The 65705-nt window shown below is 46.5% G+C and overlaps 2 protein-coding genes across 3 annotated transcripts; one reads left to right on the top strand and one right to left on the bottom strand.

Moving 5' to 3' along the window:
• Positions 1-6939: 6939 nt before the first annotated feature.
• On the top strand, positions 6940-48197 carry LOC122921867 (toll-like receptor 2). Of its 2 annotated transcripts, XM_044272156.1 has the most exons (5): positions 6956-6992; positions 7234-7369; positions 7455-7621; positions 41169-41275; positions 42358-48197. In XM_044272156.1, the coding sequence occupies exon 5, from the start codon at positions 42375-42377 to the stop codon at positions 44832-44834; it is 2460 nt and encodes an 819-aa protein (XP_044128091.1). In that variant the 5' UTR covers positions 6956-6992; positions 7234-7369; positions 7455-7621; positions 41169-41275; positions 42358-42374; the 3' UTR covers positions 44835-48197. The 2 variants fall into 2 exon arrangements, with proteins under 2 accessions (XP_044128092.1, XP_044128091.1); XM_044272157.1 differs by lacking the exons at positions 7234-7369; positions 7455-7621 and having other exon boundaries at positions 6940-6992.
• Positions 23813-26716, bottom strand: LOC122921868 (sperm acrosome membrane-associated protein 6-like). Its single transcript, XM_044272158.1, has 9 exons — positions 26621-26716; positions 25754-25998; positions 25479-25553; positions 25323-25388; positions 25197-25229; positions 25011-25088; positions 24818-24921; positions 24554-24713; positions 23813-24369 (listed from the first exon to the last, which is right to left on the bottom strand). The coding sequence occupies exons 2-9, from the start codon at positions 25962-25964 to the stop codon at positions 24071-24073; spliced, it is 1026 nt and encodes a 341-aa protein (XP_044128093.1). The 5' UTR covers positions 25965-25998; positions 26621-26716; the 3' UTR covers positions 23813-24070.
• Positions 48198-65705: the final 17508 nt, after the last annotated feature.

The raw sequence follows: 65705 nt of genomic DNA on the forward strand, positions 1-65705 counted from the left end.
AGGGAGCAATCACAGCAGGCTTATCCGCCTGTCCAGACACAGTCTTTTCTCTGTGTGACTTATTACCTACCGGCCCAGCAGGTATCCCCTGCCGCCGGCTCACTGTCACTGGCTCTGCCACATGGTTAATAACAGGAACAGTCTTACCCTTTGTAATCACCCATTCTGGTAAAGCAGAGACATTCTCTCCCGCGGACTCATCAAGGTTGTGGTTGCTCCTAGCAACAGCTTTACTGCACCTCCGCACTTCCTCTCTAGGACTCCGGACACAGTCGCAGGGAAGATATGCACTCCTGAGAACCGCACCGCTCTCTACCTCTTTATCTTCCCAACGGCAACGGCATATCTTTGCTTTCCCCCTGATAGTCCCGACATACCACCAACCTCTTGGAACTTTGTACAGGGTCCATACAGTGTTGAGAACCCATTTCTCAAGGCCAGCTGCAACTGTGCCTCCAAAGCCTTTCGCTCTGCATCAAATTTCGCCAATTCATTTTTAGTGTAGCCAATTGCTATGGCCATTTCTTCTGCCTGCTGTATGCGTCAGCGCTGCCGGACGTACTCTTCCCCGAGACCCATGGTAGCAGGAAAAGCTTTCAGCCACAAGTCCACTTTTGCTGGGCTACTGGCCCTTTAATTCACTGCAGTTTTACTTGCACCACAGCAAAATAGTTCACACTGTTATGAGCAGCACCTGCTCCACTGGACAAAAAAAAGCTTCCGTTCCTTTAACGCCACACACGGCAAAAAACAGCTTTTAGCAGCACCTGCAGTCTCAGCGTTGCCCCTAGCAACCGACCGTTGCCCTTCTCTCATGGACAACTTGCCCGCATCCTCCACCAATTGTAAGGGATCGCCTCTTATTTGGGGGTCATTCTCACAGATACGACTTTAGGACACCAGGTTTCAGGTCCAAACCGTGCATTTATTGCGCACACTCCAACCAATACAGGTTATCATGAAGTCGCAGCTTCACCTAACACATGTGACATCCACATAAAATAATAAACACTTGCCCGTCCAGGCTCTAACTAACACAGAGTTTCCTGACTCACCTGAAGAAGATGAGGCGCTGGCAGACACCACCAATGAAGAAGATGAGGCGCTGGCAGACACCACCAATGAAGAAGATGAGGAGTTGGCAGACACCACCAATGAAGAAGATGAGGAGTTGGCAGACACCACCAATGAAGAAGATGAGGCGTTGGCAGACACCACCAATGAAGAAGATGAGGCGTTGGCAGACACCCACCAATGAAGAGGATGAGGCGTTGGCAGACACCCACCAATGAAGAAGATGAGGCGTTGGCAGACACCCACCAATGAAGAAGATGAGGCTTTGGCAGACACCACCAATGAAGAAGATGAGGCGCTGGCAGACACCACCAATGAAGAAATGAGGAGTTGGCAGACACCACCAATGAAGAAGATGAGGCGTTGGCAGACACCACCAATGAAGAAGATGAGGAGTTGGCAGACACCACCAATGAAGAAGATGAGGCGCTGGCAGACACCACCAATGAAGAAGATGAGGAGTTGGCAGACACCACCAATGAAGAAGATGAGGCGTTGGCAGACACCACCAATGAAGAAGATGAGGAGTTGGCAGACACCACCAATGAAGAAGATGAGGAGTTGCCGGAGGTGTGGAAGACAGGAAGATGCTGAAGTTCTTGTGACTATTCTAAAATAACGGTTACATGTTTCACATACTTCCTCTTCTGTCTTTTTCATTTTTTTTAATGAACTGGCAGTTTTTAGCCTTTGCACCTGTTTTTAGTTCCTCTTATAATTTTCCAAGGAGCTATAGTTCCTAATTTGTGGTAAAGCCGATCTCTGCAGATTATAATTGTGTAATACTTTTTGCTCTGTAAGCAAATGTGATCATGAGTTATATGAGACGTGTGTGGGAGGGTCTTTTCCTCCCCCATTAACAGTATAAGATATACAGTTTGTCTTTTAATAAACATAGACTTGCTTTGATCACTGAGTGTCGGTCAATCAATTCTACATGGGTACCCATTACTGAATCTATGGGCAATGATGATTTGGAACTCGGCATAAATAAGACTAAGGGGTCTTTGCCCCCACAGGAGGTGACCTGGAAGATAGGTCTTGTTGCAACAATATACGATTCCGTGGGATTCCGGAAGCGGTGAAACCTGACCAGCTGCACGAATTCTTGACAGACTTTTTTACGGTTCTGTTACCTACTGCATCTCCAACCGAGCTCTTCATTGATAGGGCTCACAGAATACCGAAACCTAAAAGATAGCCAGCAGGCATCCCTAGGGATGTAATGGCGCACATTACATTACCTAATGGCTGCTGCACGCAATAATCCGGTAGTGCCAGAAAGATTTCGCCCCGTCTCTCTTTACACAGATTTGTCCGCAGCTACTCTTAGTAGACGTCGGGAGTTCCAGGAAGCTACGAAAATCATGAGAGAACCCAGAATTCCATATAGATGGGGCTTTCCAGCTAAATGGTTGATATCCAGAGAAGGAGGCAAGCTGGTGGTATCCACTCCGTCAGAAGCTCTACAACTTATCTGCACCTCGTGGATCTGTGACTCCGCCAAAACCTGCCTCTCCTACACACGTGGAAGAAGAATGGACCACAGTCAGGCAGAGGAATTCTCCAAATGACTGAACTTAATCGTTAGCAAATAAGCTTTTCTCTTTGTTATTTTTCTTTTTTCCCTAGAGAATAATCCTTCATTGTCTCAGGCCTGTTTGGCCAAATCGGGGACTTTTTGTATCTCCCCTCCTAGTAATGCTACTTTCTATCTGATCTAGGCGCTAGGTGTTCCTTGAGATGGGACCCATGTTTTTTGACCTACAGCTTAATGTTTATGTATTTGTTGGTCGCCAGTGATTTGGGTGAGTGGAAGTCGCCAACTAGCAGTAATACTGGTACATTACAATGGTACTTACGTTTACTTCAATTAATGCTAAAGGCTTAAATAGCCCATTCAAGAGATCTCAATTATGGCGGGAGGCCATTGAAACTAAATCTGACATTCTTTGTGTACAAGACACACATATCCTCGCAGGTGACCTTCCCAGACTCAAACATAAGACCTGTCCAACGCCTTCTCTGCTGCTTTTCCTTGATGCGGAGAAGGCGTTTGACAGAGTACATTGGGGATATCTAGAAGCTGTACTAAATAAATTTTGGATCATTGGCATGGCCCACAAAGCCATATTGGCACTATACTCTACCCCATCAGCGAAGGTACTGGCCTCTGGTCATTTATCGGATTCCTTCTATATTACGGGACGAGACAAGGGTGTCCCCTTTCCCCTATAATATTTACATTGGTCATGGAACCTCTGGCTGAGGCTATCAGGTCCTCCAAAAGGGATTACAGGCATTAACATCAATGGGGTAGACCACAGAATAGGGTTATTCGCTGATGATGTCATTATAGCTTTAACCAATCCCCAGAAGTCTCTTCCGAAAGTAATGAACCTTCTTTTGCAATTCAGTGACATCTCATATTATAAGCTTAACGCTAACAAGTCCCTTATGTTAAATATGGGACTTTCTCCCAGGTTAGCTTCTCAGCTAGCACCTCAATACCCGTTTAAGTGGTCACATGAAGGTTTGCCGTACCTGGGAATAACACTTACATTCCCTTCTACAGAATTGTTTGCTCGCAACTATGTTCCTTTGAATAGGATAATCAAATCTGATATAGCCGCCTATTCTAAGGTGGAGGTATCTTGGGTGGGAAGGGTAGCAACTGCTAACATGATGCTCTTGCCCAAAATACTGTACCTTTTTAGGAACCTCCCTATTGTAATACCCCAAAAATACATCGCCGGCTTACAGTCATTATTGAATGCCTTTGTTTGGAATAATAAAGAGCCTAGGGTAGCTTTATACAAATCTGAGCCGCAAGGCGGTTTGGGCCTTCCTAATTTACTTTGTTACTACCATGCTGCAATACTTGATCAAGTAAGGTGCTGGTTACAAGGGGATAATGTACCAGAATGGGTTCTGATAGAAAAATATATTATTGGGCCTACACCCTTAAAGGACTATTTATTGGCAATCCTTAAAAAAACTCATTACTGACTCCGTCATTGCCACCGATGAAAGCAAGTTTAGGTTCATGGCTTAAAACGAGATAAAGAAACAGTTGGTTTCATGGAATATTTTTGACATCACCTTACATATGGTGGAACGGCTAATACTAGATATCTCTTTTTCAAATTGGATAGCTGCGGGAATGACCAAAGTCTGTCAGATTTGGAGTTCAGGACAGTTGGTCCCTTCTCAGCCCTGGCTAGTTCCTTTCAGATATCCAATAAAGAGTTCTATAAATACTTGCAACTAAGATCCCTTTTGGGCTCCCTTTCAAAAACCCCAAGACTCGTTACTTCAACTTTTGAGATGTATTTTTTTGGCACATCTGACCGTACTAAAGGTTTGTCAAAAGTTTATAAACTACTTCTGGAACACAGTTCCACCGATGAGGTGTCAGGGTTGGTGAGATGGACATCTGAATTGGATTTACCTAATGATGAACAAATTTGGCATTTACTGCAGCAAGGAAATTCTCGAGCTGTGCAACACACACGTAAAGTGCTATAAAAGTGGGATATGACCCCTCAACGCTTATCTAAATATAAGATGTGAGAAGGCGATGGGTGACATAAAACACTATCATTACTGAACAGGATTTTGGGCACCTCTAAGCCCAAGGATCCTGCTCTCTGTTTATTACTTATAGGGACTGAGGATTTTCCAAGAGTCGATAGGGTCATAATATTTCATAATCTTACAACAGTAAAGACGTTAATAGCTAAACATTGGCGTTCCACCAAAATTCCTTCACTTGATGATATAATACGCAGGGTGGGCTATAATTGTGCAATGGAGGGTCCTGTAGGGGTTCTTACGATTCCTATTTGCAGTATTGGAATAAGTGGCTGAAAGCATATCCGAACTGAAATACCTTGTCATACAGGTGAAACTCAAAAAGTTAGAATATCGCGCAAAAGTCCATGTATTTCAGTAATGCAAATGAAAAGGAATTGCCTTAATGCAGCTTAAAATCCATACCTCCTGAGCGAAGGGGACCTCAACATTGTGACTTGGGGGTTTCATAAGCTGTAGCCATAACCATCCAAATTATGACAAATAAAGCTTGGAATCTCTCGCTGCCTGTAATGAGTCTCATGTTAGTTTTAACTTTTAAGTTGCTTTACTAAAATAAATGGACTTTTGCACGATATTCCCATTTTCCGAGTTTCACCTGTATATCTGGCTCACCTGCGCCATTATATTTTTCGTTCCTCTTAACATTGCTTTGCTCTTCTCCAGCTGTGTTGTATTGTTGCTTTTGTTCCCCCTCTCCTTACCCTTCTACCCCTTCCCTGGGTAACTATACGACAACTGTGTACACGTAACCTGACTACTAGTGACGTGTATATTGTCAAACGTTTCTATACATTGTATTTATTTTTGATCATCACATTATCCGGCTCTGTGTGTACATTGTAACCTGTTACCCCTTTGATATCAATAAAAATGTTGTGAAATATAGTACAGGAAGAATACCTTATTATTCACACACAGTATCAGTGATGTCATCAGCAAGGGGCGGGGCTGTGACAACCTCTCAGACAGGATATGCAAGCAGGTTGTCAGCAGGAATAGATTCTTAGCTTTCCCTGCTGGATCTCATTGATATGTCTTTGCTTGTAGTGCCCCCTGATTAGGGAACCGCTGATCCACAAAACACGAACCGGCCGCCGCGTGCGGACCCACTGACGCGATTCCCTCAGCTTCCGGATCCGCGTGGCCGCACTGGTCCTAAGTCTGGCTGTATCTTCTGGAACCCCGACCCATTGAAGTCAGTGGGTGCTCAGATACACATTATATACACAGCTCAGCAGGCAGTATCACAAGGATAGGATTAGATACACAGCTCAGCAGACTGTATCACACAGGATAGGATTAGATACACAGCTCAGCAGACAGTATCACACAGGATAGGATTAGATACACAGCTCAGCAGTCAGTATCACACAGGATAGGATTAGATACACAGCTCAGCAGACAGTATCACACAGGATAGGATTAGATACACAGCTCAGCAGGCAGTATCACACAGGATAGGATTAGATACACAGCTCAGCAGACAGTATCACACAGGATAGGATTAGATACACAGCTCAGCAGGCAGTATCACACAGGATAGGATTAGATACACAGCTCAGCAGACAGTATCACACAGGATAGGATTAGATACACAGCTCAGCAGGCAGTATCACACAGGATAGGATTAGATACACAGCTCAGCAGTCAGTATCACACAGGATAGGATTAGATACACAGCTCAGCAGGCAGTATCACACAGGATAGGATTAGATACACAGCTCAGCAGACAGTATCACACAGGATAGGATTAGATACACGGCTCAGCAGGCAGTATCACACAGGATAGGATTAGATACACAGCTCAGCAGACAGTATCACACAGGATAGGATTAGATACACCGCTCAGCAGACAGTATCACACAGGATAGGATTAGATACACAGCTCAGCAGACAGTATCACACAGGATAGGATTAGATACACGGCTCAGCAGGCAGTATCACACAGGACAGGATTAGATACACAGCTCAGCAGTCAGTATCACACAGGATAGGATTAGATACACAGCTCAGCAGACAGTATCACACAGGATAGGATTAGATACACAGCTCAGCAGACTGTATCACACAGGATAGGATTAGATACACGGCTCAGCAGACTGTATCACACAGGATAGGATTAGATACACTGCTCAGCAGACAGTGTTACATAGGATGGGATTAGATACACTGTCCCTGGAAGTTATGAGAGCATACAATGGGGTGGTGATTGCAGGCTGTGAAGGGTTAATGTTGTGGGCTGGATGATGGGAGTGACCGCTCAGGGGCCTCTGATACTATGTGTTGCAGGAGGCCAGCAGTTTGGTGTCGGTGTCTGGGGGGTGAGTACACAGCACAGCTTGTATGTTACTATTAATCAGTGCTCAGACATGCTGGGAGTTGTAGTTGTGTAGCAGCTGTAATCAGTCATCACCTGTCCATTATATGTGTATAATCGGTGAGCTCTCCTGTCGTCACCTCTACGTAGTACAATGCGCCTCAGGAGAACTTTCTTGAATGAATATGGCAGATAACTGGCCACCGACCAATTCGACCTCCACTCTTTCTACTCTTTCTGTGTAGGTCTTTAGAGCCTGACACTGTGACTTACATGGGACTGCCCCAGAGCCTGACACTGTGACTTACATGGGACTGCCCCAGAGCCTGGCGAGCCGTGGCCTCCTGTTTTCCTGAAGACGTAGGTGGGATAAATCTGCAGGTAATTGCAGGGTGTCAGGGGCTCTGCAGGTGGAGCAGAACTTTATTTGGAGTTGTCGCTGAGTGTGTTTTTTTCGGATTTGTAGGACGCGTTGTAATGTCACCAGTTGTGGTTGTAAAACATGAGACGTTTTCCTAATTTTGCTGTGAATCTGGGACAAGAGCCAAGAGACTCCGGATGTGATGGGCTGTAAAGATCCTGCCATTCTGGAGTTGTTTTATGGGCTACTTCTTCTTCTGTTTCTCAAGCTAGGTGAGAACCACGCTGCTCACCATTACATAAGGCCTATCCCAGCTTTCCCAGACTCCTGACCGGCAAATCCTTTAAGTTATGTAATGTGTGGTCACGTCTGTGTAGGGAGGAGCATGGCTGCGTCTGGCGTGTGACACTAGCTCCGTTCCCCCTCCTTGCCTCCAGGATCCCGAGTGCGCGGGACGTTCAAGAAGCCGGTGGTGACGCCGCGTGGGTGAGCTGGTGCGGCTCGCTCTCCCAGGGTCTGCTGAATGCGGTTAGCGCTTGTCTGTCCCGGTCTCCTGCGCGCTCTTTGGTCCTTCTGGTGGCTCTGGATGGTGGCAATCTGGAGGCACAGCAGCTGACACTCGTGGGGCACGGTGGGGGAGTGTTGATAAGGAAGAGAGCCGGGATAAAGTTATCTCTGGATGTGAGCAAGAAAGAGAGCAGCATTGTTTTATACTTCTTATCTGTCTCTTTCAACATATCCAACCCCCTCCCCCCCTCTAACTACTGCGTTTAGCCCCTCAAATAACTTTCTATCCTCTACCCCCTAATTCCGGAGATACTAACTCGGATCTGGGACTGAGGCCCCCCCATAAATTGCCCTAACACCTTCCTAACCTGCCCTCTGATTACTGGTGGAGTAACTCTGGACTGCCAACTCCCTGACCAGTTTATTACCAGAGAGAGGACCAACATGGATCCGATACTAATAATGCTAACAGGCGTTCAAGACAAAAACAAAATGCTTTAAGTAAAGATCTGACCTCCTCATCTTCTCCACGAAGACCCCCTAACCCTGGGAATGAGATAGGGGTAGAGCTTGGTTTGGAAGAAAATACGTATTTAGACGGCCGTGGAGGGAGAAAAAGGGGATTCTGACCCAAAAATTGTGAAAAAAATTTTGGTGTGGTTACGAGGTTAGAGTATGATGGGGAAGGTGGTCACACAGATGGGGGGCAATCAAACAGATGTCACGTTAATTAGAGAGGATTTTACAAAGGTGAGAGACTGTGTTCAAGAATTGGAAAGTAGACCGTCACCGGTGGAAGATTTATTGTTTAAACTGGAGAAAGAGGCAATATCTCTAAAACAAACGAATGCTGCCATGGAGAATGAGTAAACAGATTAGGAAGACCGAGCAAGAAGAAACAATCTGAGACGGGTGGAGATACCTGAAGGAAAGGAAGGTTCGGATTGTGTCAGATATTGGAGAACTGTACATCTCAGACGGTTCTGAGTTCCATAGCCATTGAGAGAGCGCACAGAGACGCCAATAAAAGAGGATAGCCGGGGGAATATCCAAGAACAATGCTGACTAAGTTTGTATCCTGCAGAGATGGGGAGGCTGCCTGGAAGGAGGTCAGAGCCTCGGAGAAGTTTCAAATAGATGGGACAAAAATAAGTGTGTACCCGGGGTTCTCAATGGCTACCAGCGCTCAAAGGAAAAATATAATAGTATAAGAAAGAGATTGAGGTTTTTCCAGCTAAACTCCGGGGAGTATATCGGGATAAAACCCCTGAAGAAGCATCTGAACGGGCAGATTTAAAGAGCCTGCGTGAAAAGTATATATATAAGCGGCTATATGGAGTGTACCATGCATGTTAGTGGGGCTCTCTGTTTTCACAGAAGGGGGAGCGGTTGGGGGTGGGATTAGGTTTTCCCGATAAGATAATAATGATAAGATAATAATGATAAGAATTATTTCTGTCAATGTACGTGGGTTAGCACATGCTGGGATGGAACGTCCGGCTGTAGCTCCACCTCCCTTCCCTGCCGAGCGATGAGCGAACTTGTCTGAAGCGCCTGCCGCTGCCTGCCGTGGGAGCCACGTGCTTTATCTCTCGGCGTCCCCAGGTCCAGATGAATGCTCCCGTTCGCCTGTCCTCTGCTCCTTTAATGGAAGCCTGTTTCTGTGTGCCGCTTTATGGTGATCAGCTGGTGGCGGCTACGAGGCAGGACGGAGAGACTGCTGTCTGGAGGACAGCGGGGGAAAGAGAGGAGTTCGGTATGTCTGCCCGGATGAGGAGGGTCGCCTGGGTGAAGCTGTATTTTTCTCTCTTGTGATAAGGGGAGTACCGCATGGTCCTTGTGTGTATCTCACCCTCAGATGTAAAGGAGGGTGAGATTCAGGGCAGTTGGAGTGTGGGTTCTATGATGGGTGGATGAAGTTCGGCAGATAACCAGAATAGAAGAAGGTAGGGTTGTTTCGGGTATCGAATTTTCAATACTTTTGTCCCGGTATCGATGCAATATTGGTATTGGCCTTTTATCGATACTAGGCTGTGTTACTGCACAGCCCAGTATCAGAGAACATGGATCGGGCTGCTCTCAGCGTGCGCCATGTTCCCTCGGCAGCACGGGGAGAAGGACGCAGTCTCTCCGTCCCCCCTGTGCTGCCGCTGCCACCAATGGGAACGAAATACACCCGACCTCTGACAGGGCACTGCGTCCGCGGCAATTAACCCCTCGCTGATCGCAGCTCCCTGTCAGAGGTCTGGTGCCGCCAATGTGTTTCTGCCACCGGCTGTATTTGTATTAAACGTTAATTATCATTGGTGGTGCAGTGGGCCCCCCCCTGTATTAAAAACATTGGTAGCAGTGGCCACAGGGTCCTCTCCCCTCCTCCTCATTGGTGGTAATGTGGCAGTTGTGATCGGAGCCCCAGCAGTGAAATTTCAGGGCTCCGATCGGTTACCATGGCAGCCAGTACACTACTAAAGCCCTCCAAGGTAACCTCCCTGCTGCTGTGTACTATGCCCAGGTCAGCAGGGAGGGTGTAAGATCCTATTCACTGTAATAGAGATCTATGTGGGTGAATAGGACAAGGGATCAAAAGATTCCAGGTTCTGGCCCCTAAGGGGGGAAATAGTTATTTAAATAAAAAGTAAAAAAAAAACACACCAAAATATTAAGTATAAATCACCCCCCTTCCCAATTTTACATATGAAATATATAAACAATAAATAAATAAACATATCTCACATATCGCCACGTCCGAATTAAAATTGAATGAAGGGTTTAGGAGTTTCAGCTCCTTTACATGTGGCACCCTGTTTTTAAAGGGACCAAAAGTAATTGGACAATTGACTCTCAGGCTGTTTCATGGGCAGCTGTGGGAAGTTCCTTCATTGTTTCATTCTCAATTAAGCACATAAAAGGCCTGGAGTTTATTTGAGGTGTGGTGCTTGCATTTTGAAGATTTTGCTTAGAAGTAAACATGCGGTCACAGGCGCTCTCCATACAGGTGAAACAAGCCATCCTTTATCTGCGAAAACAGAAAAAACCCATCCGAAAAATTGCTGCACTATTAAAAGCGGCAAAATCTACAGTCTGGTTCATCCTGAGAAAGAAAGAAAGCGCTGGTGACCTCAACAATGCAAAAAGACCTGGACGCCAATTGAAGACAACAGTGGTAGATGATGGCAGAATAATTACCATGGTGAAGAGAAGCCCCCTCACAACAGCCGACCAAGTGACCGCACTCTCCAGGATATAGGTGTATCAATCTCCAAATCTACCATAAAGAGAAGACTGCATGAACGTAATACAGAGGGTTCACTGCGCGGTGCAGCCAATCATCAGCCTCCAGAATAAGAAGGATGGATTGGACTTTGCTAAAAAACATCTTAAAAAACCCGCACACTTCTGGAAGAACATTCTTTGGACAGATGAAACCAAGATCAACATCTACCAGAATGATGGAAAGAAAAAATTAAGGTGAAGGCTCAGTACAGCTCATGATCCAAAGCATGTCACATCGTCTGTAGAACACGGCGGAGGCAGGGTGATGCTTGGGCATGCATGGCTGCCAGTGGCCCCGGGGCCCTCATGCTTATTGATGATGGGACACAGGACAGAAGCAGCCGGATGAATTCTGGGGTTGTCAGAGACAGACTGTGCGCTCAGATCCAGTCCCATGCAGCCAAACTGATTGGTCGGCGTTCATAATACGGATGGACAATGACCCAAAACATAAAACCAAAGCAACCCAGGAGTTTATTACAGCAAAGACGTGGAATATTCTAGAATGGCTGAGTCACCGGATCTGAACCCAACAGAGCGTTTCACTGGTTAAAGACTAAACTTCAGACAGACTGGAAACTGAAAACCGCGGCAGTAAAGGCCGAGCATTAAAGAGGAGGAAACGGCGTCTGGGGATGTCCATGAGGTCAAGACTACAGGCAGTCACTGCCAACAAAGGGGAACATTAGAAATTAACATTTTATTTACAATTATTTCATTTTGAGCCCCTGAAATGAAGGGATTGAGTTTAAAAAACGCTTTAGTTCCTCATATTTTTAAGCAATCATTTTGTTCAACCGACTGATATAAAGATGAAAGTCTGAACTTCAACTGCATCTGAATCCATTGTGGTAATGTACAGAACAGAGATTAGAAAATGTTGTCTCTGTCCAAATACATATGGACCTAACTGTATGTATGATTGTGGTGTTTATAAGAACTACTATTCATGGCATAGACATGATACTACTAACTACTGCTTCGGTGCAGTACTTTATCACCCATCATCTGGTCTCCAGTACACCAACGCTGGACTTCTGCATCTCTGCTGTGCCTACATTCACTTATATCTATGAAATAATTATTAACCCTCTTAATGTGTAGTTGGAGTCCATGGAAGAATTCTATTGCCTAACGACGTACAACTGAGGAATGAAGGCTCTTGTTTGAGGCGATGTTGGACTAAACTTAGTCACTCACTAAAGAATATTCTCTGGGGTTTTTTTTTTTTTTCATTGTTGCCACTAATTCAAATATGGAGGATTTATGGGATCGTTAATTGTATTAATTGAGACTTTATATTCAAAAAGGAAAGGTGGGGTAGGTAGGAGGAAGAAGGGAAAGGGAGAAAAAAGAAAGAGAGAAAAAGAAAGGCGTTTGTTGTGGAGGGAGGTAATACTTTGGAGGTAACAATGGTTAGAGGGATTCTGTCACCTGGATTTTAGTGACAGAGCTTTTAACATCATCACATCAGTTTGCTTGTTTTGTATTAAAATATGCTAGTATTACTGCCCTAAGTGTTGTCCGTTGTCTACCATTAATATGGTAATTACCTGAGTAAGGTGCCCAAGGGGCTGTCCCTCCGGCCGCTGGTGCCCAGCCGCGCCCCTTCTCCTGGAGCTCAGCACCGCCCCACTGCTAATTTATTCACTCCTCATTGCCGGCTGGCGCATGTGCAGTGCGTCCTGTGAAGCCGATCCCAGGCGCTCCATCTACTGTAGTTAGGAAGGGGCAGAATAAGTCCAACCTCTAAACAAAAAACCCTGGTGGGGAGGATATGGAAGATTCTGAGGTGGCGTCATCATCCCCAACAGATACTGTATGTTCTCCTACATTATCTGACATTATGTCAGCAGTGTCTCAGACCAATTTAGTGTTGGAGATGATAATGAAACAAATTGGAAAACTAAAATCTGAAGTACAAAGAACAAAGGATAAGTGAGCGAGAAGACCAAATGCTCAGAGTTGTCAAAGACCTTAAAGGGAACCTGTCATGTGGATATTTGATTATAATCTAACTAATTATATACAATCATTAACTACTAAAAAGTACCTTAGATGTATTCACTTACTGGTGTGACAGATGGTCGCCTCATAATATACACACAAAGATGCCGCATGCTAATGAGCTGATTTGAGTCCAGCGTGATGTCATCGAGTCCAGCGTATATTTAATTCAGAGCTATAGCCACTCCCCTGCCCACCTGCTGCTCATTCATATGGAAACAAACTGTCATTCAGCAGCAGGTGGGCGGGGAGAGTCAGGAGCTCATGAATATTCATGACTCATCATTATCAGCAGGAGCTTTTCAATACAAGATGTTGGCAGATTGACTGGGTCAATTAAAGAAAGTGACCCAGCATTTTGCTAAAAGAATCAGTCACTTATTTATGTTGCCCTTAGTTAGGACACCATAAAACTGGTGACAAGTTCCCTTTAAGAGCCTGAAAGGGGAGAATGTGGCCCCTTAGCACGAAAATTACAGAACTGGAAGACAGGGAAATGTCACGGATGGTGTAACAGAAAACAAGAAGTTACAAATAAGGATCCGACTGGCTTGATCCAAAACTAAGGAACAAAAGGGTGACCCCTATTAAAGCCCTGAAGCTTTCCCTGTCTTCTCAGCCCATGCAAAGATCTCAGTGATAGAAGGTTGCATGTCCACGTACCTAGACTGAATGACACCTGCAAACCCTATAATAGTGGGGGGACACGACCACCAGCTCCCTGCACTTAATACGGAGGGAGTCAGGGTCACCTTGAACCAAGCCAACAGGAAAACCTCAAATACAGAAATGGACTTATCTGAAAACCCAGCTTTTGCAACTTCTAGCAGAGAACACAATCCAGGATGTAATATAAACCGCAAGGTGAGGCAGTATGGGGAGGAGATATATAGGGAGGCAATCACTGCTAATAGATGTAAGCTGGGAGAGGGAGGAGAGATGTCAAAACGAAAGCAAAACAAAAGAAGATCATGCAGGAGGTACTGAGGAACATCTATCAGAACTTCTCAAAGATCTGGTGGTGACAGGAATGGAGATCAAATATTAGACTCATAGGTATACCTGAGATAACAGAGGGTGCAAATTGTGCACAATATATTCAAAATTGGATTACTAAGGTGGTTGGTGGGAGAAAGTTTCTCTAACTTATTTACAGTTGAGAGAGCACATAGGACACCGATGAAGAATGCAGTAGGTAATTATCCAAGAACAATAATAGCAAAAATTATGCCGTTTAAGGACAAAGAGGTTGAATCTGTGGAAAAACATGGATCAAAAGTATCCGTTTATCCGGACTATTCTTCTACAACACAAACAGAGAGAGAAATGTTTTGATGTTAGGCGGACATGGCTTACTCTCTTTTGTATCCTGATAAACTTAGAATTGTATATAAAGGTATTCTATATTAATTGTATATATGAGGTATTCTAGTAAAACAAGGCGAAGCAGGTTATTGATGTTTGAGAGAAGCGGATAGGGAGGTGGACTTCGCGTCAGTAGTGGGAGTGATACACCAGAGGGGGAGGATGGGAGAGAGCAAGAGGAAAGGGGGGAAATGTTTATTTTTTTATATTTTTTTCGGGATTGGTTTTGACATAAAGGATATTGATTAAAGCTTTATCTTGGAATGTAAGAGGATTGGGGGAGAAAATGAAGCATTTTGCAGTGTTTAGTGTAATAGGTAGATATCTTCCAGCCATAGTATGTTTAACGGAGACCCATATGTTAAAAGACAGATTGGGTCTTTTAAAAAGAAAATAAATAGCTTATCACTTTCACTCTGTTTACAGTGGGTATAGTAGAGGGGTTAGTATTCTAATCCATAAAGATAGCTCATGCTCAGTTATTTCTCAATGCAGAGGGGCGTTCTGTCCTCCTGTTTGGATGCTTTGAGAAAGTAGATGGGTAGCGGCAGGGAGTTCTATCCCACCACCTTACGGGCATGAGGTGCTGTTAAAACGTAATTACTTTTTACAGGATAAATATAATTGCCCAATGCTATTGCTGGGAGATTTCAACTACACAATAAATGAAGATTTAGATAGATTGACTAATAAAGTTAAAAAAAATAAGTTAAAAAAATAATATAAGTTTTACATCAGACACGGAGGCTTCATATTGCTTTCTCTTCCTTTACTGATCACCATAGCAGCAAGGAGAAACAAAAAACAAATGCAAATGGTCACCATAGCAACCCATATGTCCCACCCCTACAGCCCCAATATAAGGCTGCGTCCAAGGCGGTACTTCCTCTTTCTTGCTGCTCACCAGATAAGTGACATTTTATTTTATCTGCTGACTGTTATTCCCTAAGAGTTTAATTCTGGCTATTCCCCGGGTTATATTTCTCCCCTGGGGTTTGTTTTCTCCCTTTAGGTGTTTACGTTTAGGCAGCGAGATATAGATATATATTTTATCTTTGTTTCCCCTGTCGGGGCATCCTCTGCCTACCCCAGTAGTACTGGGACCTGATCGCGCGCGGCGTTTTCCCTGGGGCCCCTTCCGCTCGTCCCCTCTCTTCTACAGCAGGTAGCAGGGTTATGTGCAGTGCCATCGGATCTGTGGTCTAACTCTGTTTATCCCCTGGGACTTTTACTTGGGACTCCCCACAGTGCCGGGCCGATTCTCTGGCCTTGCCGCCATTTTACCTCCCCTGTGCTGGGCACTCCCCTCTGGCACGCCCCTCACCTTGCGCGCGTCTTCGCTCTGGTCGGCGCCCTTTTCTCCCCGCTTTCGCGCTCACTCTGGCTGTCTGGAGCGAGATCTCGCGAGATTCCGGCGGCCATTTTGGTTCCCGTTCCCGCGAGATCTCGCTTCATCCGGTCTCCTGCGTGACGGCTGCCGGTTCCTCTGTGTTAGCGCTCCTCTCCTCTCGCTCCTGGGGTGATTAACCCCTCAGTTAACTGGCGCTGCGTTTTCTTTGGCCTCCGGCTCTCCTCTCTGCCCTCTCCTTACAGGTGCCCTGTTTCTTTTACTTAGCAGCATGGACCCCTCGGCCCAATCTCCCCCTAGGGGTGGAACCTCTGGCAATATTAGTCTCCCTGGCTCAGACTCACAGGCGCAACTCATCCAGCGCTCTGTGTCTGATGCAATCCTGCAGGCCATGGGTTCCATGTCCACGGTTTTGTCCCAGACCATCTCCCAGGCCCTGTCTGCACACCCCCTAGCTGGGGCCAGACTTGCTCCACCTGAGACTGCACAGCACTCTTTTGCTGCTGAACCTCCTGTGGGACAGGAGACGATGACCGGTGTGTTGATGACCACCCCAGACGACGCGCTGAGGTCGCGTAAGAGAGCTTGTCCCCGCCAGGCTGACAAATCGCGGGTGTGGAAGCACGCTAGAGCCCTAGCGGATGCCGTCTCTGACTCGGATCTGGGTTCGGGCCCGGAGGATCCAGCAGAGGCTTCTGATTTTTCTGAGGAGGATGACTCCCCTCGGGGGTCCGACCCCATTGCCACTCCCCCTGCTATGCCTTTAGCTGTAGGTTCCTCCACTACCTCAGCTGACAATTTACCTTTGGATTCCTCCGGGGCCCCCATGTTTGATCCTGAGGCCCTCCATCATCCCAGATCAGCGGAGTGGCTCCCCGATTCCCAGATTAGCAGCTATCTGGAGCATTGGGCCCGTCGTCCTCTGTCCAAAGAGGCGCGCAGTAAACTACGGGCTGAGTGTCCTCGGCCCATTATACCCCATAAGGTCTGCGACACGCCCGTCGTGGACCCAAAGATGACCCAGTTTTTGTCTAAGTCTGGGTGGAATGCCAAGAAGGGTTTGGATTCGGCCCTTAGAGGCTGCCAGGATAAGCTACTGGATATTTTCGGTCCACTGGCAAAGATTATGGAGTTGGCGGAGTCCGCCAGACAGGAGGGTTCCCACATTGACCCGGAGGAGCTCACGGGCTGGGCCCAGAGGGCGATTTGCATCGCCGGGGGAACCAATGCGTCCCTATCTGTGGAGAGGCGCAAGGCCATCCTGCTTAGGATAGACCCCAAGCTCATTAATCTCGCCCAGACGGAGACGGGCAAAGAGGCGGAAGGCCTACTTTTTGGGGACTCCTTTATTAAGGACCTCAGCCGCTTCGTCGGCACGTTTTCCGCTCTGGACAAGGCGCAGGCCACTATGCGCAAAGTCTTCCAGGGCCGGGTCTCTCACAGGGCCGGCAGCAACAGGGGCCGTCTGTCCGGCCGTTCCAGCACCCGAGGCAGGGGTGTTTCCAGAGGCTCCTTCTCCCAGCGAGCTGCGTTTCAAGACCAGCGGTCTCCCCAGACGTTCTTCCCATCCAGAGGGGGACAATGGCGCTCCCGTTCCTTCCGAGGAAACACGGCTCCCCGCAAGTTTTCCGGTAAGTCAGACCCCGGTCGGGGATTCTTCGGTACCTTATGTAGGGGGCAGACTTCGGCATTTTTTACCCGCTTGGGAACTAATCACATCAGACCCGTGGGTTCTGGGGACGGTCAGGGGCTTCTCCATAGAGCTCATAGACACCCCTTGCTCGGTACAGCTCCCGCCGGCCCCTCTTCGGAGGGGATCGGACTCCGCTCGGGTGGACGAGGAGCTCTCTTCCCTTTTCCTCAAGGGGGCCATAGAGAGAGCTCACGGTCACTCAAGGGGGGTGATAAGCAACATTTTCTTAGTCCAGAAGAAAGGGGGGCAGATGCGTCCCGTCATCAATCTCCGGGCGCTAAACAGCATCGTGCGGTACCGACACTTCAAGATGGAGGGCATCCATCTACTTCGGGACCTCCTCTCCCCCGGGGATTGGCTCGTGAAGCTGGATCTGAAGGACGCGTACCTGACGGTCTCGGTGGCCCCCCAGTCCAGGGATCTCCTTCGTTTCCTCTGGAAGGGCAAGTTTGGAGATTCACATGCCTTCCATTCGGCTTGTCGTCGGCTCCGTGGTGTTTCACCAAGCTCCTGCGTCCGGTCATGGCCTGGCTGAGGAGTCGCGGGGTGCGCCTCATAATTTATCTGGACGACATCCTCCTGATGCATCAGTCCAGATCGTCGCTGCTGCAACACCTCCGATGGACGTCGGATCTCCTGGAGTCGCTCGGTTTCCTACTCAACTTGGAGAAGTCTTGGCTCACTCCCTCCCAGAGGTTGGACTTCCTCGGCTTCACGGTGGACTCGATCTCGGAATCCCTCAGCCTGCCGGGGGACAAGTTACGGTCCATTCGCAAGGAACTGCGACGGGCGTTGACCAATGCCCACCTGTCCCTGCGTCATCTAGCCCGCATCATCGGCCTGCTGGCATCCTCCATACAGGCGGTCTTCCCGGCGCCCTTGCATTACCGGGCCCTACAGCGCTTGAAGATTGCGCACCTCCGCTCGGGGGCCTCCTTTGCGGACATGGTGGACTTGGATGCGGAGGCCAAGGAAGAGATCCGTTGGTGGATCGCCAATCTGGAAGCTTGGAACGGCAGGGCGATTTTTGGCTTCCAGCCGGAGTTCACCATCGAGTCGGATGCCAGCCTTCAGGGCTGGGGAGCACACTGCGACGGGGTCTCCACCGGGGGGCCTTGGTCGCAGGTCGAGACGCGCTTGCACATCAATGCCTTAGAGTTGCTGGCCGGCTCTTTGGCCGTCAAGAGTTTTACCAACGGTTTGGCCAATGCATGTATCCGTCTCCGGATGGACAATATTTCAGCGGTTCGCTACATCAACCGTTTGGGCGGAACCCAGTCGGCTACCCTGGCGGGGTTGGCGAAGGATTTTTGGGCGTATTGTCTCTCCAGGGACATCATGGTGCAAGCCGAGTACCTGCCGGGACTTCACAACGTACGGGCGGATTGGAGTTCCCGCCATCTTACGGACGGCAGCGACTGGCAGTTGGACCCGTCGATTTTCTCGGAGGTGTCGTCCAGATGGGGACCCTTTTCCGTGGACTTGTTCGCCTCCCGGCTCAACGCTCACCTCCCTCGGTTCTACAGTTGGCGCCCGGATCCGGAGGCGATGGCGGCGGACGCGTTTCTGCAGGACTGGTCCTCCGGCCTTCTCTATGCTTTTCCCCCATTCATGATGATTCCTCGGATGCTTCTCCAGGTGCGTCGCCATCGGGCGGAGTTGGTGGCGATAGTCCCGTTCTGGGAATCTCAGGTATGGTTCCCGTCTCTCCTGGAGCTTCTGGTGGACATCCCAGTCCTTCTTCCGAACCCGACCTCTCTCCTGCGCTGCCCTCAGGGGACTCTCCACCCCCTGCTCCTGGACGGATCCCTTCGTTTGATGGCCTGCCGGCTCTCAGGACTCCAGGAGCGGTCGACGGAATTTCGGAGGCAGCTAGGCGCCTCTTGGACGACGCTTGGGCTCCCGGCACCCGAAAATCTTATCGGGCGGCCTGGCGAACTTGGGCTGGCTGGTGCGTGGAACGGGACCTGGATCCCGTTTCAGCTCCTGTAGCTCAGTTGCTTCAATTCCTCACCTCTCTGTTTGAAGGGGGTAAGGCTTACAGGACGATCAACCTTTTTCGTTCGGCGATCTCTTCATCGCACCTGGGGTTTGATGGCGTTCCGGCAGGACAGCATCCTTCCGTTTCGCGCCTCCTCCGAGGCGCACGTCTTTCTCGGCCTCCCCGCCCGAGGTTTTCTTCCACTTGGGATGTTTCCCTGGTACTTACCTTTTTGTCCTCTTGGCCTTCCAATGCTGACCTTTCCTTACGTCAGCTTTCCGCGAAGTTGCTCACGCTCTTTTGCTTGATTTCTTGTAAAAGAGTTTCTGATGTGCGGGCTCTGGACCACGACGCCAGATCCTTCACCCCGGAGGGCGTGTCATTTAACATTTCAAGACGCACGAAAACGAGCATCCGGGTCGTTTCGTATCCCAGCTTTCCAGCTTCCCCGGCCTTGTGTCCGGTAGCTTGCTTGAGAGAGTACGAGGCCAGGACTCGTCCTCACAGGTCTCCGACTGTGCCGCAGTTGTTTCTCTCCATCCGTCACCCGTTCGGCCCGGTGACTAGCCCCACCTTGGCCCGTTGGTTAAAATGGGTTATGGCTCTTGCCGGTGTGGACACTTCGGTGTTTACAGCTCATTCGGCGCGCGGGGCGGCGTCTACCTCCTTGGCGGTCTCGGGTGCTCGCCTGGAGGACATCCTGCGATTGGCGGACTGGTCGAGTTCCTCCACGTTCCGTGAGTATTATTTCCGTCCTCCTCCTCATTTATTTGATCCCTTGGTTAACCAGCTTTGAACTAGCAATATGAAGCCTCCGTGTCTGATGTAAAACTTAATGATTTTCCTAGTCTACGACGTAAAGTCATAGTTTTATTAAGACACGGAGGCGAATATTGCCCTCCCTTCCCTCCCCTGGACTCTGGTTGTATGGGGGGGGGTATGTTCGGCCGCTTACCTCTACTTAGTGGGTAGGCAGGGTTTTGGGTCTGTTAGTACGCTGGGAGGGTTCAGTTGTTCGCCATTATGTGCTCGTGCTTGAATGTATGCTTACCATCGTCCTGGGCCTGTGGTGTCCACTGGAGATGGGTTTTGGCTGGTGCCATGACCTCGCTTTATCGGTGTTTATCTCTCTTGTTCTTTCAGGTTGAGTCTTCATGCCTTTGATTGCTCCTGTTTTGGATGAGGTTGTTCCCTCCGGCTCCTGCTGCTTCCACGTTGGATGTGCTGGGAGTCTTGGATGTTGGTTCCAGTCCGTCTCCTGATGTGGATCCTGTCGCTGGAGAGTTCCTGCTTGGATTCTGAGGGGTTCGTTGGCGCGGATTGTTCTTGGACTGTTCCTGAGTTGCTGTTCGTTGGTTGTTATGGACTGGTTCGCAGAGAAAGAGGAAGTACCGCCTTGGACGCAGCCTTATATTGGGGCTGTAGGGGTGGGACATATGGGTTGCTATGGTGACCATTTGCATTTGTTTTTTGTTTCTCCTTGCTGCTATGGTGATCAGTAAAGGAAGAGAAAGCAATATTCGCCTCCGTGTCTTAATAAAACTATGACTTTACGTCGTAGACTAGGAAAATCATTAAGTCCTACATCATTAATGAAGTTAACTCAAGAGTTTGGTTGGTGGGATATATGGAGGACTCATAATCCATCATTGACAGTAAAACTTATGACTCTCTTTCTAGGATTGATTTGGTATTTGGAAATCAGGTGACCCTTCAGAGTAGAGTGTTGGTCTCAGACCAGGTGGGTACAAGGGTAGGTTCATTTTGAAAGAGAGTTGATTTCTTTCAACTCTCTTTCTTTGAGATAAATAAGGACTCTGCTGGGGTAAATATGCTGCCAAGGCTTATGTGAGAGGACTGCTAAACCAAAAGATCATAGAACGAAAAAAAAAGAGTTTAAGAAGAAGGAAGATGACTTAACGTTAACATTGGGAAATATGGAGGAAAAAAATGATAATTCAAAGAGACAGAGTTTTGAACGAACAGATGGAAGTTTTCTCATATTCTAATAGAGTGGCGTGCTTACCTACTTCAATGGGGGGAGCAAAAATTATTTTAATTCCTAAGGAAGGGAAGGATAGATTGGATCTGGGCTCATACCGTCCAATATCGTTAATGAATGAGGATTGTAAGATCCTGGCCAGAATTTTGGCGAAAAGATTGAGGGGGTAATCACGCACTTGGTGCATGAGGATCAAAATGGATTTATTCCCGGAAGATCTACTTCTTTAAACCTCTTCAGAATCTTCACCAATATTCAATGGGTGGGCAATCATGATGTTTTTTTTGTGAGAAACTTTGGGTTATTTTGGTTTTGCCTCTGAGAGCACGGATATCTGTCAACAGTCAATAGTCTAAGAATTTTTGTACTGAGAGGGGCATGAGGCAGTGATGCCCCCTTTCTCCTCTACTTTTTGCCTTAGTGGTGGAACCATTGGCAACCAAGATAAGACAGGATTCAGGTCTTCAGGGATTTGGAGTGAGGGGAAGCGAGGACAAAATATCACTCTATGCGGATGATTTTCTTTTTTTTTGGGTGATACCAATGGGGCTTTAAGTCATGTTATGGCACTGATGGATGAACTTGGTAGTCTCTCGGGTATAACAATTAACTGGAATAAATCAATACTGCTTCCATTGTGTGAAAAGACTGAGGTAATGGATGGACCATCAGGATAGTTTTAAATACTTGGGGTTAGAAATAGCGAAGGATGTTTCTAGATTTATAGAATTGAATTTCGCACCGCTGTTTCGTAAGATTAAAGATCGGATTAAGATCTGGAATAAACTACTCATACATAGAGCAGATAGGATAGGATTAATTAAAATGGTTTTACTACCCCAATTACTGTACGTTATTAGGAATTGTCCTATTTATTTAGGCAAAGCTGTCTTTAAAGAAATGGAAAAACAGTTTAATGACCTCTTGTGGGCAGTTAAGAGGGTTAGGAAGTAAATTCAGTTGGTTTACTAGGGCTTATGATTATGGAGGTTTGGAAGTCCTGGATATGAAGCTTTATTATTTAGCGTCTAACATTGCAATGATGATGAAATGGGAGAAGGTGGATTTCTTAAAGCACTTAGTGAATAATAGTGTAGGTTCATTGCCAAATATTTTTGTACTCCTTGAATCAGAACAATTATATAAAAGAGCATATAAGATTCCATTGGTTAAATCCCTGGTGGGTTCTTGGGCCACGCTTAAACAACATTTGGGTCTGGAGGGTTTTACACTAATAACTCCTCTTTGGTATAACAACACTTTGGGGGGTGGCAATGTGAACATTGAGGTGTTGTTTGCACCAGGAGCGTGTCACAAAGGGGCCTGGCCTTGGTGGAGTAAAAGCCCTAGTCCAGGTGTCCACTAAAGTAGTTGGGGGACACCATATAGATAGTGTAGCTGGTTCAGCTATTTCAGGGCGGGCTTTTAATGGGAACAGGCAATGTGCTGGGTGGGTGCCTGTTCCCCATGCTCCAGTCCGGGACTTAGGGCATGCTCACGTCCAGGGATTCCATTTAATCGGATTTCTGGAATTTGGTGTGTCTCACTCTGGAGTGTTTTGTGAAGCAGAGTCCTGGTGAGGCTCTGTGTGAGTGGTCTCACACAGAGCCCTGCTGAGGGGCCACGAGGATAGGCGATAGCCTGAACTTTGCCCCATTTTCCACCTCTGATCCCCCTTTACAAACCTTCTGGTTCTTTCCTCCTTACGCCCCCCCCCCTCCCCCTCTTTGTAGAAGATTTGTACCTTTTAGATAATAAAACTGTTACTCAAGAAAAAAAAAAATTTAAATTTTAGTTTTTATAATTCTTTTGGTAACAATCCAGCAAGATCTTATAGCACAAACTAGAGGTGATTTGATGGTGATCCTCTTTATCCTGATGTCATTTCAGGGTGCACCACATTGACCAATGATGAAAGTCACATCCAGGGTTGAGGGGTTCCCACTGTGCCTCTGCAGTCTTGGTTTTGCTACAAGTTAAAATAGATGGGTTGGTGGCCTCCTCCTCTGCCTCCTGGACACGTTCCTGGTCCTTTCAGGGTGTATCATATTGACAAGTGATAACTGCTCCAGGCTTGAGTGGTTCTCACTGTGCTTCTGCAGGATTTCTTTTTTTTTTTTTTTTTTGGGGGGGGGGAGGGGGGGGGGGGGTAAGGGATAGGTTTTGGGTAAGGGATAGTTTTTTTTTTTTCTTTTTTAGGTAAGGTAGGGATAGGAAAGAAAAATGGGATAGATTTTGGGTAAGGAATATTTTTTTTTTTTTTTTTGGGGGGGGGGGGTAAGGGGTAAGTTTTGGGTAAGGGATAGTTTTTTTTTCTTTTTTAGGTAAGGTAGGGATAGGAAAGGAATAGTTTTTTTTTTCTTTTTTAGGTAAGGTAGGATATAGGATAGGTTTGGGGTAAGGAATAGTTTTTTTTGTTTGTTTTTTGGAGGGGGGGTGTAAGGGATAGTTTTTTTTTCTGCAGAGATGGTTGGCTGCAGATTAGGGGTAGTTGGTGATACCACTTGGGAGTCTGTTGTTGTTGACTCCAGATGGCTGATTTGTTCTATGGCAGGTAGTGTTCTGGTGGGAAGCTGGTTCTTGGTCCTGGTGTTTTTTTCGACCAGTCTACACTCAGGGCATGACGCCAAAGGAACCCGACCAATACGGTGACAATTAGACAGCAGACAGCAGCGTAGATGGCATAGCTGACATGGCTCTGGAGGAAGGTGAGGATGATGTCTTTTGTGGAGGGACCATGTTCAATCCTCTCCTCCTCTTCCTCCTGGGTAGGTAGTTTTTCTGCCAGAGCTCGATGGAATTCAGCTTCTATTTCCTCGACTGCCTTGGATTTAGTCTGCGTCACTGAAAAACAGAAGAGAATACAATAAATAAGGCGATGAGGAGAACGTTGGAAAGACTGAGAAGTTATCAGAAATAGTTCTTTACTGTAAGAGCAGAGGCAGGGGGGGGCTTCTTATCGTATATATATATATTTATCCGAATGGTCCAGAAAAGAGAACATCCGAGAGAGAAAACTAAGTCTTACCATCGAGATAAAAGAATCTTCGGAGTATGATGTCATCATCCTCATCAATTATCTCACAGGCATAGGTTCCTTTATGGCTGACTCTGGTTGGCTTGATGTGTACATCCAGGTCATCCCCAATGTAGAAGTCTTTAAAGTTACTCAAATCCGTTTTTTTGATCTGAAAGTGAAAACATTGATGACATCGTATGAGACATGTGTCCTATGTGGAGTATAAATGGCAGTATAAATTTGCACTGTAATAGAATGGTATATGCGACTTACGTTTTTGGCGTACTTCCAAACAACCTTCGGATGATCGGGAAGGATAAAGGACGCCGTGCACCAGATTCTGGTCTCTTCCAGCTCTTCCACCTTGATGTCCTTAACTGAAATGGGAAACCACGGTCAATGACATGCAGCAATGAGCTAACAGGTTCATAAGAGGTTCCCAAACTAATGGTAGAAATGATCTTACGGGGACAGGTCACCGGGATGTTGCAGTCCTCCTCAGCACAGCGGCTGCATGAGAAGATTCGGGCAGCTTTTTGAAGCCCTAGGGAAAGAAATAGAGAGGGTCTAATGTCTGAGGTAAATGATGACCCCACCCATGTATGTAATGGAAGCCACTCCTCAAATTGACACATCTAATGACTTTACTCACCACATGGAGGTCTGCATTCCACCGGTGGATGACCTAATGGAAGGAATCAAATATGGTTAAGGATGGATGATGTGATATATACAGAATGTGTCTCCTGGCTCTTTATGAGGATCTTTAGTCACTTACTTGCGGCACGATCTTTCACGCCTTTCACAAATTCAGCCATCTTTTTGTCAAACTGTTCGACCCAAGCTGGTGGAAAAAATTTTTGGGGGAAAACTTACATTTACTATTTATGACTCAAAAGAAATTGGGGAAATTCTTGAGATTTCAGGAACTTACATAGTTTTTCAATTTTCTTGACCTCTTTTTCAAAGGTCTTGAGATACTTTCTGATGTTCTGTATCTGGTTGAAGGCTGTAAGGAGAAGACACATGAGATTTAGGACATTGCCTACAGCGCTCTATGATGGAGATGGGGCTATCTGGATGGATAGAATGTAGAAGACATTTCCTGCTCGGACAACTGTTAATGAGCTACAAGTAAAGCTTTAGTCGGCAGGGAAATGGCTCAATCCTGAGAGGACACATGTACTAGATAGAAGATGAAGCCGTTACCTATCGAGATGTTATTCAGGGGGTCAAAGCCCCAGTGTAGCCTCTGGAGACATTCTTCGGCCCCCATTGTGTCCAGCGAGACCGCATGGTAACAGATGCTGGCTCTGTCCGCTGGGGTGGTGAAGCATTTCAGGCAAGATGTCGCTACCTGAGCTCCACATAGAAATACTATGATCTGCAGCAGCAGATAATAGGAGGTAAAGAATCGCATGACGTTCTGTCACAAATCCCTTCAGCCTGCGAACCTGAGAAAACGGAGAGACGTGAGTGTAAGTGGGGTCATTTATCAAACTGGGGGCAAGTAGAACCGGCTTAGTTACCATAGCAACCAATCAGATTCCACTTTTCAGCATGTTTGGAAAATTAAAGGAGGAATTTGATTGGTTGCTATGGGCAACTAAGCCAGTTCTACTTTACACCAGTTTGATAAATGACCCCCTTAGGCTCCCACAACAGCTTGTACTAGAAAGATAATGAGGGATGGGTTTTGCACCATAAATATAATGGGAGAGATTTATCAAACTGGTGTCAAGTAGAACTGGCTTAGTTTCCCATAGCAACCAATCAGATTCCACCTGTGAAAAATGAAAGGAGGAATCTGATTGGTTGCTATGGGTAACTAAGCCAGTTCTACTTGACACCAGTTTGATAATTCTCCCCCAATGGGTCTAGCTGAATTATTTATTGGTGTAGAACTACAAGTCACAGCATGCCCTGAAGTCTAGAGGCTTTGCTATAGAGATGGAGCTTTGAGATCTGTATTGGGTCTGGAATATCCAAAGCCTGAAGAAAGGAGGGTATGGATTTGGGAAGGGGGCACTTATTTCTCAGCTACAGGTACAGACATGGTAATGATGGAGTACTCACGTGTCACATCCAACTGACGAGTGACTGCTCTGTGCCCAGCGCCTCCTTATATACCCCGATGACATCACAATAGAGATTGCTGCTGGGTGACATCACAATGCACAGGCATGGTGCTGGGTGACATGCAGAGCGGCCATCTTTACCTACAAAATACCATCCATCAAATAATAGTTGTTTTAGGATTCGTACGAAATAGTGACGTGAATGAACTTAAAGCCTGAGGCGCCTTCACTGCGGCTGAGAATCAGTCCATCCATCTGAATGAGGCTCGGAGAAACCCATGTGCTTCCAGCCAAAACAACCCCATTCACATGAATGGAACGGATTTTCTACAATGAAACATAATGTGCGTGACCATCCCTATCCTTTCCCTACACCTTAAATAATCTTTCCCTGAACTTGCAAATGCGATTCGTTGCCGTGTAGCGTGAGAAAATTCGGATTTGATGTGAATCTAATTTTTCATGTAATTCGGATCGAATTCCACTTTGTGAACTTTGAGTCCCTCATCTCTACACACAGGGCCGGCCTTAGGTGTTCAGGCGCCCTGTGCGAGCTAACCTTGTGGCGCCCCCCCCCCCCAAAAAAAAAAAAAAAACACTGCTTGTTGCTGGCATCATGGCATAGGCTGGCTGACTATCCAACCAAGTAGTTACCAGCCCTCACACCCCAAAGGCCGGTGTAATGTTATACTTCCCTAGTTCGTGAGATTTCCCTACCCTCGTCACTTCCGGTCGCACCGGACATGACGTGAGGAGGTGTGCAGCGCCGCGCAGGCGCACAACGACAGGTTAGGGAAATTTCACAGCAGAGTGCGCATGCGCCAGGAGCCTCGCCGGCGGTTAGGGTAGGGAAAAACTATGGGCCAATGCGCAGGCGCAGTGATCGGATGGATGTTCTCAGCTGAACACCGGCCGACACTGCGCATGCACCGGGAGCCTCACCAGCGGTTAGGGAAGGGAAAAATTACGTACGGGCCAGTGCTTTTTCCCTACCCTAACCGCTGGTGAGGCTCCCAGCGCATGCGCAGTGTAGGCCGGTGTCCAGCTGAGAAAATTTGTTTCCAATGTAGTATTAATAACTAAACAATTAAATAATAAACATATTGCATTGTCTACTTACCACCAGGACAATAAGATGATCTGGACTCTGGCTGCAGTCTGGCTCTGGGGACTCCATTGTCACTCTCATTATTCCCCCCCCTCTCCCTTGTCACGCTCATTATTCCCCCCCCCCATCACTCTCATTATTTCCCCCCCATCACTCTCATTATTCCCCCCCCCCATCACTCTCATTATTCCCCCCCCATCACTCTCATTATTCCCCCCCCATCACTCTCATTATTCCCCCCCCATCACTCTCATTATTCCCCCCCCATCACTCTCATTATTCCCCCCATCACTCATTATTCCCCCCCCCATCACTCTCATTATTTCCCCCCCCATCACTCTCATTATTTCCCCCCCCCCATCACTCTCATTATTTCCCCCCCCCCCCATCACTCTCATTATTTCCCCCCCCCCCATCACTCTCATTATTCCCCCCCATCACTCTCATTATTTCCCCCCCCATCACTCTCATTATTTCCCCCCCATCACTCTCATTATTTCCCCCCCCCATCACTCATTATTTCCCCCCCCATCACTCTCATTATTCCCCCCCCATCACTCTCATTATTCCCCCCCCATCACTCTCATTATTCCCCCCCCCCATCACTCTCATTATTCCCCCCCCCATCACTCTCATTATTTCCCCCCCCCCATCACTCTCATTATTTCCCCCCCCCATCACTCTCATTATTTCCCCCCCCCATCACTCTCATTATTTCCCCCCCCCATCACTCTCATTATTTCCCCCCCCCCCATCACTCTCATTATTTCCCCCCCCCCATCACTCTCATTATTTCCCCCCCCCCCATCACTCTCATTATTTCCCCCCCCCCATCACTCTCATTATTTCCCCCCCCCCATCACTCTCATTATTTCCCCCCCCCCATCACTCTCATTATTTCCCCCCCCCATCACTCTCATTATTTCCCCCCCCCATCACTCTCATTATTTCCCCCCCCCCCATCACTCTCATTATTTCCTCCCCCCCCCATCACTCTCATTATTTCCTCCCCCCCCCCATCACTCTCATTATTTCCTCCCCCCCCCATCACTCTCATTATTTCCTCCCCCCCCCCCATCACTCTCATTATTTCCTCCCCCCCCCCATCACTCTCATTATTTCCCCCCCCCATCACTCTCATTATTTCCCCCCCCCCCCATCACTCTCATTATTTCCCCCCCCCCATCACTCTCATTATTTCCCCCCCCCCCATCACTCTCATTATTTCCCCCCCCCCCATCACTCTCATTATTTCCCCCCCCCATCACTCTCATTATTTCCCCCCCCCCATCACTCTCATTATTTTCCCCCCCCCATCACTCTCATTATTTCCTCCCCCCCCCCATCACTCTCATTATTTCCTCCCCCCCCCCATCACTCTCATTATTTCCTCCCCCCCCCCCCCATCACTCTCATTATTTCCTCCCCCCCCCCCCATCACTCTCATTATTTCCTCCCCCCCCCCATCACTCTCATTATTTCCTCCCCCCCCCCCATCACTCTCATTATTTCCCCCCCCCCCCCCATCACTCTCATTATTTCCTCCCCCCTCCCCCCTCTCTTTCTACTCCCACCTCCACCTCTAGTGTAGCGTGGCCGAGCTCTGTTCGATCCGCGGTACAGGAGCATTTGTTTCCTGTACCCGGCCGGACTGACAGGAAGTGCACACTAAGTGAGCACTTCCTGTCAGTCCGGCCGGGTACAGGAAACAAAAGCTCCTGTACCGCGGACCTAACAGAGCTCGGCCACGCTACATTAACAGGCACAGGCAGGATTCTTTAGAGCGGCAAGCGCTCAGCCTCAGCCACTCAGGCGGCGCAGAATGAGGGGCGCCGCCACCCGCCCCGAACTTATATAAGCAACTTTTTTTTTTTTAAACCGCAACGGGCGCCCCCTGCTGAATACAGGAGGGAGGAGGGAGGAGGGAGGAGGAGGGGGGGGAACATAAGTGCCGCCTCGCCTGCCCATATTACATTGCGGGCTGTCGGCCGCCCGGCGCCCCTGTTGCTATGGCGCCCTGTGCGGCCGCACAGCCCGCACACCCCAAAGGCCGGCCCTGTCTACACAGGACATAATGAGCGACGATGATTTTCTGCCTGTGTAAGTAGCGTACCAGACCAAACCAAGCAACTGCCACGGGGTCTGGGGGAGGGGGTCCCAGAACTAAACTCCTTTCCCCTCAAGATGTAATTAATGCAGCTGCCACTAGGGGGAGCTCAATGCAAAGAGAAGATTTCAGGTTCCAGTGAATGGTAACTGTATACATTCCTGTGCACTGAGCTCCCCCTGGTGGTGACTGCAGGCAGCCAACATTGTAATAGAAAAAAAAACAGATTTATCAAATAATTTTTTGCCAGTTGTCAGGGGTGAAGATAATGAGAAATAGAGTGGTTAGAATGAGCACCATATTTATGAAGCACTTGTCACTAGTTTTGCTTACAGATATTGGGGTGCTGCTTCTTCCATTAGAGTGGGTCTTGTGAATGCAAGGTTTGGAGTCCAACCTTTTTTGAGACCTTTCTCTGATCCACATCCGCTTGTGGGACCGTGCGGAAAAATCAACACTGCCTCCCTACCCACCTTCCCCCCCAGGTACCTATCCCAGGGGTGAGACCCGTGCCCTTACCAGTGAAAACCTGTTGCTGGTCAGATATAAGGACAAGAGGGATGTCCTTGTACTGCAAAATAAGGAAGGTCAGTCAGGATAGACAGGTAAAGCCCTTCCTGAATATTGCTCCAAAGCTGAAAATTGTGTACTGGGGGGGGGGCAGTTACTAAATAAAACTTCACTTTTAATAAATATAAGGGTAAAAAATGCCCCTACAGACAAACAAACATGTAAGTAATGGTGGTATAGAAGCTCATTTGGTCATGGAGATAAGACCATGAAAGACTTCAATAGAACCATCAATGGTGGAATAAGTGCCCACACAATGCATAACACAGAAAAAAGCACTAGGCTAATGGCCCAAAATTGAGAGTTACGGGAGCCCGAAAGACTGCCATGGGTGTCACCGTGGGCACCTATGGTGGACTAACGGGTGACTAGAGGCAAGATAAAGGATGGAAGTGGAGGGTGGTATGGTGTGTACGCTGACCCTGATGAAACCCTACTTGGCCTAGTCCACCCTACACATAAATCCTTGGAACGAGGTCCAAAAAGCCCCGCAAGAGGTGACCCCGGCTGGAACTCTGGTCCTACGCTGAATGCCCTGTTAAAGCCCTAGACAGCGACTAAAAGGACCATATACCAAATATGGGAATAATAAGGTATAGGCTAAAAAGCTTATAATGATAGACTTATAGATATGAAAAAAAAGGTGCCCCGACGCGTTTCCTCAATATGAACCCCTAGATTCTTCAGGGGACATGGAGTATGTCGATAGTACCCACAGCTGGCGTATAGCTAGCTCAACAATAGGGGGTAGCCTAAAACATAACAGAAAAAGACCACATAAAAATAATGAGCAAAAAAAACACATTCGTCCACATGAAAGACGGTGGGGGAAATGGCAACGTACTGTTTGGTGGCTGCAGTCAGCGTATGGCTGTGGACCCGATGGGGGAAGACACCACCTAGATGGAAAGTCCAGCGGCATCTGTGGACGTGCAGACCCATTAAACAGGCAGAGCGGCCAGGTGAGACGCATACCTACAGCGACGTCCGCGTCACATGACCGGACGCCTGCTGATGACGTCGAGGGGTGCGACGGCGCTCTTGCGGTCACGTGATCAGGAGTACAGCGGTCAAGTGACCACGCGTGCGCAAGATACAACAGCCCCATTGTATGGAAGAGGGGCCTGGTGGAACGCATGCCAGCAGCAACGTCTGCGTCATGTGACTGGGCGCCGGCTGCTGACGTCAGAGGATGCCACAGCGCTCTCAAGGTCACGTAATCGGGAGTCTATCGATCATGTGACCGCGCATGCGCATGATGCGGCGGCAATGCCTATAAGACATCTGAAACATGGTGAACACTAACAGATGAAAAAAATAGTTCCTCACCGCCGCATGTATGTGCCATAGGACAAGTGACAATGTATATAGTGTGGCACAGTGCGGAGGGTGCACCCTCTTGGTCATTAGTAAAATATGTGACCAGAAGAAGGGCATGAACCCGGTATTAACAATGGAGGGGGAGGAGAAGAAATGCTTCACAATGGGTTTAAGAGACTATTACTCCAGCCGTCCACCTCCCTATATGCTGAGGGACAAAAAGTATATGTAGTGCCCCTCTAAGCAGACCATAAAGAAGAGGTATTAGTTAGCAGGATAGAAGACCAAGCGACTAACAAGAAGTACCCGGAATCACCGGGATGTGGCCAGGGTATATAATCACATATAACAGGCCACATGGGGGTGATCATAAAAAACAACCTAAATGTAATTGCTCGTTGAGGCCATAAGGGGTAATGGTATTTAATGTGAAGGTCCACCAACATTCTTGTCCCAGTCCCCGCCTCGTTGTGGTTTTCTGATATGTTCAATGGCCATGAAGCTGACCGATGAGATACGGCTGTTGTGAGAGGTCTGTACGTGTCGCCCTATAGGAGTATCCCTGTTGTTGCGCATGTCACTAATATGTTGGCACATACGCTTGCGCAGTTCTCTAAAGGTCTTACCAACATAGCGCAGACCACAGACACATGTAAGTAAATAAATTACGCCAGTTGTTCGGCAATTAATAAAATCTTGTATGTGATAAACCGTGTCATTGGCTTCACCCCTAAAAGATTTACCCTGTGGCCAGCAACTCCCGATTCCCTATGTCGTAGTTTCTCTCGGTGGAAGAACATTTTTGCACACGGTCTCAGGTTAGTTAGACTAGCAGGACCTTGTGAAAGGACTGCTCCAGCGCCGTCCTCAGACGCATCCACCTCCACAATAAAAGGTCTCTCCTGATCAGGCTGGATCAGAATGGGAGCGCTACTGAATGCCTTTGTTAGTGTTTCAAATGAAGTAATGGCCTCAGTAGACCAGTTCTCCAAATCCGCCCCTTTCTTAGTGAGGTCGGTCAACGGTTTAGCAATTATTGAAAAATTCTTAATAAATTTACGCTAGTAATTGGTAAAACCTAAGAACCGTTGTAAGGCCTTTAAGGATGACTGCCTTACCCATTCCTTAATAGCTAGTACCTTACCAGGATCCATCTTGAAGGTGTGAGGGGTCAGGACATGCCCTAGAAACAGTATCTCCTGTACACCAAAGACACATTTCTCTTGCTTAGCGGATAGCTGGTTCTCCCTCAACACCTCTAATACTTGTTTGACATGAGACACATGAGATTTGAAATCAGGAGAAAATATCAAAATGTCGTCAAGATAGACAATAATAAATTTACCTAAAAACGCTCTAAGAATATCATTCATAAAGTTTCGGAACACAGCTAGGGCATTGCTGAGTCCAAAAGGCATAACCTGATATTCAAAGTGTCCTGCCGGAGTATTGAACGCCGTCTTCCATTCGTCTCCCTCCTTGATTCGGATTAGATTATATGCCCCTTTCAGGTCAATCTTAGAAAACCAGGTTGTCCCCAGAACCTGGTTAAATAAATCCGGAATCAATGGGAGAGAGTATCTATTCTTGATAGTGATCTTATTCAATTTCCGGTAATCAACACAAGGCCTAAGACCACCATCCTTCTTCTTAACGAGGAAAAACCCCGCTCCCATAGGAGAGAGAGAGAAGGTCTAATGTGCCCCTTACTGAGGCTTTCCTTACTATAATCCTCCATGGCCTTGCATTTGGGCTTAGAGAGATTATAAATAAGTCCCTTAGGAAACCTGGCACCTTCTACTAACTCTATGGCGCAATCATAAGGTCTATGGGGGGGGTAGAACCTCCGGGGTAGGTGATGAGAATGCAGCCAGCCAGTAGCGCAGGGGCAACACGTGAGGTGCACGGTGGACCGATGAGGGGCCAAATTATAACACACAGTTCATCAGTTACTCACGGTTAGCAGAAAGCCTCCCTGGGCCGGCAGCACAGTGTTGAGGTGGACAGCACGAAATCCTCCGGGGCACGCTCTGTGTAGGTAAAGCATCAGCCAAGATGGTGGTTGAGGTGCCCTTGATGTTAGGGGTGCTTAGGGTGCTTGTTGCGGCTGAGTCCCTTGATGGTTTTTGTCGTGACGCCAGTACCGTTAATGGTGGTACAACCAGTAGTGGTAATAATGAGGTAGACGGTGGTGAGATGCCACTCACAACTGTTACTGATGTTGACTTTGTTTGCAGCAGTACAAAATACAGTCTCTTGAAGTTAACAGAGCTGATTCTGCAAATTCACTGTTTCTAGGCTTTTCTACGTGATAAGTTGAAGCTGCGACTTCGTAACCTGTGCTTTGCTGAAGTGTCTGAAATAAAGCAAGAGTTTGGACATTATAACCGTGTCTGCGAAGATATCTGTGAGTGTGACCCCCTGAAAAGAGATGATCCCTTACAGGGGGATAGCACTTTTGTTCAAGAGGCTAAATTTTGGACAACAAAAGTTTTTTGGGTATTTATCACAATATGTTAAGGATGGGGCATTGAAGTCAAAGGAAGAGATACTAGGGAATTTAGGTGATGATAGGCAGAGTGTGTTTTGATATATTTACCTAGGGCATTATGTACACATGATATGATTTTATTCTAGAGTGGAGGGGTCATTATAGATTGGTGTCAATATTATATAAAAAAAAATTAAGAGTAGTCATAGATGGGGGTGGGGGGGGGGTGCACTAGTAAGATAGCATGGGAAAAGGATCTAGGCCCAATAACTGAGGAACAATGGAGGAGGTACTGGCAAGTGAGTAGGTGCCTGAGGAATCCAGCGCATGGAGTTACTCAATTATCGCAGTTGTATGTCCAAAATGTGAAAACTCTAAAGCAGATATTATCCATATGTGGTGGCGATGCCCTAAAATACAACCATTTTGGTAGGGTCTCGTTGAAGTGATTGGAGATATTGTTGGTTTTAAGCCATCCTGATAGATTTTTTATTTCTGTATTGGGTAAAACCCTGTATAATCTATCAAAAGTGAATGAGACTATGGTGTATAACTCCTTCTTTATGGCCCAGATATTAGTGGCCAGAAGGTGGATGAGAACAGATGTGCCCACTGTTAAAGAATAATAAAATAAAATAAATGTACATGGGTTAAGAGAGAGGTTGAAAAGATTAGCTATTTTAGATTGGTTGGCGAGGCACTTGCCGGCCATCATCTGCCTTCAGGAAACACACATGGATAAAGATATGGGTTACATAAAATATGGATTGGCGCAAGTTACCATTCAATATATACATCGTACTCAAGGGGAGTCTATTAGTACACAATAAAGTACAATTTGAGTCTATTTCATATAAGGCGGATGATGGCGGCAGATATCTCTTCTTACATTGTAGAGATAATGACTTATTGATGGTAATAGCAAAGATATATATATATTGTGGTGTCTCACAGGGTGAAGTAATTGAGGGTATATATGTGTCTCCCAGGTTTTTAGCATATGCTGAAGAAAGTTATTTAGGAAAGGGTTAAAAAAAAACTAAGCCTGGGTCCTGATGAGCTGCACCTGGCGAGTTGCTAGAAAACTGGGGCTGACAACACACTTCCTAGGAGTGAGAGAAGCCACATCTCACTGAGGGACCCTGAAGGTCCAGAGCCTGCAAACTGCAAGTATCACAGGTTGCTGTTCAGACAGCGGGCTTATTTTGGGTGGACTGAGGATAGCTCAGCCACGTCCTAGAGAGGGACCTATTGTTTAGTTAGAGCCTGGACAAGGCTAGGTGTTCCGTTTATGTTTTGTGTTTTAATGCAACCTATGAAATAAAGCTGGCCGGACACCAGTTGAAGTGCACCTCCTGTCTCCTGAGGTCTCCTTGTGCGAAATATTCTGACTAATCTGGAAAGGTGATCTAAATAACTATCACAATATATATATATACCACCTCCGTATAACCCTGACGTTCTATATGAGTTGTATAATTATATGACCGAAAGACAAAATAGTGTATTGTTGGCAGCGGGGGACTATAATACAGCGATGGACCCAAGTATAGACAGACTAGGCTAAGGGTAACGTTTTATATCATAACACTAATTTTGCCAGGTTGTGACTGCAGTTTGGTTGGATAGATTTTCCTGCTACTCAAGGACACATCAGTCCTGGTCTAGGATAGGAGTGATCCTTGGTAACGAGAAATTGTTGGAAACGAATACAATAAGTATTGGGTATGTCCCCATGTTTATGTCAGATGGTTGCACAATTGTAATGGAGCTTGGGTCCTTGAAAAAACAGAGCTCAAGGGCTTTTACATTTAATCCTCATTGGTTCAAGTTGTTAAAGGATAAGAATAGAGATTCCGCTAATAGGCAATGGATTCCTGAGGGGGATATTATGTAGAGTCTAGAACAGAAATTAATGGACGCCCAAAAACTCTGTGCAGAAGACCCCTCGTTGGAAAAATTGAGAAATTGGGAAAAAATAAATAAAGCGATTAAAGAAGTTCATATGGAAAAAAACTCAAACATCCCCAGTTTTCAGGGGGGTTAGGTCTTTTGCGGAGGGGGAAAAAGTGGGTAAGCTTTTGGCAAACATTATAACTAATTAACAGAAAAAAAATGTTGGCTCGGCCCAGAAAAAAATAATAGTGGACAAATAGTTAAATCTCCGGAAGAGATCAGTTCTGTATTCAATAAATATTTATAAATGTAAAATTAGGTACATTAAGGAAGAATTATATCCATATTTGGATGGCATTCCCTTCAGGAAGCTTGATGAAGTTCAGAAGATTCAGTTGGATGAATTAGTGAGAGCCCTGAATTCAACCAACGATAAAAAATCACCGGGAGGGGATGGGCTCCTGTTTGAGGTATAGAAGGAGTTTAGTTCAGTCCTTCTCCCGGAATTAACGGAGACCCTTATTGAGGCCAAGGGATCAACAAAATTGCCTGAATCAATGGAAGAAGCCACTGTAGTTTTGCTCCCTAATGGTGAAAAGGACCTATTAAAACCAGGGTCACTGCTGAATACTGATACTAAGTTACTAGCTAAGGTATTGGCAGATAGGTTAACTCCCTCGTGTGCCCTGTCATATGTCCCTATGATTCGCACAACCTCATCCTCTTTTATTCTGTAGCCGGTCTCTATTGGTACTCGGGGAATGGTGGTATGCATACCTGAGAACCTTGTGGGTATCCACGGTGAATACATCTTTGTTGCAATCCATCTGCAGCACATCTGAAATCTGATAACTGGCAGCAATTTCTCCTGTCCCTTAAATACTGCCCTTTCGGGATGCCCTTTTTGAGTGCCGCTGGATGTCCACTCTGCCATCTTAGGAGATTTTTGGTCGCGGTGGGCTCCCGGAAAATATTGGTGATGAGTTGACCGGACGTATTAAGGGAAATGGATAGATCCAGAAATGAGATTTGTTTTCCATTGATTTCTGATGTAAAGAATAACCCCAAAGAGTTGTTGTTAAGGGTTATGACAAACTCCTGGAACAGCGTCCTATCGCCCATCCATAGGACCAACACATCGTCAATGTATCTAATCCATAATGGGATTGATGATGCAACGCGTTCCAGGTCATCGCTGAATACAAATTCTCTCTCCCACCAGCCCAGGTAGAGATTTGTAAAAGTTGGGGCACAGGGGCTCCCCATTGCAACTCCCCTGAGCTGGGTTGTGTGTCAAAATAAACTCCAAAAGTTCCGTCCAGAATGCATTATGTCGTTTTAGATGTTTGACCCTCTGTTGTAAAAACCTCATTACAGCTCTGCAGCCCTGCGCTTTCCCCGGGTGGTACATTGGTTCCTCGGCTCACCAGCTGACCGGCGATGTCAGAGCGGTGTCTCCCTTCGGGTTGGCTGTGTGAGCGGAGGCACACCCCTGGGGCCAGGTGTCAGCCCTTTAAATCTCGGCACATAGGAGGCCACTTCGCGGCCGTCATAGTGCCGAGGCTCACACCAGAGCCCTTTGTTAGTAATGCCATCTCTCAAACTAGAGGAGTGCGGCTTTAGGCAGGCGATTCAATTTGTGCTTAAGAAGTTTGCTCCTGAGGAAGTGCGCAAATGGGACGCATGGAAACGCGTCGAGCATTTTATCACTCTTGCCAGTTATCACTGATGCTTGGCAGTATATGAGCCATATCAGTCTGTCACCATACTGGTCCTGAGTGTAGCACTAATTACTAGGAGTCCTCGGTTTGATGGCTAGGTGCACGGCCAGCATCTGAGTGACTCTTTTGTATCCAACACTGTTGCTCTGACTGAGCCTGTTGTGGATACGGTCACTGCCGGCACATTGAGCCTATTGACTGATAGCTACCATCTGATGCGCAGTGCTAGTCTATGTGACATAGTCCACTGTGTGCATGGACAGTATCGGTCAATATTTCCAGCAGTGATCTGTGTGTCTGTTTGCAAATAGACTCCCAGAGGAACAGTTCACGTGACTCACAGACGTGCCTATGGTGTGCAGTATTTAACACCTGTGCAGTTCATTGTGAGCAACGTATATTCACCTCTTTATTTGGTCTATAACATTTAATGATTTGGATTTTATACCCCTCTTTTTAATGACAATAAATGAATAAACCTTTTATTTTATTTTTATTTTTTTGCTTTTAACGTCCTCTATGATATTTTTTTGCGGTACTAATTAAGTTGGACGTATACCTTCACATACCCCCTTTCTATATTTGTATTCGATCTCCTATATTACTTAAAAAGATGGGTATAAAGCCCACAGGTGAATGCCCTAGATGTGATGGGGAGCAAGCAGGCCTCTTCCATTTGCTATGGAGATGTCCTAAATGGTTCCCATATTGGTCAGAGATAGCGCTTATTATTAAACAACTATAGGAGCACAAATAGAGGCTTGTATCTAAAAAATGGCTAAACTAATACTTTGTAAATTATTGTTTCAAGCAAGACTCCTCAATTTAAGAAGATGGATTAAAAAAGCTCCCCCCGCTGTGACAGGGTGGAAGAGAGCGGTGGGCCATATTATTAGGATGGAGAAAATAATATATGATAATAGGGGTAAAAATGTTTCGTTTCTCAAACTGTGGAACCGCTGGTTGAACAAGGATGCATAATATTTGGGTGTTTTTTCGTTTTTTTTTCTCTCTCGTTCGGGTTAAGTAACATAGTACATAAGGCCGAAAAAAGACATTTGTCCATCCAGTACGGCCTGAGGGTTTGCTGGGTTGGGGGGTGGTTTCCAAATACAGGGCTAAAATATATTATGTTTCGTGTGAAATTTTATATTTTGTAATATATTATTGAATAATAAAAATTATTTAAATGAAAAAAAAGTTATCTAATGTGTATGGGGGTCTTCCAACTTTCCAACAATGGCAGATGTCAGGGGAGATAAGGACTGGCTGTAGGATTTCAAGTGCTGTGTGTCTGGAGGGGACAGAGGAGTGTGGAAGAAAGGGAGTCTGGAGGGGGACAGGGGAGTCTGGAGGGGACAGGGGAGTCTGGAGGGGACAGAGGAGTGTGGAAGAAAGGGAGTCTGGAGGGGGACAGGGGAGTCTGGAGGGGGACAGGGGAGTCTGGAGGGGGACAGGGGAGTCTGGAGGGGACAGAGGAGTGTGGAAGAAAGGGAGTCTGGAGGGGGACAGGGGAGTCTGGAGGGGGACAGGGGAGTCTGGAGGGGACAGAGGAGTGTGGAAGAAAGGGAGTCTGGAGGGGGACAGGGGAGTCTGGAGGGGGACAGGGGAGTCTGGAGGGGACAGGGGAGTCTGGAGGGGGACAGGGGAGTCTGGAGGGGACAGAGGAGTGTGGAAGAAAGGGAGTCTGGAGGGGGACAGGGGAGTCTGGAGGGGGACAGGGGAGTCTGGAGGGGGACAGGGGAGTCTGGAGGGGGACAGGGGAGTCTGGAGGGGACAGAGGAGTGTGGAAGAAAGGGAGTCTGGAGGGGGACAGGGGAGTCTGGAGGGGGACAGGGAAGTCTGGAGGGGGACAGGGGAGTCTGGAGGGGGACAGGGGAGTCTGGAGGGGGACAGGGGAGTCTGGAGGGGGACAGGGGAGTCTGGAGGGGGACAGGGAAGTCTGGAGGGGGACAGGGGAGTCTGGAGGGGGACAGGGGAGTCTGGAGGGGGACAGGGGAGTCTGGAGGGGGACAGGGGAGTCTGGAGGGGGACAGGAGTCTGTCATCCACCCCCCACCCCCATTGCAGACATATGCACGCTTGGCCAGGCCAGTATGTGACCATACTGCCGGTGTATGGTTAGTTACGCTGGGTCTGTCAGCCCCAGACAATGGTCAGTTCCTGAGCCCCGTCCACCCTGTTTTGTGATGGATAACAAACAGGCATTTCCAGTTTACTTTTTGTTCGGCTTCTTGCTGCCTCTTGGGGCTGTCACTCACTGTGGCCTGACTGCACACACTCTGAATTTCTTTAAATGATTCACTACAGGGAGGAAGAGGTTAATTGCCAAAGGCACTGCTGTGTTGTGGCTGCTTTGTGCAGGAGGGATTCATGTCTCATGTCTTTTTTTTTTTTCTGCCACCTGACCCTTAAAGCGTCCACAGACCGAGAAGGTAAATGGATTTAATGTCTGATCACAATGTCAGTATATGAGTGATGTCATCAGCAGGGGGCGGGGCTGTGACATTTTATACAGGCAGTAACTTGTTGACCAATTTATATGCCTTAAGGTGCCTATACACATCCAATAGCTGTCAGACGAACAATCTAACTGTACTAGAACTGAAGTACAACCTTCTAGTGGGAGCGGTGATTGGAGACGCACAGCCTAAACAGAAACAATGTTGTAATTTCAGTCTGCTGTAGACTTGCATAGTGTTATTAAACAAGTCTTCAGAAGGTCAGTGTGTTGTTGTTTTTTTCCCTTCCAAAACTTGCATACTCCTGTATAATAACTGTAGAAGATTTCTTTACTTCTCAGTCCACAGATAGAAAGTCCTGAAGTCTCTGAGTATTAGCTGGCTGAGCAGTAAACCTTTCAATAGTGCAGTGCAGATATAATACAATACAGCGCAAATGAGCAGGATATATTACAATAAACATATAAATGCAGTTCACCAATATGAAATTGTATAAGGGCACACAATAACATAAATCACAGTGCAAGATAGCCCTTTCAAGAGACTAAAGTAGGAATAGGGGCAAATGTCCATATTCCAAAGTACCCTTGCCCCAGGGCACTACAGGTATTCTATGGGGAAAGCAGAGAAAAGCTGCTGCCAGAAGTGTCTGTCAGAGGCCATCTCCCTGGAGGACAAAATGATCGTGCAAAAAAATTTGTTCTGCCCAATCCTCTCGCCCAAGGCGGTGTTGGGAGCTCCTCACACACACCGCTGTTCTCTGTGTGTTTGGATGATAAAAGACTAACGTGTATGGCCAGCTTAAGGCCTTGTCTGAATGTTACTGAGGGTCTGGTGATCTGGCTGACATCTATTTCCCTTCTCCATTTTAGGTACCGAATCCTGGATTAAGATGAATGTTCTGGCACAGAAGCCTCGTAATAACTCCACGGTCATGTGATCTGATGCCTGTGAGATCCACAATAATGAATGCTGTGAGGTAAATTCTGAGAATACATGTGTATAATATGTGCTGTCCATCTGACATCCAGAAGAGGCCCACACAGAAGAGAGGGTTTTCCCAGGGAGGAGATGCCCTCGTGCTTCATGTCACCTCTGGAGGAGGCAAGGAGCCGTCTCTCGGTCTAGTTTGGCTGCAGCGGGCACGTGTTAGGTCCGGTATATACGCATGTCATCGCTGCAGTGGTGGTGGTGGGGAGGATGTAATGACTGCCCTGGAGCAGAAAGGGTTCAGAACTCTGTGTATAACTTTTTTGATTAATTTAAAAACAAAAATGGTTGTTTATTAAGACTGGCGTTTTACACACCAGTCTTAATAACCCCTGCGCTGGCAATGGCGCCGGCCTCTACATAACTTCGGCGTATCCACCGAGCTTCCTTGCTGCCGTACATTTAGAACATTTTCTATGCCTAAAACAGACATAGAAAATGATAAATGAGATGGGCTTCCTGGCCCACCCCCCTTTATTAGACCTGGCGTGAGCGGGGAAAAGCCACAGATATACACCACAAAACAGGCGTATATTTGATAGTAAATGTCCAACATGGGCGGGTTGACTTTCTTCAGATGTCCCATAGCAGTAAATGAAGAGGACAGTGCAAGGGTGCTGTGCTCTTCTTTCATTCTGGGTTTCCCGTTCTTGAGGATAGGACTCGCATATATCGGGCATCTGTGGCACATCCTATCGATATGCCATAAATGTCCAGCTGGGATAACCCCAACTTTTTCCAGAAAGCAGACACAAGAAGGATCCCACATGCCCAAACCTTTGTTCCAGGGAGAGGTAAGCCTAGTAACCTCTGATTCCCCTCTCCCCATTTAAGACGCACTGACAATTGAGCCCAAGATTCACATGTATGGAGTCCGGAAGAATAGCCTTCTGACAGGTGTAGGGACAGTTTAAGTTCTACAGCAGATGGAGTACGTGAGGTTCACTAAGACTTTATCACACCTTATAAGCCGGCCTGATAAATTAGATATGCTAACTCTAAAATTTATATTGTTATTGTTATCGTTCATGGATGAAAGCTCACTTTTGACTTTTTTCTCGTTTCTCTTAGATGTGAAGGATTTAGGAATGTGTCACCACATTGTGTACTTGGTTTTGCACCTCATCTTATTCTTTGGAGTAGTCAAGTTGTGTGAATCGGTATGTGACATCAGTCCAGACAATAAATATGTCTACTGTAAAGGAGAATACCTGAAGTATGTTCCTCAGAATCTGTCGGAGGATGTGGAGTATCTGGACTTGTCCTATAATAAAATCACAGAACTGAACCGAGGAAGCTTTTCTCGATACCCCTACTTAAATACACTAAACCTGAGCTTCAATAACATTTCTCACATAGACAATGGATCATTCGAGGCCAACCTGCTGCTAAAGAACCTGAGTTTATTTAATAATTCCCTTGTGGAGATCCCAGCTTCATCCCTGGAACATCTTAAAAGCTTGCAAATCCTTGACTTGTCCAATAACTTCTACAGATTCTCCACATTGGGAAAAGAGTTTTACAAACTGGTGAATTTACAGGTTTTATCCATAGGAGGCCCATTGATTTCTAGAGTACTAAAAGACGATTTTGCAGTCATCCAGAACATCAGTCTGCATAAGTTTGCTTTAAAGACAAAGTCAAGTTTGGACTACTATGAGCAAGGGGCTTTCTCGGTGCTGAACACCGAGGTTTTCTGGCTGGACATTGCTCTGGATAGCAATGCCAGTATGTTAAATGATATGTTAAAGGACTTGGCAGGAAAAAAGTTGACCACTCTCCGTTTCCGAAACTTATTTGAGTTTTCTTATTATGAACATGTGTTGGATATATTCTCCTTCTTGCCTGCCATTGATATAAGAGATCTGATCTTCTTTAGGGGAAAATTTAATGAGAATCTTCTCCGTCTGGTCTTGAAGAATGTTCAGAGTTCTAAGATCAAAAACCTTTTACTGCTGTCTGTAGATTTTGCTCGTTCTGTGAGGGACAATACCTTGAATACGACCATTAATGACTTGGTTTTACAGAACTTGGTCATACAGGATGTCACTAACCCAGATATCCTGAGGTTTGACTGGACCTTCACTTGGTTCAGCAAAGTCACTTATCTGAGCATCATCAACGTCAACTTTAACTTTGTTCCCTGTGATGCTTGGGGCCAAATGGCTAATGTTGTCTCACTAAATATATCGAATAACAGGCTATTTGCTGCATACCTTTACAACTTACAGTGTAAGCAGAATGTGCTTCCAAACATTGAGACATTCAACGTTAGCCATAACCAAATAGACAGTCTGAGGACCATCTCATTACTGACAGCTAAGTGGCCAAAGCTCACCCAGTTAGACCTTGCGAATAATGCCATTGGGAGCATCAAGGAGTCTTGTGTGTGGAATATCAGCATCAAAATTTTAATTTTACGGAACAATATGCTCACGGTGGATGTGTTCCAGTGCCTTCCTGTATCCTTGGAATATCTTGACATGTCTAATTCCCATTTAGAACGCTTGGATATTAGTTATTTTGACCAAGCTACAAACCTAACAAAGCTTATTCTAAGAAATAATAAAATCATGTTCATCCCAACAGGCTGGAACAGCCCTAACCTCCAGGTCCTAGCACTTGAAGGGAACTCTTTTGGAGTCATTGATCAAGGTTCTTTCCAAAATCTGGTTCGATTGAGAGAGTTGACTGCAGGGAACAATCCTTATCATTGTACATGTGACCTCAACGCTTTCATCACAGATACTCTTAAGGAGGGGTCCTTATCGCTCCCCGACTGGCCAGAAAAATACTATTGCTACCATCCGATATATATGCTGGACACCAGGATTGAATCCTTTAGCCCAGGGAGGCTGGAATGTGATGTCCGCTTAGTGGTGGCTGTTTCTGTCTCGGTGACAGCTTTTGTACTCATCATCGGCATGCTGCTTTGCCTCAAGTTTGATATTCCCTGGTATTTGAGAGCAACATGTCAGATAATTCAATCCAAATACCGGTCCAGAAACAGTCAAGAAACAAGAGAATATGCCTTCAATGCCTTCATCTCCTATAGCTACTCGGATGCGGATTGGGTAAGAAGAGTGTTACTGTCTCATCTAGAAAACTCCAACCCACCATACAGAGTTTGTATTCATGAGAGAGACTTCCTCCCGGGGAGATGGATTATTGACAACATAATAGAGAACATTGAGAACAGTCAGAAGATCATCTTTGTGTTGTCTCACAACTTTGTCAACAGTGAATGGTGTAACTATGAGCTCTACTTCGCCCATCAGAGGGCCATTGGCCATTCTTTTGGAGACGTCATTCTGGTGGTCAAGGAGAACATGAAAATGGAGGACCTGCCGAAAAGGTTCTGCAGACTGAGAAAACTGCTTAGCACTAAGACCTATCTTGAGTGGCCTTTAGAGGAGAACCGCCAACCGTTCTTTTGGTTCCAACTCAAGAGCATCTTGGGTAAAGGCAGCAAAAGTCTATCTGTGCTAGATAACATGTCAATGATAAATGAAACTACTGATGTAGGCGTAGACAGAAATTCAGAGTAAGAGATAACTATGACCACAAAGAGCAACCTAAACCTGTCCCCCTGTACCTGAAGCCACATGCTGGGTGGTTAGTGTTGCTAGTGTCTCATAGATCCTCACTTGGATACCATTTCACAGGCTGATTTTACAGATAACCTCTAGCATTGGTGCAAATTTTCTCTGCTACAGATCCTCAGTTATATCATGGTTATATAAACTCCTGACACATCCAGAGCTGCATTCTTAATTCTGCAGGTTTAAGCTCAGGATGCCAGACTTAATACTTTACTGTTGACTCCCGTTGATTCAGTCTTTGATCAAGAACATGTTCTGTTTTGTTGTATTGTGGGTGAAAGTAAAGTGCATTGCTTTCATGGAGACCAGCTTAGCTGGTACCAGTTTGAATGCAGCCTTGGATGTGAATGGAGTATCAGACATTATGCAAAGAAAGTATTTACAAAGATTTAACCTATACAATAATGTAGAGAAGTGGAGCTCATCCATGAGTTTATGGGACCTTTTCCTGCAGAGGCTGTCTGGTCTCGGGTCTACTGTGAATTAACCTTTTCTATACATTTACTTTGAGTCTACAGATGGATTATTATCATTGCATTTGTCAACATGATCCTCCAGCTTCTGCACAACTACAAGTGCCAGAGCGTCTGCAGCTTTAGAGGAGTGGAGCTTTCCACCAAAATGCATTTTCCAGGAAATCTGATTAATAACGCTGGCCGAGCTGGGGACTCACCTGATATAAATATTGCCAGATTAGTATTGTTTGTGAGATCTGAGAATCTGGTTGCTGCTCAACTTCAAACTGGTTTCTACAGTCATGCCTGGGGGCCTCATTCCAAGGCAGAATTGTCTAGTTAAGAGCAGAGAAGAAGCAGTATTAATCAGATTTTTCCAAAGCTAAATGGAGCTCACGTCTGCCAGTAAAATAACTTCTGCCATTCAGTGATGCCCACTAAAGGCAGGGTAATCGAAGTATATTATAGTTTCAGCACAATGGATCACTCCGTGTGTCCTGCTGGTGGCAGACGGAGCCATCGTTGTATGTGAACACTTTATAATGATGTGAATGTACAGTATATATGTATTTTTTTTACATTATTGTTATCTGTTAAACGACTGATGATTGTCTACATAAAGGCCTATGGTTGGCCAAATGAATTATTTTCCCCCGATCATTGCCCAGTATACATAGGGCCAGCGATCAGAAAATGCTTGTTATTTGCTGATCGCCTCCTCTATGGGGACATAAAAAGTATTCCTGTGGGAAGCACATTTCTCATACAAACAAAGATGTAATATGCGAAGTGTACGGGTATGAACGAGCTTGGGTGACAGGGCCCTAGGTCATAGGTCGGGGACCAGTAGCATTTCACCCCAAAAAAATTATCACCTGTATCCCTGAGTCGTTCTTTCTATTCAGCCGGTACCCAGATCTGCCTCGATTTCTGGATAGACTTATACAAAAAAAACAACTGGGCTCAAAAAGTAACAAGAATCTTTATTGGTTACATATATACAACATGAAAAAAAATTCGATGAAACCTAAATCTAATGCTTTCGACTCCTCACTTAGAGAGTAAACTAATAGTGGATAAACCTAATCCTAACATACCCATAGGACTGGCCATCACGTGCCCGCTGCGCACTTCCGGTTGGACACGGGAGGCGCGTAGGTATGATGGCGGTTCCAGACGCGCGTCATGACGCTATCCAAACAAAGGGGCACACTCGATTTTAATGACTTGATCTTGATTGGTGAGTTGCGCATTTAAATGGGTCAAATTTTCTAGGATAGCCGCGCCCCCAGATTAAGGTGTTGCCAAAACGCGCGTCGGGGTGCGCGAATCTTCTGAGGTGGCTTCTCTACCTATGGGTAGATAAGGATTAGGTCTATCCACTATTTGTTTATTGTCTAAGTGAGGAGTCGAGAGCATTAGATGTGATGGACACAAGTCTTTATACCCTTATACTAACTGAATAATGTACCGGGCAGTGTAGCAATGCTGCATATTTCTTGACTCCCCTCTGTGTTGACTAAAGATTTATATTATCCCTCAGGCGAATACCGCACTTCTACTTTGGTGTATTTCATCTCGATTTTTATCATGTTGTATATATGTGACCAGTAAAGATTCTTGTTACTTTTTGATCCATTTGAGACTAAGTTGTTTTTTGTATAGGTCTGCTCGTTTAGTATTGAGTTGGCTCCTTTTTTGAGAGAATTATATGCTGCCCACTCTTTTATTTGGGTTTTTATTCGCTTTTGTATTATGTAACCTGCAGGTATTAACTCTATTTCTGGATAGGCTGGATGACAGCTCTCACAAAAGTCACTGTAGTCACCCAGCTTCCTAAGACTCCTGAATGGTAAAGCTGTCCGATATATCGGCTCATAAATTGTGTCTGTTTGGCTACACTCATTGACAAAAGTTAAATACCGCCCCCAGATAGAAATGTCGGATTGTTGCAAAACTCGTTCTGCAGTTATGCCTCAGCAGATATGTAAACGATTCCAGTTGCAGTCTGATTAGACACTGGGTCTTTTCACAAGAGGGTGTAAAAGTGCTTCCATCACTGTCCTATAAAAAGGCTCTCAGAAGCTACTTTTGAGTAGTGTACCTCTTGGTAAGAGAGCGCTGGCTGCTCATTCTGATTCTGACACTAGGTGTTGTGAGCAGTGGTTACCTGGGGGCATGCACACACAGTTAACAGTCCCTGGACGGCCCAGACAAACCACCAGTAGAGAGGATTGTTTGATCACTGACAAGCACGAGCGGCTCCCACAGTTTTGTTGTCCACCATCCAAACACAGGTGGCACCTTTGTTACACCCCTGATCTGGGGAGGCATTACATACGACAGTCACCCTAGTACTGATACGAGGAGACACTAACAGCTCAGTGATATATGCAGGACATCCTGCTGACACAGGTGTCCTCTCATGGCAGGGTCTCTATTTATCAGCCGGATAATGCTCACCCGCACACAGCATGGGGTTTCCAGGAATGTCTCCTCCAGATTACACTTCCTCGGCTAGAAGCCGTATCTCATCCTGCATTCATGCTAGAGGCCGTATCTCATCTTGTATCCAGGCTAGAGGCTGTATCCCATCTTGTATCCAAGCTAGAAGCCGTATCTCATCTTGTATCGAGGCTAGAGGTCATATCTCATCTTGTATCCAGGCTAGAGGCTGTATCTCATCGTGTATCCAAGCTGAAGGCCGTATCTCAACTTGTATCTAGGCTATAGGCTGTATCTCATCTTGCATCCAGGCTACAGGCTGTATCTCATCTTATATACAGTTTTGAGGCCATATCTCATCTTGTATCCAGGCTAAAGGCCATATCTCATCTTGTATCCAGGCTAGAGGCCATATCTCATCTTGTATCCAGGCTAGAGGCCGTATCTCATCTTGTATCCAGGCTAGAGGCTGTATCTCATCTTGTATCCAGGCTAGAAGCCATATCTCATCTTGTATCCAGGCTAGAGGCTGTATCCCATCTTGTATCCAGGCTAGAAGCCGTATCTCATCCTGCATCCAGGCTACAGGCCATATCCCATCTTGTATCCAGGCTAGAAGCCGTATCTCATCCTGCATCCAGGCTTCAGGCCATATCTCATCTTTTATCCAGGCTAGAGGCTGTATCTCATCGTGTATCCAGGCTAGTGGCTGTATCTCATCATGTATCCAGGCTGGAGGCCGTATCTCATATTGTATCCAAGCTGGAGGCCGTATCTCAACTTGTATCTAGGCTAGAGGCGGTATCTCATCTTGCTTCAAGGCTAGAGGCCGTACATGTATCATCATTACATTCAAACAGCTAAAGCTTCATTCCGACATCTCTGTCCTGGTGCGGTATGTTTTCTTGTATCTGGGAAGTTGGGTGACCCCCTACTCCCCTCCCACATAAGATGGTTAATGCCCAGTATTACAGCGCGGTGATATGAAGGACACATCTTCTAGTTCTGTGTATAATGTATAAATTATCTGCTGTTACATGTTTGTAAGTATTTTTATCTTTTATTTGAAAAAATGTGAAAAATCCTCCACCCCTGCGTCCTCGTACATTGTCTCAAAACTTGTTGGTAAAATTGTGAAATTTTCAGCTGTTAAATTTTAAAGGAGATGATTATGGGATCTACAGAATAGATTAGGAAAAAAAATTCAAGTGGAAAATATATATATAGCAAAATATCACTTTATTCACGAATAATAAATACGGGAAAAGCCAGGGTGGAAAACAGTATCCAGAGAGCCATAGGGAAATACACAAGAATGGAATCATGTATATCCATGCAATTCAGCATGGATGACCCAAAGGTACAGGTAAAAATGGTACATGGATGATCGGAAATCTGGGTGCAAGCATAGGAAAAAATGCCACTAAATAAGTAAGCACCCTACCAAATAATCCCATACAACAATCTCAAAGGACCTTCCGATCACTCATGAACCTCACATCAGCAAGAATTGTACAGGCATATACACACTTGCAGGGATCCAGTATAAGTAAATAGAAATAATCATTTAGATATCATAGAAATGGCATCCCACAGCTAATAATGTGGATCTGGTGTAGATGCCAACTGGAGCCAGACGTGAGCGCCCTGTGTTATAGTACTAGACGACAACCGTACCTGAGGACATGATGACCATGCGTGTAAGCCCTTAGAGCGCAGACCTCGACGCGCGTTTCGCCTGACGAAGCCGTTCAGGCGAAACGCGCGTCGAGGTCTGCGCTCTAGGTTGTCGTCTAGTACTATAACACAGGGCGCTCACGTCTGGCTCCAGTTGGCATCTACACCAGATCCACATTATTAGCTGTGGGATGCCATTTCTATGATATCTAAATGATTATTTCTATTTACTTATACTGGATCCCTGCAAGTGTGTATATGCCTGTACAATTCTTGCTGATGTGAGGTTCATGAGTGATCGGAAGGTCCTTTGAGATTGTTGTATGGGATTATTTGGTAGGGTGCTTACTTATTTAGTGGCATTTTTTCCTATGCTTGCACCCAGATTTCCGATCATCCATGTACCATTTTTACCTGTACCTTTGGGTCATCCATGCTGAATTGCATGGATATACATGATTCCATTCTTGTGTATTTCCCTATGGCTCTCTGGATACTGTTTTCCACCCTGGCTTTTCCCGTATTTATTATTCGTGAATAAAGTGATATTTTGCTATATATATATTTTCCACTTGAATTTTTTTTCCTTATAGATTAGATGATATCAAGTGATGCGTTCTGTTTAGACTAGACAGAGAGGTTTTTTCTTTTGTAGGTTTAATAGTATCTTCTACAGAATAGATTAGCCTGGTCTGAGATGTACGCTTGCACAGCATCTGTGGAACAGTGATCTCCAACCTGTGGCCCCTCCAGCGGTTACCAGACTACAATTCCTGAGTGTCTGGGGTGTCACAGCTGGAGCTTTACACCTCTGCTGCAGTGAGCACACATGATCGCCTCAGTGATAACATTTGGGGATTGTGTTTTAAGATGGAGTCTGTTGCCAGATACTAGGAGATTGGGCAGAGCCCGGCAGAGTCGCTGCGTCAGAGCTTTTCTTTTGTGAGCAGCAGATAAACAGAAACAAGGAAAAGGTTGTGGTGAGCAGGTGCCTCCCCTCCGTGTCTGCAGAGGATAGTTGGCTCCTCGAGCAGCCTCCTGGAAGGTGACAACTCCGACTAGGAATTCAGGAAGTGTAGTCAAGCTGACGGTCTTCAGTATACATCTCGCTCAATTTTAATTAATGCAATATTGCTCCTTATCAGCACCCCATTGTGCAGAGCCTTTCTGGGTCCCCTTGAGAGAGGCCATGCTGTTCATTCCCACCACTCCTAAGGTAAACAAGCTTATCTGCACTCTCTACGTAACACGCCGGCGAAATAATGTGACAAACAAGAGGAAGCAGAGAATACTGCCGAGAAAACCACTGCTACCCTCAGTCCTGTACCCCAAGTGTCAGCGTCATTATCCTCTACCCCGAGCGTCAGCGTCATTATCCCGTACCCCGAATGTCAGTGTTATTATCCTGTACCCCCAGTGTCAGTGTCATTATCCTGTACCCCAAGTGTCAGCGTCATTATCCTGTACCCTGAGTGTCAGTGTCATTATCCTGTACCCCCAGTGTCAGTGTCATTATCCTGTACCCTGAGTGTCAGTGTCATTATCCTGTACCCCCAGTGTCATTATCCTGTACCCCCAGTGTCAGTGTCATTATCCTGTACCCCGAGTGTCAGTGTCATTATCCTGTACCCCGAGTGTCAGCGTCATTATCCTGTACCCCCAGTGTCATTATCCTGTACCCCCAGTGTCAGTGTCATTATCCTGTACCCCCAGTGTCAGTGTCATTATCCTGTACCACCAGTGTCATTATCCTGTACCCCCAGTGTCAGTGTCATTATCCTGTACCCCCAGTGTCAGTGTCATTATCCTGTACCCGAGTGTCAGTGTCATTATCCTGTACCGAGTGTCAGTGTCATTATCCTGTACCCCCAGTGTCAGTGTCATTATCCTGTACCCTGAGTGTCAGTGTCATTATCCTGTACCCCAAGTGTCAGCGTCATTATCCTGTACCCCCAGTGTCAGTGTCATTATCCTGTACCCCCAGTGTCAGTGTCATTATCCTGTACCCCAAGTGTCAGTGTTATTATCCTGTACCCCGAGTGTCATTATCCTGTACCCCGAATGTCAGTGTCATTATCCTGTACCCCCAGTGTCAGTGTCATTATCCTGTACCCTCAGTGTCAGTGTCATTATCCCGTACCCCAAGTGTCAGCGTCATTATCCCGTACCCCAAGTGTCAGCGTCATTATCCCGTACCCAAGTGTCAGCGTCATTATCCCGTACCCAAGTGTCAGCGTCATTATCCCGTACCCAAGTGTATATAGCCTGGCAGTGCTCCACTGCCTCTGATCCTGTCTGTTCCATGTATAGCCTGGCAGTGCTCCACTGCTTCTGATCCTGTCTGTTCCATGTATAGCCTGGCAGTGCTCCACTGCTTCTGATCCTGTCTGTTCCATGTATAGCCTGGCAGTGCTCCACTGCTTCTGATCCTGTCTGTTCCATGTATAGCCTGGCAGTGCTCCACTGCTTCTGATCTTGTCTGTCTCATGTATAGCCTGGCAGTGCTCCACTGCTTCTGATCCTGTCTGTTCCATGTATAGCCTGGCAGTGCTCCACTGCTTCTGATCTTGTCTGTCTCATGTATAGCCTGGCAGTGCTCCACTGCTTCTGATCCTGTCTGTCTCATGTATAGCCTGGCAGTGCTCTACTGCTTCTGATCTTGTCTGTCTCATTTATAGCCTGGCAGTGCTCCACTGCTTCTGATCCTGTCTGTTCCATGTATAGCCTGGCAGTGCTCCACTGCTTCTGATCTTGTCTGTCTCATGTATAGCCTGGCAGTGCTCCACTGCTTCTGATCCTGTCTGTTCCATGTATAGCCTGGCAGTGCTCCACTGCTTCTTATCTTGTCTGTCTCATGTATAGCCTGGCAGTGCTCCACTGCTTCTGATCCTGTCTGTTCCATGTAAAGCCTGGCAGTGCTCCACTGCTTCTGATCCTGTCTGTCTCATGTATAGCCTGGCAGTGCTCCACTGCTTCTGATCCTGTCTGTCTCATGTATAGCCTGGCAGTGCTCCACTGCTTCTGATCTTGTCTGTCTCATGTATAGCCTGGCAGTGCTCCACTGCTTCTGATCCTGTCTGTTCCATGTATAGCCTGGCAGTGCTCCACTGCTTCTGATCCTGTCTGTCTCATGTATAGCCTGGCAGTGCTCTACTGCTTCTGATCTTGTCTGTCTCATTTATAGCCTGGCAGTGCTCCACTGCTTCTGATCCTGTCTGTTCCATGTATAGCCTGGCAGTGCTCCACTGCTTCTGATCCTGTCTGTCTCATGTATAGCCTGGCAGTGCTCCACTGCTTCTGATCCTGTGTGTTCCATGTATAGCCTGGCAGTGCTCCACTGCTTCTGATCCTGTCTGCTCCATGTATAGCCTGGCAGTGCTCCACTGCTTCTGATCCTGTCTGTTCTATGTATAGCCTGGCAGTGCCCCACTGCTTCTGATCCTGTCTGTTCCATGTATAGCCTGGCAGTGCTCCACTGCTTCTGATCCTGTCTGTTCCATGTATAGCCTGGCAGTGCTCCACTGCTTCTGATCTTGTCTGTCTCATGTATAGCCTGGCAGTGCTCCACTGCTTCTGATCCTGTCTGTTCCATGTATAGCCTGGCAGTGCTCCACTGCTTCTGATCCTGTCTGTCTCATGTATAGCCTGGCAGTGCTCCACTGCTTCTGATCCTGTCTGTTCCATGTATAGCCTGGCAGTGCTCCACTGCCTCTGATCCTGTCTGTTCCATGTATAGCCTGGCAGTGCTCTACTGCTTCTGATCCTGTCTGTTCCATGTATAGCCTGGCAGTGCTCCACTGCTTCTGATCTTGTCTGTCTCATGTATAGCCTGGCAGTGCTCCACTGCTTCTGATCCTGTCTGTCTCATGTATAGCCTGGCAGTGCTCCACTGCTTCTGATATTGTATGTTCCATGTATAGCCTGGCAGTGCTCCACTGCTTCTGATCCTGTCTGCTCCAGTGCTCTACTGCCTCTGATCCTGTCTGCTCCAAGTCTTGCCTGGCAGTGCCTTACTGCTTCAGTTCCTGTCCTGTGTATGTTCTGCCTTCATGAGAGGGCTCCTGCGTTCTCCGGAGGGAGGACATCTAGTCTGTGTGCAGCTCTGCCTGTGACCGTCATGCTTCCGTTCCACATGGGGTCCAGGCATCTGCTTATGTCCTGGTTCCTGTTTGTCTTGTCTGATCCATGTCCTGAGTTTGTTTGGGTTCCAGTTCTTCTGTCGTTGTCTGGTTCTTTACAGGTAGCGGCCTAGTGTACTGGGACCACCCTGTAGGTGCGACCAGGGAGCCTTCAGCCAAGTTCATCCCCACCAGCAGGGGCTCTGTGAAGAAGGGTTCTCATTGGCTCTTCGCCCTCTGGGGTTTGCCTGTAGCTTACCGGTGGACTTGGTTCAGTGGTAGTGCTACCACTATCGCCTAACCTGCTTGTCCTGCATTACTGTCATGTTCATTTATTACATGTGTGATAAAGTATTCTGTTGGATTCTGGTCTGTTATCTTCCTTTATCCTGTTTGCATGACGTTCCGGAGGTCTGCCCGGTCCTCCAGGACGTAACAGTTACCTTCCAACTTCTTTATTGCATATGTAGTGCGTGTCAGGGGTGTGCCGCCCCTTTCTTCAGGCACAATCAATGCATGAAGCAGAAAAATTTATCTCCTATACATAGACATTACAATACATTGGACACACAACTATGAAGAAAAGACATTGCAGCAATATTCATATAGGGAAAATCAATCACAGTGTCTCAAGACATTCTGCAAATGTCCATAATAAGGATCCATCTTCATTAAGATTAACAATTCTTGAAAGGATCCCAGAAATCGGCAGGAATCATGTTATAAGGCTCGTCAATATGGAGGTTTATTGGACCTTCCGGCTGTGCACTTGGTTGCCGGAGGGTCTCGATGAGACTAATGAAGGAGTCAGACAATACGCTACTTTGTTGTATTTACTCTTCTCTCCTGCTTACCTTTTATTTTAATTATTTCTGTACGGTTTTACATTTCTATGGGTTTTATTACATTTTGTATTATTGTCCTGTCCAGGTTTTGTATGTTACCCATGCTTGTATAAATTCTGCTGCTTTCCATGCATTGATTGCATCTGATGAAGGGGGCGGCACGCCCCTGAAATGCGTTACATGTGCAGTAAAGAAGTAGGATAGTCACTCGCGCCCCTCCAGCCCGCTTCTTCCTGGTTTTATCTTAGCTGTACCCAATCCTACCGCCTCCAGGTTCAGTGCCATACTTTAACTGTACAATCCACTGTTTCCTGTTGCGTCTCCTTACCTCCCTGTTCAGCGATGGTTGTCAGAGACTTCACAGGGTTGTCAGGCCCTGCCTCCTCCTTGTGATGTGGTGGACCCCTAGGACATTTCCAGTCACAGGCAGGAGAGGCCATATAAATAGTTTAGTTGGTAGAGGGGGTGTAGTTTTTTGACTCTGGGATATTTGTCCCCAATTTTTGGGCCAAAAATACATAAGGAACAATGAGATGAGATACGTACACGACATCGTATCATGAGGGTGACGTCAGTGGTCCAGCTTGGGGCCCAGGGGCAGTGATTCTGTGATAAGTCTGGAACTCACATATGTGACATTACTGCCATATATCAGAGGGTGGCCATGGCTGCCTGGAGCAAGCAAAGGAGGCGCAGCCACCAGTCCAATATGTAGGCAAATTAGAAATGATTTATGACTGGAGAGATGCACATATGAGGTCACAATGGTGGAGAACCGTTCTGCCACCTAGTGTTCACCAGTGTTACTGCATGTTCCTCCACAGTTAAAGGCAGCCCATTCATCTCAAAGGGGAAGCATTGCACATACTAATCTATAAATGTATTGTCGTCTTATAATGAAGCAGCAGGGCCGGTGCAAGGATTTTTGCCAACACAATCAAAGCTACATTCCCCCCCCCCCCCCACACACACACCCCAGAAGTCCCCCTAACACCGCCATCCCATTGATCTATACAGTGGATATAAAAAGTCTACACACCCCTGTTAAAATGTCAGGTTTCTGTGATGTAAAAAAATGAGACAAAGATAAATCATTTCAGAACTTTTTCAACCTTTAATGTGACCTATAAACTGTACAACTCAATGGAAAACACTGGGGATGTAGCTGTGTTCAGAATGAAGCAATCACATTCACAATCCTGTTAGATAGCAGTCAGCCTACACCGGCCGTCATGTAAAGGGCCTCTGATTAACCCCAAATAAAGCTCCGCTGCTCTAGTTGGTCTTTCCTGAAATGTTCTTAGTCACATCCCTCAGCAGAAGCAATGGTCCACAGAGAACTTCCAAAGCATCAGAGGGATCTCATTGTTAGAAGGTATAGAAGGGGACAAAATAACTTCCAAGGCATTAGATCTACCATGGAACACAGTGAAGACCGTCATCATCAAGTGGAGAAAATATGGCACAACAGGGACATTAACAAGAACTGGACGTCCCTCCAAAATTGATGAAAAGACGAGAAGAAAACTGGTCTGGGAGGCGACCAAGAGGCCTATAGCAACATTAAAGGAGCTGCAGGAACATCTGGCAAGTCCTGGCTGTGTGGTCTATGGGACAACAATCTCCCGTATTCTTCATATGTCTGGGCTATGGGGTAGAGGGGCAAAAACACATCTGAAGTCTCCCAGAAGAATGTGGGAAAAGGTGTTATGGTCTGATGAAACCAAGGTGGAACTGTTTGGCCATAATTCCAAAATATATGTTTGGCCCAAAAACAACACTGCCCATCACCAAAAGAACCCCATCCCCACAGTGAAGCATGGTGGTGGCAGCATCATGCCAAGAGGATGTTCTTCTTCAGCTGGAACTGGGGCCTTAGTTAAGCTAGAGGGAATTCTGAACCGTTCCAAATACCAGTCAATATCGGCCCAAAACCTTTAGGCTTCTGCTAGAAAGCTGAACATGAAGAGGAACTTCATCTTTCAGCATGACCAAGACCCAAAGCATACATTCAAATCAACAAAGGAATGGCTTCACCAGAAGAAGATTAAAGTTTTGGAATGGCCCAGCCAGAGACCAGACCTGAATCCGATTGACAATCTGTGGGGTGATCTGAAGAGGGCTGTGCCCAGGAGATGCCCTCGCAAAAAGACAGATTTGGAATGTTTTTGCAAAGAAGAGTGGGCAAATCTTGCTATGTCAAAATGTGCCATGCTGATAGACTCAGACCCAAAAAGACTGAGTGCTGTAATAAAAGCAAAAGGTGCTTCAACAAAGTATTAGTATAAAGATTTCAGTTTGTTTTTCCATTGAGTTGTACAGTTTAAAGGTCACATTAAAGGGGGAAAAAGTTCTGAAATGATTTATCTTTGTCTCATTTTTTTACATCACAGAAACCTGACATTTTAACAGGGGTGTGTAGACTTTTTATATCTACTGTATACAGGGGGCAAAATGGAATATATACAGAAGGGAAAAATGGATATATATACAGAGGGGGCAAAATTGATATATATATCAATCACGGGTCCTGTATATATCCATATCCAGCGCGGGCCCGGGTGGGTGGAGGCGGGGACGAGGGTGGTGGGGCGTTGTAACTGCTCACAGAGGCCGGGCGGCCGGCGGCACTAGTGATTTATTTAAAAAAATTATAATTTTCCCCCCCTTGTCTCTGTGCCCTCAGGCGGCCGCTTGGTCAGCCTTTTTATAGCGTCGGGCCTGTGAGGCAGATTGTGTGACCGTGGGGTGACAGCAGAGCCGTCATGGTCAGCATACTGGTAGTCACCCACCTTTCCCATCATTCAGTGAGGTATGCTGCTTCTGACTAGTGGCACGACTAACAATAGAGATTTGGCAGGTAAAGCTGTACGACAACCTCAGTGAGGGCTGTAATGGCGGTTGGTGCCAGGTACGAGCTGCCAGGAGACATTATTCAGTGAGGAGTTCGGTGTAAAGTGTCATGATCCTCCCCGAAAATTCACCGCCATCTGGAGGAAACACACAGCGGGTGACTTATAGCCTCTGAATACTTCCAATGAACTCAGTCTGCACAATATTTCACTTATTATAGCTGCAGTCCAGGCTCAAGAGCTGCTCCTCATGCCATAACTGAGGACAGGAAGTTGCAACTATAGTCGGCCATCTTGAAGGGCATGAGGCTAGTCTACTGATCACCAGAAGTGTAGATCCTGGTTCCCCTCTCCACAGGAGAACACAGCCCCCCACATAACAACGATGAAGGCTTCTTTTAGTCCCCGTGGTCTCTCCCGTATGAATATTGTGCCTTTTTTCTACGGTTTGCTGAGTGGCGGTGCAGCCGGCGGTCTTTTTTCTGCGTTGTGGAACGAGGCATTTGGGGTGTGGATTTCTCCTGCCATCAGATAAGCTCCAGGTATTTGCAGATTCCAAGCTGTTGGGAAACCTTACTGAGCAAACATTGTGTTCTGTAACGTCTCCTCTAAAACTGATATAAAGTCAATAAGCAAACAGGGCAGGAGACAAATGTACCCTGAATTAATGTGACAGCCTCCTACGCTATTCTCAAGAAGGAAGGAACTGGTCACAACCCTTAAAAGACTGTTTCTGGGACTTTAATACTGATTCCCCAGGATAGGCCTTCAGGATCAGATCGGTGGGAGTCCCACTCCTGGCTGTGCTGCTTGGATGAGCGATGCCTCCTCTTCCTCAGGCTGAGGTCACATCCATCGGTGAATGGGATTGAGCTGCAAAACTATAAAAAGTCGCCATGTATCACAGCTCTACGACCTCTTGAACAAGCTGATCTGCAGGGGTATTGAAAGTTGTACCCCCACGGATCTGATATTGATGATCTATCCGGAGGACAGACCTGGTCCTAGACAATTCACTGTGTCCTATGAAATCCTTGGAATTCCTCATGTACAGGTACCGTATATTCTGGAGCTAGAAAGGCAAGCTGTTATCGCCCTCCAGTGGTGAGAAAAGGGATTGCAACATCCAGAAATAGACTGGTCTGACTATGCGCCTGTTTCTTGTGCTATCTTTGAGAGGTACTGAGGTTACGTAAATTACAAAACAGCTCAGCTCCTGCCATTGAGATTGATTGGCACTAAATAGGTGCCCATCCTATCTGCATTTGCAATAACATACAGATGTGTCCTTCCATTTCCTCAACATAAGCCGAGGTGTGTGGGGTGAGAAGGGCAGCTTATTCAAACAAGTCATGGTTTCTTGATACTGTACCATGAGATGTCTAGCCTGTAGGTGTCTATGTGTGTCTTGTGAATTGCAGACGGTCAAGGTTTCACACGGATGTTGCGAGATTGTGTGTATTTCAACATCGGCAAAGCAGGCCAATTTTTCAACTGTGTACATGACATTTTGAAATTCTCATCTACTTAGATGGTGGTTTATGTGTATTTTTTGCAGGTGTGTAATACGCATTGTGTACATATACCCATAGAAGCATGCAAACAGGACATGCTGACAAGTTTCAGATAAGGTCCTTAATATCTGACACCTGATCAGACCCACATTGTACTTCTTATAAAAATCTAAAGGTCACATGTTTAAAAACAACCATTAACGATCCAGAAAGCAGCTATGGAGACGTTATAGAGTATAACACATGGAAACCCTAATATCACCCCCGGTCTAATATTCAACCCCCGTAGCATTCTGGTTTCAAGTGTAAATATCCAATAAGTTTCATGGTTTAGAAGAACCCTGGGAGGTTTGTAAACTTTCTAGAAACACGTAAATCGCCACCGTGGTCCTCCAGAAAATGTCATGAGACGGTAGAGGCTTTGGTTGTCTCTGGATTTACCACATCCGACAAACTTCTTCTGATCCCAGTTTTTGGAGATCCTGACGAGCATCCCCTGTACTGCATTTTACAACGACGTGATAAATCACAGACACCATAGATCCTTCTATCTCAGGGTCTCTCAACTCTGGTCCTCAGGACCCACCTACCGGTCAGGATTTGGTAACATCCCACAGAATGAATACCTGTGGTAAGTCCTGATGCGCGGACACTAATTATATCACCTGCTCAATACTAAGGAATTCCTGAAAACATGACTGGTAGGTGGGTCCGGAGGAGCGGAGTTGAGGAACCCTGTTCTATCTGATACGTCCTGTGACCCCATGTCAGACCCATGGACATAGTTACAGCTTTTACATTTACAGTGGTCCTGCTCATACAATTCTCGCGTTGACCATGTGGGTTTTGAAGAATTGGAACCTACATATAAAGGAGACAAAACAGAAGCTGCAGTTGGGGGGCGTCTAGAAGGACATCTCACACCTAGAGCTATCACGTTTTGGAACTCCTTGTCTTGGCATAACATCTGTACACATTGCCGACTGGATGTCGTGGTAGACGTCGGCATTTGTGCATCTCTCCTGCTCAGATCGCCTCTAACTCATTCAGTTCTTTCGCCCAGGAGGCTGGATCTATTAACGCTCGTAGTAGCTCTTTTTAGGGTGTTTTCAGGATAACCCCTTGCTTTCAGTTTATTACACAGAATGTATTCTTGCTTGGAGTCGCCATCATGGTCCAAACACCTTTTTTTGGTCCAAATAGGCTCACCTGACCTCTTGGGATATTTCAGATGACACGACATAGCAGCTAATCTTGAGTTGGTGGCCACTGGATTGGACCGTGGTATCATTTCAGCTCTAATGTGCTTTGCTTATCAATATAATATCCCAAAAAATTATACTGACCGCAAAATCATGGGCCTCGCTCTGTAGCTGGCCAGCTGGGACCTCGCTCTCTAACTTTCCCCCGTCATACCGACAGCAGTTCTTAAGTGTAATGACAAGACCATCTGATATCGGGATTCTCCTCTTCGTATATAAAAACCAATACCCATGACAGGTCGCATGTACAAACTCCCTTCCACATTTTTTTTAAACATTTAGCCTGAAATTCTACAGTCAGATGCGAATCCAGTGTTCGGTACATAGAAACGTAAAATGAGCAAGTAAAATTTTTCATACAAACCAGAGGCCATTAATGTAACAGAACCGCAGGTGTTTGCTGGCCTTATAAGCAGGTCTTTACTATTTAGTATGGGCTTTCTTTTATGATGATCTTAAAGCATGATGGCTGTGTTTCATTGTAGAATCATAACTGTGAAGTAACAGGTGTCTTTAGTTTTCTCTAAAGTCTTTTTCAGCCGTATTATCCCCTGTTTCAGCTGCACAGCTAGATGCATTTCATTCATAAGCAGGGGGCCTCTTCCTCCTGTGAAATCTGCCGGCACTGTACTTCTGAGACGTCTTTCCCTTACTTCCCACTATGTTAGTTTTCAGCTCCGGAGCTCACAGAACAGATAAGGAGGGGGAGATCACACTTACAGACACACAGGAAGCTTCGGTGATCTTCGGAAGCATTGTACAAGCAGTTCTTTTATCAGGCTCATTTCCTGTGAACCGTCTTCTGTGTCTCTCTTACCAGGGATGGATCTTGCCTGACAACAGGCAGTGGACTGCAAATTATGTAGAAGTGAGACCCCTAGTGGCCGCGACTTTGGTGTCCCTCTATTCAGTATTATACATCCATAGAGCCTCTTAGAAGGCAGCGGATTTATCAATGTATTCATACTAGATACACTGAGAAATCTGCCGCTCAGAGTGAGCTCCACATTTATGAAGCACCTGCTCCACTTTGCTGACATAGAACAGGGTGACTTTTTTTTGTGTATTAAAATGTTTTAATGCAGATTTTGTCCACTTAATAAAAAAAATGTTTAAAAAAGAATTGACATTCATCAGAAATCTGGGGCATTGTGCTTTGCGTTCTGCATTACTGGAGAGAGAGTGATGAACGCGGACTGGGCAGGGGGGCCCCTGCTAAGTTTTGCTATGTGGCCCTATGAGATCTGTGTTCGTCCCTCATGTTTGATAGCTGGCTATGAACTAATACATTGCATAGATTTCAGTGATAACTGAGGGGGAGCTGAGAAAAGTGACCAGTGGTTATATAAAATTGCATTAACCCCTTCAGGACCCTGTGATTTATTATATTTTTTGCGTTTTTGTTTTTCAGTCCCTGTCTTCCTATAGCCATATTTTGTCCCGTTACATAGCCATATGAAGACTTGTTTGTATTTTCTAATGGCTCCATTTACTTTTGCACAAAATGAGAAGCTGTAAAAAAAACAACGCAATTCCACTACAGTGTTATGGGTTTTATTTTTACACTGTTCCCTATGAGATAAAACTGACCTGTTCCCTTAATTCTCCCAGCCAGTACGATTACAGAGATACCACATATACATATAACGTTCCCAACTTAAGCATGGTCCTTACTGGAGTGAAATTGCGCCATTTTGTGCGACTTTTTTAAATTGTTGCAATAGTAAATCTGTCTAGAGATTGATTTACATAAGAAAACACGCCCACTTTCAAAAAACGGGTGAGCATAGCGCGGAGCCAGAAAAAGTCTCAAAAATTGGCGACTTTTTCACACCATAAATTTGACTTTAGCCAATGATAAATCTGGCTCAATGTTTGCAACTTTTTAGGCCAAAATAGTGGCAGGGGGAGATTGTAAATCTCCTCCTTAGGGTCCATTCACACGTCCGCAACACACCCGGCAGGCACCCACATAGACAAGAATAGGACATGTTTCTATTTTTTTCCGGAGCCGTGGACCGGAAGATCGGGGGCGCACTCCGGAAATGCGGATGCTGACAGCACACTGTGGGCTGTCCGCATCCATTCCTGCCCCTTAGAGAATAAATAAGTCCGCACCCGTTCCGCAATTTGCGGAACGGATGCGGACCCATTCTGCGGACGTGTGAATGGACCCTTAGTGTTTCTTTTATATATTTTATTATGGGGAAAAGCAGAAAGCAATTACTTCTGTATTTTGTATTGGAGAGGTTGTGTTATCCCACAAATGAGGAAAAAACCTGGGGTAATGCACATTATTTTTAACTACATCAATGCAAAAATGCTGATCTCCGGGGTAATTCGGCTGGAATTGAAGGCTAGATAACCCATTTAAGAAGCAGGACCCAGGCAGAGGATCAGTGGAGGCAGAGGATTAATGGAGGCAGAGGATCAGTGGAAGCAGAGGATCAGTGAAGGCAGAAAGTCAGTGGAGGCAGAGGATCAGTGGAAGCAGAGGATCAGTGGAGGCAGAGGATCAGTGGAAGCAGAGGATCAGTGGAGGCAGAGGATCAGTGGAGGCAGAAAGTCAGTGGAGGCAGAGGATCAGTGGAGGCAGAGGATCAGTGGAAGCAGAGGATCAGTGGAGGCAGAGGATCAGTGGAAGCAGAGGATCAGTGGAGGCAGAGGATCAGTGGAAGCAGAGGATCAGTGGAGGCAGAGGATCAGTGGAAGCAGAGGATCAGTGGAGGCAGAGGATCAGTGGAGGCAGAGGATCAGTGGAGGCAGAGGATCAGTGGAAGCAGAGGATCAGTGGAGGCAGAGGATCAGTGGAAGCAGAGGATCAGTGGAGGCAGAGGATCAGTGGAGGCAGAGGATCAGTGGAAGCAGAGGATCAGTGGAGGCAGAGGATCAGTGGAGGCAGAGGATCAGTGGAGGCAGAGGATCAGTGGAAGCAGAGGATCAGTGGAGGCAGAGGATCAGTGGAAGCAGAGGATCAGTGGAGGCAGAGGATCAGTGGAAGCAGAGGATCAGTGGAGGCAGAGGATCAGTGGAGGCAGAGGATCAGTGGAGGCAGAGGATCAGTGGAGGCAGAGGATCAGTGGAAGCAGAGGATCAGTGGAGGCAGAGGATCAGTGGAGGCAGAGGATCAGTGGAGGCAGAGGATCAGTGGAAGCAGAGGATCAGTGGAGGCAGAGGATCAGTGGAGGCAGAGGATCAGTGGAGGCAGAGGATCAGTGGAAGCAGAGGATCAGTGGAGGCAGAGGATCAGTGGAAGCAGAGGATCAGTGGAGGCAGAGGATCAGTGGAGGCAGAGGATCAGTGGAGGCAGAGGATCTGTGGAAGCAGAGGATCAGTGGAGGCAGAGGATCAGTGGAGGCAAAGGATCAGTGGAAGCAGAGGATCAGTGGAGACAGAGGATCAGTGGAGCCATCCGTCACCTAGCGTCTACCCATGACTATTAGCGCCATCAGTGGATCGGTTTCCCAACTAAGTCCCAGAAAAACGACTTTTAGCCAATGCACAAATGAGGTTAAAAGAGTCAACGGGGGATTGCGAACTGGCGATCTGTGACATCAGCACCTGAAGGAGGTGAGGCGGGGGGCTCCCTTGGGCTCTTTTTACTTCTGGACAACAATGGCCACATTTTAATGCTGCTCGTCAAATGGGAAAACACAGCTTGGCCATGACATGGTTAAATACAATAGCAGTGTTGTCAGTCGGGTTCACACTGTGACCAGTCAGTAGGCGGTCGCTGTACCGTCATGTCACCTCCGCTTCTTCTCCTGCCGTCTCTTCATGATGTGATCTCTCTCCGTGGCAGGTAAGGGTAACGCTCTGCACGTGGCCCACAAGTGGAAGTGCCTGGGAGTCTGAGCCCCCTCACCTGACTGACCAGTGTAACCCACCCTCCGCCATAAGACTAATGACACATATACAGTATACACGAGGGATGAACGTCTTACCGGAAAGTTCTGCAAAGTGTAGAAATCAATGATCTCCGGGGAACAAGTGCCGAGGAAGGGAGCACCGTCTAGGAGTTACTTTCACTTTCAGTTCCGTGTGACCCCATAATGTCAGAGATTACACTCCCCTCCGATGGCTCCGGCAGACCCTATAAACATGAAGGTTACATTTAGGTTAATTCCAATGGGAAGAGGCTTTATCACATTGTACACGGGTGGGGGAGGGTCAGCAAATCTGGATTCCAGAAAATAGGACAGAGGCACGGAACAAAATCCCTTGGAAGCGCCTCGTAGTGCTCCAGTTCCGTGCCTCCGCTCCGCGAGGATTGCGGACCCATTCAAGTCAATGATATGGAGCGCACACGGGGCATGATACGGGCACGGGCACACACACTCATGGGCATGAGCCCTCAGGAAGTATGCCAGGCTATAGGAACGTATAGAATGTCCTATAGGCTGCAATGGTAAGTCATCCCTTACAGGGGGGGTGCCAAGAAAATGATTGACAGCAGGTCGGGCGTGGGGCTGAATAGTTTTAAAACTGCAAGTAATTACAAATTAAGTATAGCTACTGAGCTATTCAATAAAATGCATCTGTATAGCGCCACCTGCTGTTTGTCCTCTTCTTTATGCCTTGTCCACCTCACTGAGGTGGTCGCACGCGCTCAGTTTAAGTCTTCAACCGCCACTTTGCAGCCTCCTCGGACGGCTGATCGGCGGGGGTCCCGGGATTTAGACCTATCCTGAGGATAAGCCGTCAATTTGTAAATTCGGGAATACCCCTTTAACAAGACATTATTACCTCATAGGGAATGCATTGAAAAACAATAGCGAAAAATGTTTTATTCCCATTTTTTTTATCCCCAAAAGTTTGGGAATGCCTTAATCTCTGCCCACAGAGACATGCCCTGGACCCTGCCGATCAGCTGGTGATCCTAAGGATCGGCCATCACTGAAAGGATGAACAGCCCCTTTAAGGACAAATGTCTATTTGACTCTATAGGCATGTGGACGAGGAGCAGAGAGAGTACATGGGTCGGCAGCGGGGCCCCGGCCAATCACGAGAACAGGGGCCCCCGGTTTGAATGGCGCTGGGGTGACATATGCAGCTGTGTGGGACTGCCAGAGATGGGCGAGTGTTAGCGCTCACCAGCAGGATAACTCTTTGTATATATATATATATGTCCCTGGTATAAACATGGTACATCACGCAGCTGAACAGGAATAAGATCCCCTCGGGGGCGGAACCTGCCGCCAGTTGGTGGTCACATGACCCATGTAAGATGGCGGAGTCGACAAAGTAATGGAAGGCTTAGCCGAAGGAGCCATTTGAGGTACAGATTTGGGAGAACCTCTCTAAACCAGAGTCTCTAACACACACACACTTCTTAAATTTGGTGCACCCTTTTCCTGTCAGTGCACTGGAAACTGAAATTTACCTAAAACTAAGCAGCGGCCATTTCTGTTTCAACTTCATGGATATTGAAAAACTGGTTTGAAACAATATGGATACCTGTGCCTGAGCCTCCACTGTGGGGGTCCACTAGAATGGAGGGGCTCCTGGAAGGGGGGCCCTCAGCAGTGCGAACTGAATGTGACAGCAGCGGTTCTAACCGCCCTTGCTCCTCAGCAACCGCGCGACTGCCCAGCAACCAATCACAGCCAAGCTCTCAGCTACTGGAACTGGAAGCATGAATCTGATTGG

This window comes from Bufo gargarizans, chromosome 11, assembly GCF_014858855.1.
Source record: "Bufo gargarizans isolate SCDJY-AF-19 chromosome 11, ASM1485885v1, whole genome shotgun sequence".
Classification (NCBI taxonomy): domain Eukaryota; kingdom Metazoa; phylum Chordata; class Amphibia; order Anura; family Bufonidae; genus Bufo; species Bufo gargarizans.

Coding starts and splice junctions, on each gene's coding strand:
- LOC122921868 (XM_044272158.1), bottom strand. CDS start 25,964: ATGCGATTCTTTACCTCCTATTATCTGCTGCTGCAGATCATAGTATTT. Junction 25,389..25,478: donor CAAGAAAATTGAAAAACTAT/GTAAGTTCCTGA, acceptor TTTTTCCACCAG/CTTGGGTCGAACAGTTTGAC. Junction 25,089..25,196: donor GGAATGCAGACCTCCATGTG/GTGAGTAAAGTC, acceptor TTCTTTCCCTAG/GGCTTCAAAAAGCTGCCCGA.
- LOC122921867 (XM_044272157.1), top strand. CDS start 42,375: ATGTGTCACCACATTGTGTACTTGGTTTTGCACCTCATCTTATTCTTT.